Genomic DNA, 72089 nt, shown 5'->3' on the forward strand with positions numbered 1-72089 from the left:
CACCATCCGGGGACCACAAGGACGGACGCCTCCTGTCCTTAGGTGCGCTTACATGTTCAACTCCACAGCGCTTCCTCAGGTGGAGGAAAGCAAGGAGCCCCCGTTCTGGGGACAGAGATTATTCCCTGATGTGTCTGCACATGCCACAAGGAATATGAAGTTCTCGAAACACATATTTAATGTGCTTCCTCCCATTTTCTACACTGTTCCTCTGACAGGAATATGAAACCCCAGTTTGCAAATGTTCCTGATTCAAAGATGATTACTCAGATGTTAACTCCTCCTCTCATGGCTGAATACACAGAGCTTCCTTCATTTTTCACAACTGGCCTCTCTTGAAATCTGCTCTTTGGGAACTGAATATTGAAGCATTTCCTTTTATTTTAGAAAACAGTTGGATTTCCTACCCCAACTTTGTTTCCTACGGTGAATTGACTCTTCTCCTTCCCTCTTCCTCTATACAGAAAAAATTCTAGAAATATTTTCAGCCTACCAATAAGTTTTAATATCATCCCTATGGATAAAATTTATATATATGTAAAATATGCTTCTTTCTCCACTTAGATTCTTTGTACTTTTTAAACAGCAAGTCACCCCAAGTATTAAAACATGCATATGCAGTCTTCTAATTAGCACATTTAGAAGTAAATCCAAGAAGCAATCAAGTCTTTGGCATGGGCTACTCCTGACACACTGCTCTGGGGCTCTCTGGCCTGTGTCTCCCGACTGTTAACAACTGTCCTCCTAGAGGATGGTGTGTGCTTTCTTCTCAACGGCAGACTGAAAGGACACAGTTGGAAGTATCTGCAGATTTCTGTCTAGGGACCACTTAATGCATTGGAGCTCAATACAGTTCCCACTGAGCTGGAAGCAGAGAGATGATTCTTTCTTCTCCCATTTCTTTTTTATTTTTTAAGGCATCACCTTTCTTCCCCCAAATAGAACATCAACGGAATATCAAATCTTTCCAGTTCTGTAAGTTAGAGGAAAGAAAAGGAGTCCCAGAGTCAGGCATTGCTCACTTCCTAATGGAGAAATTGATCAGAATCTCAAGGGGGAAGGAAGCAGTGGGGGACTCTTGCTTTAGGTGGCAACTGCTAATCCCCTCCTCCAGAATTAGGCACGAGCCACTGAGAGCCAGTAACGTGACACACTGGCTACTACCCGTGGGAATGTCACGCAGGGCTCTCAGCAGTACGTGCGCGAGTTTGGAAGACAGGCCCGGCCTCCTTACCACCACACTATTCAGCAGAGTGCAATGCAGAACAAATGGTGCATCTTGAAACCATCCAGGACATTCGCTGCTGAACCCCAAGAGGCCCATCCCTGATCTCTACCCCCACCCAGGACCTCCCGCTGGGGCCACGTGAGAGAGTGAGGTCCGAGGAGGACTCACCATGACCTTGGGAGTGGCTCTGCCCACTGGAGCCTTGGCTAGTTAGCAGATTCAGGACGCAAGTGCAAACAGAGCAGGACAGCAAGCAAACAGAACCTGGCAGCGCCTGGATGTGAACCAGGAGCCCATGTGTCCTGGCGGCAGCAGTCTGTGTACTCCACAGCAGGATCCTTTGAGCAGCTTTCATTGTCCTTGTTCTCAAGTAGGTCATGTGGTGACTTCATCATTCTCCATTCACAGCCCTAACTAATATCGTTGGTGGCAATGACTTAGGAGCATGTTAATCATGCAGAGGTAGGAACAAGATCAACTGGGCTTCCTGAAAACACCGCTCCAAAGGGACTTTGGGGACCTAAAGGCTCCCATCAATTCCTTTCACACAAAGAATAAAACACTTGTGACATAATCAAACACACACATAGCAGAATTTGGTCAATTTCCTTCTGAATTTCCTCCCTTTCCCATTCTCTTCCTCAATCCCTCCCTCTATTCTTCCTTCATTTATGTACAAGTATAAGGCATCAACTTAAAAAGCAATAAAGAAATGGAAAGAAGTTCAGGAGCTAGAGGGGAAGAAAAAAGAAGTGCTGAGGATTAAAATGCAGCAAATTATTTTATATGCCTCTATGACTGTGTCAGAAGGAACCCTACTATATGCATATCTATAACGCACTCATAAAACATTAAAAACAGAAATAACTGTACAAAACTATGGGAATGTTGGAGTTCCTTTGAGTTGCATCAACAAAATGCAGCTAAAAGTACATTTGCCAGAGTTCCCTTCGCTGTGTGGTCCCGAGATAGCTCTGGCTACAAGGGACTTTGGACTGTGGACATGAAGAAACAGTTCTATATTCCTCTACTCTAAAGGTCAGTGCAGGGGCACCAGCACAGGGGAACTCACACACACTGTCACCGACCCCCGACTCCCTTGGCCATGGGGGCCGGCAGCAACGGAACTTCCAGCTCCTGTAATTCCCACAGCAGGGTTGGGAGTAGGGTGAGGTAGGATGGGCTCTTGCTTTGGGGCTTGACATTTCAAGGGACACCAAAAGAACTCAGTAGTCCTAATAAATAATATTTTAATCAGATTTTGTAAATCAAAATCAATGCAAAAAATACATATTCAACCAATTATCAAACTTTAAATAGACAGGATCAGTAACAGTGCTGGGATGAGCTGTAGTGGAGCCTGTGGTCAAATGAAATTCAGCAAAGTGACTCAGGGCTGAAAGGATTCTCTGAATCCTGGGGCAGGCACCCTTGAAACTCCACAGCCACGCTCCCTGCTTCTCAGAGTCTGCCCACTGTGCATGGAGGAAGTAAAGGTCACCCTCAAGCTCTTGTTTCCCTCTTGGGGTTCAGTTTTCTCATAGGTCCCAGTCCCACGGAGGGTCCAGGTGTGATCTACAGCCAGCTGTCCTGTCCAGCTGTCCCTTGCTAGGCCTGTAGCAGCTCCACACTCAGCCCTTGGTTTCGTGACCACTGGCATAGACGGCTCCAGCAGCAGCCACATTTGCAGGGCCTAATTCTTAATCTTTAAAATGTCTTCAACATCATACCATTTGTGATTCTGCTTCCCTGATCCATACAGACATAATTGCTGTCTACAAACTAGAGCACTTAAATGAGGCACAAAACAGAAGTTTCAGGGGCAGTGAGATGACGTTATGCAACAAAGTATCCACAGCCTCCGTGTGAGCCACCACTTTGACAGGGTCAAGATGTTGCCTGGTGGATTCTTCTGTTAAATACCAAAGGCTATGTTACCAGTGACCCAATAGGTTATGACTGATACAGAATGGATCCCACTGGGACTGAGATGTACCCTTTCAGGGTCAGGTTAGAGTTTTTACTTCATCCGCAATAAAAGCAAAGCCACAGTCCTCTGAAGACACCATGGAGCACGTTTCATAACTCACGTTGCACAAACCCTAAAACCCTAACTCCCTTGGAGACAGTTGCTATTGTTGTGTTTAAGAGTCCCAGTTGCTAAGTTCAGTCATACATAACATAAACCTAAAGAGAAAAAAAAAAAATTATCTTCTTTGTGGCTGTTTGTAAAGGTCCCAGGCGCTGGAACAAAGGATTGCTCTCTGAGAATTGCTGGTACCCGCATGAGGAGTTCTGGGGCTGGCTAAGCTGGACACTGAGGCTCTTGCACATCTCTGGGGAAGACACCTGCTTCTTGAGGAATTTTGGCTTGGTTTGCATGAACCATGATGTGTCAGAAGGAGAAAGCCTGTGCTCCTATTAGGAGAATAGCTGGTCATAGAGAGATGAAAACTTCAGAAAAGCTGTTGGAGATTAGCAACTCCTCTGTTGAGGGAACCGTCCTCCCTGACAGATCCAGAGCAGTGTTTCCCCACATCAACACTGTCGACGTTGTTGTGGAGTCATTCTTTGTTGGAGGGGTCATCGTACACATCAGAGAATGCCAAGTAGCATCCCTAACTTCTGTCTAGTTGATGCCAGTACCACCAAAACCCCCAGTTCTGACAATCAGAACTGTCTGCAGATGTTCCTGAAGGACTTCTGTATAGTAGATTGGTCTTGGATGAGAATGCCGGGGACAGACAACAACACAGGCTCCTTCCAGCCACTGTGTCACTGGGGTGTTAAAGGAAGAAGCAGGAACCAACTGGAAGTCAGATATTGGGAGTTCAAAGGCATGATATACAAAGTCAAGTCCAAGCTATCACCCGGGAAAAAGGACTGATACCCACTCAACCCCACCATAAACACCGTGTGCCAGGTGTGAGTCAGGACAGACTCCTAGGACCAGGTCAGCTCAGATGAAGAGCAAAAGAGAGAAGCAGCCTGAAGGCACGCCTGTTGTTGATCCTATGGACATGAAGCACTTGGTAACAATGACTGGGGAATTTAAGAATCCTACGAATACATCACTAATATTCTAAGGTAAGACAAATATTCTCATTCCCTTCGGACAAAATCAATTATGTCGGTTACCTATTTCTGTTTAACAAAAACTCAGTGGCTTAAATAATAATCCTTTTTACTTCTCCTGGGCTCGTGGGTCTGCTGGAGCTTATCTGGTTCCTGGTGGACCCATACATGCATCTCCAGTCATCTGTGGGTCCAGCAGGTGGATCTGGGGCTCTGAGCCAGAATCTCTCATGTGCTTAGCGTAAATGTAATGGAAAATGAACTTTTGATCTTAAATGTTACATTATGAAGCATAAATTACTATTATTTGCTACTAAGATATCATTCCCTAGGAATCACAGTGGTTAGACTCTGCCTGTTCTGGCACCCCCGCTATCATTGTGCTGTAAGAATGACAGTCCCAGTTGTCACTCACCAACACTAATTTATTTCTCTCAGTTAATAACCCTTTCTTAAATGCTAGCTCCAAAATAACTTTGACCTTTATCTAGGAGCTAGGTATATGGCCAAAAACTCATTTCTTTTTATGTATTCCTGTCACTCAAATTGTCCTTTCGGTTGTCACACGAACCCCTGCTAACTCAAAAACATGGCTTTCCTTTCTGAATTGACATTCACCCTCAATCCTAAATAATAGTCCAGAAAATATAAGAATGACAACAAAATAACAAGCATCTATTGAATGCCTAGTGTGTACCAGGCATCATCTTGGATGTTGTACATGGGTGAAATCCTTCAGTTTTTACAGTGACTACTACTTATAGGTAAACTGAGGTATTCAAAGAATAAATGACTCACCCGAAGTCTCCCAGTCAATAGGGGAATTTGGATTTGAACCCCAGGGGTCTGACCTGGAGCCCACATTTCTAATCAGTATGTTATTGCCTATGTAATGATGACAAAATTACAGTCAATTTAGTTTTTATTTTTTGACAATCATTATTAAGTTATGATTTCTTTTAGAAGGGTAAATTAAATATAAGTGCAGTCTTTTGGTAAAACACATAATATTTGTGAACACTTAGAAATTCAAAGACTGCTGACTTGGCTAATCCAAGAGAATATTAATTTCTTTCATTTGCTTTATGTAGATATCACTGTAGGCAAAACAGAAATTATTTAGTGTAATAGAATCCAATCTCTGTCTATAATATACCATAACTTTGCTTCTCCTACATTGCTCTAATTGGCTCTGATCAAACACTTTTCAGTGATATGGTGTTATATTTGGATGTTTTAAGAAATTGAACAGAAATGGTATAAGTCATGGGGAAAATAAGCTAACAGAGAAGGTAGCATTTCATCAGTAGTTTTATACCAGTCTTCAATTCAAATAGAAATTTATCCTTTAAGAGAAACAGTTGCTACGGCGGCACATCCCTGTAATCCCAGTAACTTGGAGGCTGAGGCAAGAGGATTGCAAGTTGAAAGCCAGTCAGTTAGCAAGGCCCTAGGCAACTTGGTGAGACCCTGTCTCAAAATTAAAAAGAAAAGTATTAAAAGGCTGGGGATGTGGCTCAATGGTTAAGCACCCCTGGGTTCAATCCCCGGTGCCAAAAAAAAATTTTTTTAATAGCTAATAACCTTCTTCTACTATTCAAATAATTACAGGGAAATTCTAAGCAGCAGCTAATAGAGTAGAATGTGGCCTTTGGGGTTGGGCCAAGGAGAGTGGACATTGGAACCAGAAAGGAGTGAGATAAAGACCCACTGTATGTTGTAATCAGACATGGTTAATGTTTGATTATTTTTTTTCTATACCAGTGGTTGAACCTCGGCCATGTGTGTGCTAGACAAATGTTCTATCACTGAGTTGCACCACCAACCCTTTTAAAATTTTTACTTTATTTTGAGACAGTGTCTCACTAAATTTCCTAGGATGGCCTCAAATTTGCAATTCTCTTGCCTTCTGAGTAACTCCATTACAGGCATGCAGCACCATGCCTAACTTAATGTTTGATTTTGAAAACTATGTGCATATTATTAAACTACTTCTTTGGTCAAAACATAAATTAATACAAGTTCAAGGTCAGACCTAGAGAGAGAGAGAGAGAGAGAGAGAGAGAGAGAGAGAGAGAAACAGATGCTAAATTGAAAATTGTTAGGAGATGAACAATTTCCACTGTCAGAACAGTTGGGAGCTGGGAGAAGAGCACATCCAGCAAACCCCCCAGTGAGGGAAGGGAATCATCCCTTGGTCACCACACATGAAAACATAAAGCATGGATTTGATTATTAAGACAAAGGCAGCAACGTACTCATTTGAAAACCCATTTACAAATAATTAAGGAAAAGTAATTTGGGGAAAAGCAATCAATAAAATTAGCATCATCAAAAAATTGATTTCTCATAGAGAAAGAGCATTAAGAAAATTGAGGGTGAAATATATCTTATTATAAACTTAAAATTTATGATTATTTACATTCTTAAAACAAGCTCTTTATTGCCGTTTAACACATCCTTGGAACATCACAAGTCCTATGTGCACATTACAATAAATAATCACAATAGGGATATCCAGGCGACCACCCCCTCTGCCAAGGAATAGAACACTCTCACAGCAGGTTCAAGTCCCCCCAATCAGTGCCCAAGTTTTTTCCCAAAGACAACCCCTCTCCTGGCCTTTACTACCACGGAATAGTTCCTCTTCTATTTTTTTTTTCCAAGCTTCTTATAAATGGTGACTCTCATGGTACAATGTTCTTTCCTGTTCGAGTGCCTTCATTGGACCCTGTGTTTGTGAGGTCTCTCCAGGTTGTTTCCTGCTACAGTGGTTCCTCACGGTCATGGCTCCATCCAAGTCCACTGCAGGAACTTACTAAAGTCTAGCCGTTCTGCTGTTGACGGACAGGGGGCTGCTTGCAGTTTAAGAGCACTGTGACCAGAACCACTAGAATATTCTCGTTTGTGTTTGCTGCTGCGACCACTACCCATCTCCACTGGGCGTGGAATTACTAGAGCGTGAAAGGAGTCTTGAATGGAGAATGACAGTGTTTTCCAAAGTAATAGCACCAGTGTCCCCTCTCAGTGGACATTGGGTCTGGGTCGCTGTTGCTCTTTATCCAGCCACTGCTTTCATTTTAACCGAGTGGCAAGTTGATTACACAACAAATAATCACTTGCATTGTTATATTTATTCTTTGACAGCATCTGTTTACCAACTGGTATGAAAATACTTAGTTTATTACAACCATACATCTGTATTAGTACAAGGGACAGTTGCCTGCCACTGCAACTCTGAATTTCCAATATGTTTCACATTCTAATTATTTCTATCCTCCCCAGCTTCATCATCACCCCACTCAAAGAGAAATTCAAAAATTTCCTCCTACTCACCCCACCACCTTCACGCCATAGCCCTTTGATTATCTGCATGTTGAGTTTGGTCTCGAAATTCGTCACGCGAGCCTTCTCCACCTTCCATCTGTATATCAAATGTGACATCCCACTCCTTCCCAAACGACGCAGTATCACCTGTCATTCATTCACTGGTTCCAACAACAGCCATTTGTGCAACATCTTTAGTGTGCTCGTCACCAGCTAGCACTGCAGGTGAACTCTGTCCCCAAGGAGGCTGCAGGTCAGCAGGGGAAGCAGATGTTGTCAGAAACAAGTATGAGAAGTCATTATGTAATAACTAGCACAGACGTGAAAAAGAGGGGTCAGTTTGAGAAGAAATACAACAGATACGACTTCTGCCAAGTCAGAATTGTCTTCTCTGACCCACCAGGAGGCTAGAGAGTGCCTGGACATGACAAGAATGGAGCAGGCCTCCTGAAGCTGTATCAGAAGAGTGCTCATGTGACCACCACCCCCACACCCAGAGAAACTCAGAGGTAAAGCCAAGGGGCCGCCGAGATCCCAGATCGGGATGAAATTTACATCAGGAAGACTGGGTAAGGCATCTGCCCTCCTCAGACAGCTCATAATAGCTCTAACGCCCACTTTGATCTCATGGAGACTGTTATTTTACTGAATTGACAGGGCTGCCCTTACTCAGTACTGTAGTGCTCAACTCAATCGAATGCATTTCTTCTGACCTTTGAAAGCACTAATTGGAATCCCTTTTCACTCTCTTTCCTCCCAGCTCAGACTCAGACTGGCTCCTCTCCAGTATCCCTGTTCCTCTTGCATTACCTGCTCCCACCTCAATTTCCCCCATATTTTCCTCATTTTGTCTTAATTCGTACTATGTTGGTTTTTTTCCCTTTTTTTCTCTTCTTTGTCCATCTTTCATCATTCCCTAACCCCTACGTAGTTTAACAATATTTTTACTATTTTCAATATGTAATTTCTCAATCTATTCAAGATCATTACTCTCATTTTATACCTGGATTAGAGCAATTGTGGGAAATGACTTCAATAATTTTTTTTAAAAAAAAATGTTTATTAGTTTATGGCTTTTTTCTGAAGTGATTGCATTAATAGGTTGAGGCTCTTTTCTCAAAGTGGTTCTGGACACTGGGCAGAGTTAAAGTCCTGACATAGGTATTTGCTGACCTGGGACACTTAGCAAAGAGAAAGCACCTCACTAAATAAAGTCCCTTATGTAAAAGTAGAAGAGCTAATCATCCCGGCAGATGAGTGAAAATACTAAAAATATGAAAAAATAGGGAACAATTCACCCAAACAGCTTACAACACAACTGACCCCATTGATCACAGTGGAGGAAATGCCAGAGAAAAAAATTTAGGAACTTGGTAGTTAAATTGTTCAATGAACTTAAAAAAAAAAACAAAAAAAAAAAAACCTAAGTAATAAACTAAACTAAAAGAGGAAGTACAGAAAAAGAAAAAACATTTCAATAAAGAGATGGAGATTTTGAAAAAGAGCCCAACAAATCTCAGAAATCAAAGAATCAATTAGTCAAATTAAAAACTCAGTTGAAAGCATCACCAACAGATTAGACTCCACAGAAGACGGCTTTTCAGGCCTCAAAGACACAGTATATGATCTTGAAAACAAAGTCAGCAAAAGAAAGGGAAGATGATAAGAGACCATGACTAGAATATTCAAGAAATCTGGGATAATTTTGAGCAGAATCTTGAAAGCTAAGTAGAGGTATCCCAGGAAGGCAGGCGGGGAGAAAGGCCAGAGCACAGGCTCGACCCTGCACTCTGCCTGGTGCCCTGGGCCCTACAAGCAGATCTGCACGGCTGGACCAAGAGCTGTGCGGTCCAGGAGACTTCAGGCCTGACCCTCAGCACCCAGCCGCCTGCCACCTGCTCCCTGCACGACCTTTCTCCCTCTCCTGTCACTCAACCCCTTTCTCTCACCAGCCTTCACTGGGAGCCACCTTGATCAGATCCCTCTCCACTGCTCAACCGCAGGTGAGCTTCCACAAGGACTGCCAACTCCAAAACAGCCCAAAGCATCCTCTCCTCCTCTTCCTCTAGTTCTACTGAGAAAGCCTTAACAGTCACAAAGAGTGAATCTCCAAAAACTTACTCGACCTTGCCTGCATTTCCTCTGTCAGGTCACGTCCCCAAAGCCCAAAACTCTTGAAGTGCTCTGTTAATTCTCAAGCCTCTATGAAATAGGAAAGGACTTCTATTATCCTGAACTTACAAGTCTGCTGAACTATTTTAAAAATTAATCAATCTATAATGCATATACTGAAAGCCTTATGCCCAAAGCATACAGATTGCAGGGGGAAGTAGTTCACTGGGTTGTCTTAGAGTTTCATATGGTGATGAGAAAACGGCACCTGTCACTCCCCACCCCCAAGAAATGTCCCGGATTTCATGAGACTCCCTACAGTCTGATTGGGAGAAAGGACATGAATCAGAGTTCCAGAAATGAATGCCAAATTACAACCGGATAAACACTTCCATGGAAGAAGCATCCCTAGTGCTGGCAGAGCGTAATGGAGATTCACCCAGAGACGAGGCAGAGAGGCAGCTATGTGAAGGCGAGGTGTTGGGAGCATGGGAAGGACCCTCCAGGCCAAAAGGGGCCCAAGGACAATGCCAAGACGGCAGGAGGATGGCACCTTTCTCCAGGTGAAAGTAGGTGAATGTGGCTAAATGAAGAGAGCCCGGCGTGCAGAAGGAGTGCGCCAAGACTGTGCAGAAGCCTGGCGGTCAAGCTCTGAGCTCGTATTTCCAATAAGAACTGAGTAGCTCCTGTGAGGCCAACCCTTCCTCAAACTATAAAAAACTCCCTTAACCTATAAAGACTTATAAACTCAGTTCCAGATACAATAAGCAACCCCCTGAGGACATCAAAGAGCAACAAACCAGGGCAGACACTGGAGGGGTTTCAACCTTAGAAAAAGGAAACAGCACTGAGTGCGTTTCCTGGTTGTCCTGCTCTGGGAGGGCAGGCCATGTGGGAGCAGTGACAATCTGCAGTCTCACTGCATTGACGGCCAAGAGATGGAGATGGGGCACCCCAGGGGTATCCAACAGGGAGACCAAAAGCCCCGAATTCTGTGCACACTTTCTGCCCGAGTCTCCAGCAGATTGAGCATCTCGCCGTGTAGAGGAAACTGTAAGCAGCCCCTCTGTGACTTTAAAAAAAAAGAAAAGAAAAGAAACCCAGATTTGAGCTGCTATGCTCCACCAGGAAAAAAAGTATTTCCATTTTGAGTTGAGCCATCAGGTTTACAGTTTTAATTGAATCACTATAGAGGTGGTGGTGGTGGTGTCGGGGGTTTTGGGGGGAGGGTTACCTGGCATCTTGATCTTGGACACCCTGGTATCCAGCACTGTGAGAAAATAAATTTCTCACAAGTGGGAACTGCCTATCCAGGTTTCCATTTTTGCATTTTTAAATAGAAATTCTGACTTTACAATGTGAAGCAGATTGTGTTGGGGCAACAGTGGGTGCCACGAAGTGTTAGGAGACTGAAGAAGTGCCATGAGAGGTGGTGGCACCTGTGGTGGGACCGGAGGAGGAGGGCAGAGTCTGACAGAAGTCAAAACGGGTCATCAGAATTGGGGAAGGGGTTAGACCCAGTCTTGTGAAGCAAGAGGATCAACAAGGACCCTGAGGTCTCCAGCTAGAAACCCAAAGTCATGACAATACACGAGACAGGAAGGGGACCAGGCTCTCAGGCAAGAGGATTGAAAGGTACACTTGAGATAGCCAAGTAGAAATGTCAAGCTGGCTGTAAAGAATTGAGAGAGAGGTCAAGGCTAAAGATTTAAATTTGTAAGATAACTGGTTTAAGAGGTGATAAAGCTGTAGGTGTGGATGAGATTCCCTAGGATAGAAGAGCAGAATGAAAAGCCAATCCAGACTCAAGCCTTCAAGTCTGTTTCCAAGTGCAGGTGGACGTGCCTGTGGAAGAGCTGAGACTGCAAGCTCAGAAGAGCAGGACTTTGTGCTCCCTCACAGCCTGCACAGGAGGTAGAGCCCGAAACACCCAATATTCTATAATGCTTAATTCAAAAACGTTATCGCTGAATCTACCTATAACTTCCCTTTGCTCTGTTCAAAGATTTAACCCTTAAATATCCTCTAGAGTCCACTTTTGAAGATCCTTTAAGGACCCCCATGCCCCACCTAACATCTGAGGCCAAACCTTCAGATCCTCTCCCTATTCTCAGTTTTTAATCAATTATCTTTTCTCTGATCAACAATGCATCCTACTCACCAGCTTTCAAACTCCGCTATGCATATTATTATAGGGATCAGTTTGACATCCTAGAATAATAAAGAATATGACACACTACCCTTAAAAGTAGTATTTTTGAGTCTGATTAGATCTCTTAATTTTTTTTTTTTATTTTGACAATTCAATATTTTCAGGGTTGACCTGGTGAAATTTCCTGCCCCTGGTTTTAGGGGCTGCTATGATCCACTTATGACCACAGGTCAGGCTTAATAGAGATTCCAAAAACATACAACACAGAGGTAAAATCATAACTGATGCCAACTACCAAAGGTATGCTTGGAATCCATTCTTCCACACGGACACCCTCTCTTAGAGCTGCATGCCGGGGTTCCTTCTGCTACCTCAGCAATCCTCAAAGTGTAGTCTCAGCCCATCCTGAGGTCCCCATGACCTGACCGGGATTCACATTCAAAACTATATTCATGATAATATTAAGTTGTCTTAATCTGATTTGTGCTTCTACAACAAATTACCATACTCCGGATGCTTTTTTTTGAAAATAGAAATGTATTTTCTCACAGTGCTGGATACCAGGAAGTCCAAGACCAAGATGCCAGGCTCTGGTGTCTATTGAGGGCTTCTTGCTGTGTCCTCATATGGTGGAGGGTGAAGGGCAAGTGGGATGAACATTGTGTTCTCACATGGGAGAAGAATAAGAAAGAGCAAGAATTCATGCCCAGAAATCCTACTTATAGTGGCATGAATCCACACAGGAGGGCAGAGCCTCATGACCTCACATTAGGGCCCACTTCCCAATATTGATGTATTGGGGGTCAAATTTCAAAATGGTTTTGGAAGTGACAGAACATTCAAACCATAGCATGTCATTATTTGGATTGTTATATCTCCTTCTTTCCCTAGTCTCCATTGAACTTTTGATTCAATATCAAAGAAGTATAGGGCTGGGGGTATAGCTCAGTGGTAGGGCATTTGCCTATCCTGGGGTTCCAACCCAAGAACCACAGAAAAATAGGGAAAAAAAAGAATACACACAGTTTTCTGAAAAGAAATACACACACACACACACACACACACACACACACACCCCAAAAAAATACCCTTTCATTTCACAGCCACACATCCGGAAAACAACAAATTGCAACAGCTAAGAAGCAGATGTGAGAAGGCAGCTGTCTTCTATTAATTAAGACATTAAATAGATATGCAAAAATGTGAGACAAGGCCAATCTTCCTTTTAATATTATTCTAGAAAATCAATTATTTTAAAATGTTATTTATATCAACATGTAGTAAATGTATTATCATTATCTCTAATACTTTTAAAATTTAATTTCTATTATGATAAATATCCATACACTTAAAACACATAAGCAAAGCTCTTTGGATCCTATCCATAGGGTGTAGATGCCAAAGGTGGCTGCAGACCATTTTCTAGGCCGTGCTGACACATCAAGTGTACTTATCTCCACGTTGTTGCCATGCCCACACCAGAATCCCAACACTGAATTGGGCAACCGTGTCCCCCGTGGTCCTCCACACATCCAGCATGCCAGTGTGCACCTCATCCTCTGCAAACAGAAGTCCAGACAGCATATATAGGCTGAGGTTCATGTTTCAACCAGTACCTACTAGTGCATCTGAATCGACTGTTAAAATATTAAAGACCTTCTATTCTCCAAGCCTCCAAAATGTCCCCATGACTACTTCAGCTCCCCACCCCGAGAGCCCAATAGGTATACCTGCCCCCATTTGCCCAGTGAAAGGGTTAGCGGTTGGCAGTCGGACCCCATATCATCCTACCTCACTGCCTCTTGCTTCCCAGGACCCCGTGGGATGGTCCATGCCCTACCCACTCTCATGGCCCTCCATATGCTCTGCTGCTTTTGTTGGATATTTAATATCATCTTCTCCCTTCAGAGTCCATGGGGTCCCTGACACTTACCTCTTTCTCTACCATCTCTTTCTTTTCCCCTTCAGACAATCCCTTCAAGCCAGAAAGGGAAGACTGAAATTTTCCTCCTCTACTTCGTTTCACCTTCCTACTGCACCGCAGCCTGGTCTTGCCCCATGTCAAAGCCGAGAGCCAACCTTCCAGGCTGTGGGAGCCATTATCATCTGTGCGTGCCTACATTGGTCTTTGGGATATTAAATGAATTTTGAATCCACTCTTCCTCCAACACTATAACCCAACCACCTTGTTACTGTACTTATTTCTTGAGCTTTGGAGCACTCGTCCCACCATAATTCTAAAGCATTGCAGTATTTGTGGAGGACAAATACTCCTTCCTTTCAAATTATCATTAGGCCAGAAGTTCCTAGATTTGTCTGCATATACTCTTCAGGAGATCTTTAGAAAATGATGGCATCCAGTATAAGCACTGCACCAACCACATGACGACTTCTGGGAGAGACCCAGGTATTATCAGAGTTTCCGGGTCCATGGAGATGGATCCAAGAATGAGAACCAGTGGTCTAGGTTGGATAGTGCATCTCCCTTGGTTGGTTCCCTTCGCTTGGCACACCCCACCACGCCAGATCTGGAGCTGTCTGGGGAAAGCACCTCTCTTAGTCTTACTGTATTGGACAGACAGAAAACACAGGAATAGCTGTTGACTTCAATACCCAACTTTCATCAGTATATCATCCAGATCAAAAGCAAAGAAACAGGATTAAGCTATAGTGCAGACAAAATGGACCTCACACACCTCTACAGAGCATTCCATCCAAGAGTGCTGAAGACACATTCTCCTCATGAGCACATGGGATTTTCTCCAGGACAGACCTTATATTGGGCCACAAAGAAAGCCTCAGGAAATGTTTTAAAATGAAATCATTTCATGTATCTTCTCTGACCACAATGGAATAAAATCAAAAATCAGCAAAGGGAACTAGATAAATTGCCACAAACACACAGAAATTAAACAACATGTTCCTGAATGATCAATGAGAAGAAGAAGAAATGGAAGAATTAGACTATGGAAGAATGGGGAAACAGGGGTCCACTCACACAGAAGAAAGACCATGTGAGGACACAGTGGGAAGGTGACCATCTGAAAGCCAAAGGGAGAGGCTTCAGAAGAAACCAAACTTGCCAAGACCTTGACTTTGAACTTCCAGCCTCTAGGACTGTGAGAAAGGAAACTTCTGTTGTTGAAGCCAACCAGTCTGCAGTAATTTGCCATGGCAGCCCTGGCAGAATAATATAGCAAGGTGCCTACTGCCATCCTGCTTACTAGAGATGATAAGGCAGGCTAGAAGTCTAATTACTGAACATCAGAGGCTCTTTTATGATCTCATCAACCTTGACACAGGAGGTCCCTATCAGTGAAAACACACGTGTCTGTGTGGCTCAGTGTGTTTTTGGCCAATATACAAAGTAGAGTCACCTTCTACTAATTTCCACCCAGACGCACAAGAATACGGTTTTCAAGGTTGCTAGACAAGGTTCAACACTTCTCCAAAATGTAAAGCTTGAATATCAAAAAATAGTGCACACGTACATCTAAGTAATCCAGGAAGGCCATGTAAAGGCAGAAACATTTCTTGGTAAACAAGAAGCATGGCTGAAACTGCTGAGGAACTGTCTGACTAGCTCAGGGCAACAAGCTCAGCTCACTCCCCACCTTTAGTCTAAAGGTTTCTCATACTTAAGTATGCTCAGCTGTATGTGTGTATATGTGTGTGTGTGCATATGTGTGTGTGCGTGTGCATGTGTGTGTGTGCATGTGCACATGTATGGTGTAGGGGGAAGGTATCAAGGCACCTCAGACAGAAGAGCGGGGGCTGCAAATCAGTGCCTCTGAGGGAGGGTTGACTCACAAGAAAGAGGCACCTGGCTCCCCCCTGCTTTGAAAGTGGACCTGGCTTTGATCAATAAGCTATTATAAATATGAGGCACAGTTGTGAGAGAGAATGATTTCTGTTTCAGAGGAAATGGCACAGATGAAGGCACCACCACAGCCTTTGAAAGTCAATACCCCCCACAGCGAGGGAGAGGCGGTAGCCTGTGTGCAATCATTGTGGGTTCGCCGGGCAGCAGGCAGTCTGCTGATTACTGGAATACGGCTGCCTCCGAATGCCTGCAGAGGCAAGCATCTGAGACTTTTTTGTTTTGCTTGCTTTTTGCCTAAACTCTGAGAGGTGGCCAACAGCTATTACAGATCTGTTCTCTTGCAAATCCAGTATGTGCATCTGCCCTTCTGGGTACTCCATCAACAGGTCCCCCCAGCCCAGTGACCTTTTATTACACTGTCTGGAATGCTCTTAAAAACATTTCATCACAGTCAGTAGGATATTGTGTGTGTGCCAGTTCATTTAAATTACAACTCTAGAAACGTCAGTTGCCCTAATAAAAAAATGGCGCGTCCAGCGGTGGTCTGGTGGAGGTAAAGTTGAAAGCCAGCACTCCCCAGACAGCTATGAGTGCATCTGCTACCTGAGTGCCCCCCTCCAACCTGTCCCATGCTCACCAGCGCACTCAGCGTCAGGGAGGGATCTTTACTAGTTAAAGATGGTGGCCTCGAAAACTCATCATTCCATGACGAATGTTAGAAATAGTTTCTAATTTCCCTTGAAATTATAGGTATGTGTACTGGTGAGATTATTATAGGATACCCCCACTCTAATCCTGAGAGATCAGCTGCCTTCCCCTTCACAACGCAGGGAGGACTGGGTCCCTCACCTTTGGGGACTAGCCATCAGGGGGTTTCTGCTTGCCAATGGAAACACCAGACAGGCTGCCTCCCAAGCTGTCCATATCTTCTAATTACACCAGAGCGCCTCAAAGCAGAGAGAACCAGAACTGTGCTGATCTTACATAGCAAACCAATTCTCTCTCTTGTGCTTTTTTTTGCTAATGAGCATTGTATGGCAAATATCCCAAATGGGTAGCAAAATTTGGTCTGAGATTTGCTTTCATGAAAACCTACATTGAGATTACAGAATAGCTAACTTTCAGCCACCTCTGAACTTTTTGGAGGCTACATTATCTACCAGAAAGAACTTGACTGCCTTGGGTCAGTTTATACAGCTTACCCATTGTTATTCTCCAGACTGGCCGGACCTGTTTATCTGACTCACCCCTTCTCGAATGGCCTGCCCCGCTCTAGGCTTTCCTCGGAGCCCCACCACTAGAAGACCACCTCCTTCTGTGGAAAGCCTTCCTCACCTGAGGTCTTTACCTTGTGCCCTGAAATCAAGGACGGGAGAACCATGCGAGGCTCCGGTCCCCTCACCACTCTCTCTGTGGCAACATTTTCTGGATCTAAGCACCGTAACTGTTCCCCAAGCTCTTAGGCACAAGGACCCCTCTCTGTCACCCTTGCTCATTGTGCTGCTTAGTTTTAAGTGTTGAGTTAAGTGGATTGAGGAACACCTAGAGAACAGGTAGAGCATTTCTGGTTGTGTCTGTGTGGGTGTGTCCAAAGGAGACGGATGTGGGATTCAGTGGACAGAGTGGGCAGATTCACCCTCAGTGTGGGTGGGTACCATCCAGTCAGCTAGGGACACAGAGAAGAACTCCAACAAGGCAGAGACAAGGCAATTTCTTTTCTTTTCTTTCTTTCCTCCCTCTACCCCCTCCCCCCGGAAGCTGGGACATGTTTCTTCTCCTGTGCATATACATCAGAACTCCAGGCTCTCTGGCTTCTGGCCTCTAGAATTCGTGCTAGTGACCCTTCAGCTCTCAGGCTTTCAGCCCTGGCTTCCCTGGGTCCCTGGCCTTGGACTGAGCCACACTATTGGCCTCCCAGAATCTCCAGCCTGTCAACAAGATGCTGTCAGATTTCTCTACCTCCACAGTATCACGAGACAATTCCTGTAATAGATCTCCTCCCATCATCTACCTACCTACCAATTCACCCATCTCCCTTTTTATCTGTCTTCTGTTGGTCCAGTTGATCCAGGGAACCCTGACTCACACCCATTATTTTGCATCTCCCTGAGCAATGAGCTCAACCTATGAACACAGAGTCTGGTTAAGTACACCCAGTGCTCCTGCATCTACTGTGTGCACAACAGCATTGGGGTTAAAAAGAGAGACCACAGAATGGCTTTGATGAATAAGAAATCACCCAGGAGAAGCGTCTGAATGCCAAAGACTCCAAAGTGCACATTTGTCAGTGAGCCTCTGCACGCACACATTTTACAGGGAAAACATTCTCATTGTCAAATTTCTAGAATACCAGGAAAGATTGTTTCTCTAGAAGGCTAAGGGTGTTCTTAATTTTTCCCCTAGCTGATTATTGAAAGGGAAGTAATATGATTATTCCTAAAGAAAACTGGATGTGCAATTGGTAGGTTCAAGTTAACAATCCACCACTGGGTATGTAACTTCAGGCAAATTATTTAATTTCTTTGCGCTTCCAGAGGCTCATATCTAAAATGGAAATTCTGTTTACCCCACAGGTCATTGTGAAGGTTGAATAAGTAAAGGTCTCTGTGTATTCTAAAACGCTACATGAGTATAAGGCGTTATTATTTTCACGTATTCATATGGGGGAGCACCAAGACCATGTTAATATGCTTATTTAAGCCAGAAAAGCCCATTAAATGTACCCACATAACCTATTAGAATCTCTAAACAAGACATTACCTTTTAAAGTTTCTTCTCAGGTGAAAAATGCTGCATTTCTGAAAGCTTTTGTTTTATTTATTAAAATAGGTGGTGAATACAGAATTTCTCATAGACTAGCTACCTTACATCTGGCACTTTCTCATTGTTTTCCAAAGTAGAGACAGTGGTAATAAATCAGAAGCAATACACAGCTCATTTATGTGGGCAGTCCAGGTAATTCTAGGAGTGCTGTGTGAATTTCTGGAGCCAGAATGTGCGGGCAGACCTGCCCGTGCTCACGCTGTCCATTAGCATGCAAACTGTACAGCTGTACGTCCACAGCAGAGCAGGGCAAGGCCTGGGGTTTTCAACTTCACTCACTTTCCTGGAATGGCAAGCAGCCATGTAGTATATTTCTGCCTAAAGACAAGTTTTATGGGATCATATGTTCCTATTCTTAGGAGGGCTCTTTTTTTTTTCTGAATTAACATTAGAAAGAAGCCATTTGGCTTTATTAAGCATGTTTCTTCCACTTTTGTAGATTAAGCAGCTCAAAATGTGCTAGGAAGATGATGAATGCTACTCAACAATTAATATGAAGGGAATAGAAGATAAAATCACTAGGACCCTGCAGATTAAAGAGCACATTTTCTGTTTTAGATTGATATATAAATATAACAGTTAAAGACAAAAAGTGAGCTAAGGACATATCTTCAATATATCCCCTCAAATTTTAACTTTAATTAATCTGAATTTCATAACAATGTGTTTTCTAATTACAAAGGAACTTGCTGGAGAATTCTAAATAGGACACTTACTGTTCTCAAGTCGTCTTTCTGTTTCTAAGGACTAAGTTTTAAACTATTAATACATATCTTACCTTAGGTTAATTAAGTGGGCAAATTTCCTTGCCTAACAATGGTTTATAATATTCTAATACAGTTTAAGCTCTAAAATAGCCATCTAAGATAAATGTACCTCTTGCCCTAAATGTGTCTGCTCCTATTATTATCAGTGGGGAAAACTTGAGACTAAATTACTGGGTAAGAAGTGCACAATTCTCAGACAACAAGGGCCCCAGATCTTAAAGGGCCCCGACTTTGTGACCTGCACATATAATCTTACCTTTGCAAGGCATCCTCAGCTCTGGGTCCCGAGGTAAGAGGGGCTTTTTAAGTGAGAAGAACAAGGTGGAAGATGTATATGTGCGTGTGACATGTGTATATGTGCGTGTGACATGTGTATATGTGTTAGCTCCCTCCTAAGCTAATTCCATTTTTGCTAGTAGAAATTACTGTCCTCTGGTGACAAAAAAAAGAATGACAGGGTCCTTCCCACTTGACTTTGCTACTACCAAACGGCACATCATGAAAATGGGTTTCAGGCAGAATTCTGCCCTACATACCAATGTTCTTGACAAGCAGGCATGACATGATCTGTTCCTAGGAGCTCTGCAGACCCAGGCCTCTGGAGTGCTTTGCATGGACAAGACACAGAATTCTCAGTCAAGATGCAGGGACAAGAAAGGAATGAAGCCCAAGACCAAGGTCAGCTCTCTACAGGAGAATGCATCATCAGATGCACCCTCCAGAGGCCCATATCCCTGTCCATGGAAGGGCAGGGCCTGAGCAGAGCTGAGCCAACCTGCACACCCCAACTCTCGTGAGCACCATGCACCTCCCTCAGCAAGAGGTAGCTCCATAATCCTCCTGCTACGGAAGGAATCTCCAGTGCAGAGCTTTGCAGATGAAGGTGGTTGAGGACTTGGGGCCGGGCACACTGAACTGTGGGTTCTTTTGAGCATCTTTAAAATGCTACTGTGCCTGCCACGTGAAATACTACACATGCTGATGAACCACCCCTTGGATATAGAGGGCAAATATCTTAGACCATCTCTACCAAAGAACTACAAAGGAAACTTTACCATCTAGGCTGGAGAATGGAATCTGGAATCTGCTTAAGGTGTACGACCAATCGGAAGAGTTCAGCGGGACATTCTCTAGCCCGTTCCAATATTTGAAAGTGCAGTTTTTCTGAATTAAGGTCACAAGGTTATATTTTCCCTTCCTAGTTTAACCATAAAAGAGCCAAATAGATAAAGACAAAAATGTTAAGAAAACAGGGTCTAACTATGTATTAAAAGAGTCTCCATTTTAAGAAATTTTTTTTCCTGATAAATATCAAAAAGCTTTTATATAACTACTTTATATATCTGTGGGACATCTTTTGGAGAAATAATCAAAGTTAAGATGTGTTCTAATGATGCCCATGGGGTAGTGGCATTGTTAAAAGGTGGCCCCTAGCCTGGGGTTCCATTCCAAAATGGGTCTGTCAATTTTATTGTACTTTAACTTCAAGAGCGCCACCATGTCCAAGAACCTTCGGATAGACTCACAGCCCACCATGCTTGCAGAGTACAATTAGTTTACATGAGAGGAAAATATGTGTTTTGTTGTATGTTAGTTGTCACTCTATCTATCAGGGTCAGACCCTAGATGTGGAGTGTCTCTCTCTTTGGAACTCAGTCTTCTCCCTTGGAGGGCATGTTATCTGGACACACACTCATGGCACTTTATCTATTGGGTACCTCCAACACAGAATCCTAGAAGGCAACTTAAGAAGCCTACAAAGAAAGGTTGGGCATAATATCTGCTCTCAAGGAGATTTGATACTATATTTGATTGGAAACCCAGAAAAAAAAAATGGCTGTGAAGGGTGGTGAATGTCTCAACACAAATGAAATTCACAATCCAGAAATTATGTCGAAGCTGGAAAAAAAGGAATCACTGGAGGTTGGATTGATCAAAAAAATAAAAAATAAAATAAGCTTCTTATAGAAGGTCATTCTGGTGGGACTCTGAGCTGACAAAGAATCTGTTTGGACAGAGAGAAAAACCATCACACTAGTAAGGATAGGGCATGAACAAAGCAACTTAGATATGGAAAAGGGCATTTGCTCTTCTGGAAAGCAACATGACCAGAGGTGAAGGGTGGTGTCAAGAAATAATAAGGTCAAAATGGCTGTATCTAAATTTAGAACCTCTAGAATAGTAGGTGAAGTTTACATTCTGCCCTGTGTGTAATGGGGACCATTGAAAGCTTTTAAGATATCCTAAAAGAAATCTTTTAGGAGATGAACCTTCCTTCAGGAGGAATGCATTGGAAGAGAGAAAGGCAGAAGGCGGGGCAGTGCACAGGAGACCTGTTCTGATTGTGCCCGCAGGAAGTGATGGGGTCTACACCCTAGGGGCAGTGAGACCGGGCATCGGTGGTTCCATTCATTCTCTGAGAGAAAAAAAAGTAAAACTACCCTAGAAAAATAACTTTGGCAGGTGCCCCATATAATAGATTGTCCCTCACTTATTTCACCATGGATTTTTTGCTTAAACTGACCACCAAATAATTGCTTTGGCACCGGGCAATTTATCATCCTCCTAAGTCCAGCCCAGCAGACCTGAACTGAAAGGATTTCAGAAATGGTGGGCTCACTAGAATGCAAGATCTCATTCCTGATAATCTTCCAATACCGTGTGATGTTACCTCCGTCTCCTGCATATCACCAGCAAAGTATTCCAAGGTATCACTGTTGGCACCCGGGGTACACTTTGAGGTCATGCAATTGCTGTGTCATTGAGCACCATACTCCACCACCTAGCCTTACCAAGTGTCAGTGAGCTTGAAAAATCTTTATTTTGGATTTCTTAGTCATAAAGTTATCATTGAACCCTAAGTTATGTAGGCGTATATGAACTGAGTGCAGAAACTGCCATACCAGGTGCATGTCCTGAGTGTTCCTGTGCTTTGGGCTCCTCCCATGGGGCTGTCCTGTCCCCAGGCCCCAGAAGCAGAAGCCTCATGTAGCACAAAGTTACCCCATCATGGCTGCCATTCGATTCCCCAGCAACCAGTAAGAAAATTTCTTTTAAAAATCAGTTTCTGGGCCAACATATAAGTAGACTGAAAGCCACCACTCCATCCTAACAGCAAGTAAAAACATCAAACAAACTGAAAAAATTAAGAATTCTTAAACCCATCAGAGAAGCAAGGCCACAGAGCAAGCCCCTGCCACCAAAACAGAAAGACACACAGGCGGATACAGAGAATCACAACTTAATGGATCAGAAACCCATTAGTGGAAGCCTCTGTGGAAACCAGTGTGGGTAGGAAAACCTGAATTGTAATTAACAATACTGTTGACTCAGCAAGGATCCATCTGAGAGCTAAAACTCCGACTGCCTGACACATCACCCAAGGCTTACTTACCAAGTCCCCTCCGTCATGTCACGTCTGCCGTTCACCCAAAATCACAAGGCACACTGAAATCCAAAAAACACAGTCTGAGGAGACCAAAACAGCAGAGGCAGGCCTACCTATGGCAGGGTTATGGGTATTCTCAGATTGTGGACTTAACAACTAAGATTAGTCTGCTAAGGGTAAAGGTGGACAACATGCAAGACCAGAAGGATCATGGAAGCAGAGAGAGAGGAGTTCTAAGGAAGAATCAAAAAGAAACCCTGGAGGAGGAGTGGAGGAATTTTCGATAGGGCAAAGGGGAGGAAGGGGGAGGGAGGGAGGGGGAGGGAGAGGGCATGGGGCTAGGAAAGACAGTGGAACGAGATGGGCATCATAAACCCAATCGTGTGTATGAAAACACAAATGGTGTAACTCTACTTTGTGTATAACCAGAGTCATAAAAAATTGTGCTCTATGTGTGTACTATGAGTTGAAATGCATTCTGTTGTCCTATATAACAAATTAGAATAAATAAATTTTTAAAAAATAGAAAGAAAACCTAGAGAACAAAAACACTAACAGAAATGAAGAATTCTTCTGATGGCTCATTAGTAGCATGAACTCTGCAAAGGAGAGAATCTCTGAGCCTGAGGAGATCTCATCAGGAACTGAGAAGCAAAGAGAAACAACAGTAAAAAAAAAAATGAAACAAAATATCCAACAACTACCAAAGGTATAATGTGTATAACCGGAATACAGGAGTAGAGATACAATAAAAGAAATACCTGAATCAATAATGACTGAGAATTTTTTCCAAATTAATGTCAAGACAGCAAACTACAGATCCTGGAAACTCAGAACACAAGGCAGGATAAATGCTTAAAGGAAAAAAGAACAGCAGTGCTCCTAGACATATTATACTTAAACTACAGAAAATCAAAAGTAAAGAAAAATTCTTGAAGAAAATCAGAGAAAAAAATAAATAAACGCCTTACCTATTGAGAAGCAAAGTTAAGAATCATCAGCTGGGCACCGAGGCGCACTCCTGTAATCCCAGGAGCTTGGAAGGCGGAGGCAAGGAGGACTGCTAGTTCAAAGCCAGCCTCGGCAACTTAGTGAGGCACTTAGCAACTCAGCAAGACCCTGTCACTAAATAAAATACCATAAAGGGCTGGGGATGTGGCTCAGTGGTTAACACCCCTGGGATCAATCCCCAGTACCAAAAAAAAAAAAAATCATGTCCAACTTCTCCTCAGAAACCAGGCAGGTAAAAGAGAATGAAATAAAGTATTTAAAGTATTGAGAGAAAACTATCTCATGAACCTAGAATTATATACCCTGAGAAATTATCCTTTGAAAGTGAAGAAGAAATAAAGACTTTCTCTGACACACTGAGGAGATTTGTTACCAGTAGACTTGTCTTGAAGTCAAAGTAAAAAGGCCTTCTGTGAAAAAAAGCTAATACAGGCCAGAAACCCGCACTGCATAAGGAGGAAGCGCCCTGGAGAAGGAGAGGGAGATCAAATGCACATTTTTATTTGTCTTATTCTTAATTTTATATATATATATATTTGAAAATGGATTTGGATTAGTTGTAAATATGTATCGTGAACTGTGGGGAAATCACTTTAAAAAGTTAAGGAGAAAAAAAGAAACCAATGTAGAAGCAGTTTACAAAGAATGGAGAGAGAATGGGAATTAAAACCACAAATGGCAGAAAGACTGGGAGACAAAAACAGTAGGGGAAAAAGTGTGATAAATAGAAAACAGCAGCAAATACAGGAGATCTTAGTGCAACTGCATCAATTGTAATTTATTTTTTTCAGAAAGAGGAGGTCTAAAGCCACAGTCAGGAAACCTGCAATACATTGAGCCAACATGAGCACCCTTAACTATCCTGTTGAATATATAACAGGACGTACTTTGCTGTATGATCTTGGAGCAGACAGGTTGTACCACCAAACCTAGCCCAGTTAAATAAAGACACATGTACACCAAAGGGCCTGCTATGCCACCCAAAATTAGTCTTTGGTGTGAGCACTGAAGCTATCAAATTTGACTCATTTAAAGGCACTCTGTTTTCCATGTTCATTATGGAATAGTGTCAATAAGACTCAATCATTTTAAATGTACTATTTTGGATGTTCCAATAGTTTCAACAAATGGTTCTCAAACAGAAGTAAATTACACCATAGGGGACATTCAGTAATGCCTAGAGATGATTTTATTTGTCCCATCTGGAGAAAGAGGTGCTCTTGGCATCTGGGAGGTAGAGAAAAGGGATGCAGCTGAACATCCTACAATATACAAGACAAATCCCCATAATAAAGGTCAACAGGGCCACTGTTAAGAAACTCAGATTCAGACATACTCTAATTTGATATTTGAACTCACTCAAATCATAAAACAGGCTTTCTTTATCAACAATTATTTTAAACACCAAGATTCTAAATAAACTAATTAAAAGGTAGAAATGGTCAGAGCATACCAAAACCCAACTATGTGTGTGTATATATACATATGTGCGTGTATATTAAATTCACTTTAAATATAAAAACATGAATAGATTAGAAGATTGAGAAAAAGATATACAATGTTGCTTCTAGCCAAAAGAAAGTTGGAGTAGTTCCATTAATTTCAGCTACAACTGACTTCAAGCCAGGGTATAATCAGAGATAAGGAGGGGCATTACACAATAATAAAGAGGTCAATTCTTGCTGGACTCGGTTATTCATGCCTGTAATCCCAGTGGCTCAGCAGGCTGAGGCTGAAGGATCACAAGTTTAAAACCAGCCTCACAAACTTAGGGAGGCCCTAAGCAACTTAGTAAGACTTTGTCTCAAAATAAAAAATAGAAAGGACTGGGGGAGGTGGCTCGGTGGTTAAGCACCCCTGGGTTTAATCCCTGGCATTGAAAAAAAAAAAAAAAAGAGGTCCCTTCTCCAAGAACACATACAGTCCTTAATGCAAATGTGCCTAATAACATAATGTCAAAATATATGAGGCAAAAATGGATAGAACTTGAAGAAGAAACAGATGAAAGTATTAATATAGTTGTTAACTTCACAATCATAATAAATACACAAAATATATAAAATACATTAGGACATTCTCTGAATTCATTTATCCAATACCTCAAATATCAGCGCCTTTCTTACTTCTAAGTGCAAATGCAGAGTTATCGTAAAACAACTTGCCAGGAGTAATAACAGCTATTAGCTAAAATTTGCCATGTCTTACATTTCCAGCATTGTTAAATGAATTCACATATTTAAGCCTCCTAACAACCCTTGGCTGTCTGCTCTTAGCATGCCCACTCTGCAGATGCAGACAACGAAAATAGAGAGGACATTAAAAAGATCTTGTAAGATATGAAATGTATTCAGAAGCTTGTGGAGCCCCCTAAATCTGGTTGCTGTCCCAAGGGATGAGCACTGAATTTTAGCATCTCTGACAGCATCTCTGAGGATTCCTGCTGTTGCACACAGGAGGAAATTTTTTATCAGACATTATTCTTCCAAGCTACTGAGCCCCAGAGGAAGAAACTTGGGGGAGCTGGCTAGAAAGATGAGGGGGGAAGGCTACTGTCATATCTATATTTTAAGGAACTGCTATAGCCTGCTGTGTAGGCTCCCACTGCTCATAAATTGATCCAGATTCTGGTTTGGGTCAAGGCATGGATTGGGGACTTTCCCGAAATGCTGCATTTGCTATTCTATCCCCTACTCAAAGATCAGGAAAATAGCACAGGATAACAGCCCAAATGTGGATTTAGAGACTGTGAGAAGGCCTGGGAGAAAAATCACAAATGAGAATATAGCCCTATGAATGGGAAAAGCTGGGGTTCCCTGGTCATCAACCCAGGAGACACTTACCTCCATGCAGGAAAGGACATGGTCTCCATCCACACTGCTGTTGCCACCTTGGTTTTTGTACTTTAAAAATTTATCCTTCCATTTTGATGGCTTGTCCAGCTGAGACAGCACTGTGATTTCCATTCTGCAACACGATTCCGTTTCCTTATCTCAGTTGGAGAATCAAACAGCATATTAATATAATACATTATACTGGATTTCACCTAGAGCATGCAATGAAAGCTATTTTCCAACCTTTTCAGTCTGAACTCAAATAAAGTTAATTCAATTTAATATGTCATTAATAAAAGTTGGTCTGTAGACCAAGAGTTATCTACGGATGGAGTCTGGGAGGAAAGTTGGAAGGATAATTTAAAGGTCAGTTTGATTGAAGACAAGTTCAAGTTTAGCAATGCAATTTCACTGCATTTACTGTACATCTCTGTGATGAATGCAAGGCAGGAAAACCAACCTTTACATTTTGTATCTATAATTAATGAGTGGCTTCTAGCAGGACTGGCAAGAGGAGAGAAGAACAGTGATTACAGGAGACCAGCTCACTGGAGTGACATCAAACCTCTAGAAGCCAATTTGAACAAGGCCGGGTGCCAGGTCAGTGTTACCACTTATGCATTCTGAAGTTTGCGATTTTTTTAAAGTCATGCTAGGATAAATCCTGATTAGAAAGAAAAACAGAAGAGACTAATGATAAGGCAATGGTTTAAATCATGAAAGTCTTTTACACAAAATGATGACACTGGTGACAGTGTTGTGGGGCTGCTAACAAAGTATTGGGGAGGACTTGCCTTCACATGCTCCCCCCTCTGACCCTCCAGACCTGGACCTTCCCTAAAGATTTCTGCCCCCAGATAAAGTCCATCCCAGTGGAGCAGTCCCAGCAGGAAATTACGGGAAGAGAAGGAGCCTTAGCCCCAGGGGGCATTCAGAATTCCATCCTGCCTCTGAGCTCAGGGGCCTGCTGACTCCCTCCTACTTGATCCCTGAGAGTGGCCTCTAGGAGAGTGGGAAGGGCGGGCAACTATACTGCTTATTTCCCATCCCTAAACAATGGTCCTTCTCTGGAGCCAACTCACCTGGAGGCCATGCTTAGCCTCTTGGAACATACACCTGCTCCTACACCTTCTTCCAATGGCAATGATGTTGGTTGGAATGCACAGACTGCCTGGGATTGCAAATACCCCCCTCCTCAACTTTGAGCATCGCCTGTGACTTTGACTTTGCCAGAAGGAACACTGTTCCACCTTGACCCACATATCTGGGCAAGGACATGTCTTCCCCATTCCTGATCTGTTCCTTAACTGGATACCACCCAATCTGCTTGACCCTGTCCTCTAATAAAAAATCCAAACAAAACACAGTTCATCTCATTCAGCACCTTGATCAGCAGGTCATCAACCCCAAATGTGTACCTGAACATTGTAAGAATTTAACTATTTTTTAATTTTAAAAGATTATACCCAGGCCCTATCTCTGGAGACTATGATCTAATCGGTGGAGCCCAGGCACTGCCATTTTTGCTATGAAGAACGAGTGAGTAAACTAGTAACTCAGCCCTCTCAGCCTTCCAGCTCCCACAGAGCTCCCAGGTCAGAAGGGCCCTGCAGCACCCTCCAGTCTGCCTGCTGGGTCTCCTGCTCCGAAAGGACCAGGTCATGTGCCAATGGTGCATCTGCCCATTCCCCAGGGGGAAGCAGTGTGGCTGAGGGGAGAACAGAGGGAACAGTGACAGGGTTCCCTACTGAAATATCTGACAAGGCACCAAAGCAATCAGAACGAATGGTTTGAGCCTTACGCCAGGAGAACTGCAGCAAGAAATTCATCGAGCTTGAAAGGGGTCTTGGAAGCCCCTTCCGTCCACAGGCATTCTGCACAGCTGAGGATAGACCCAACTCTGCCAACTTCCAGAGGAGGCACCACAGCCATGCCGTCTGGCTGGCTCCAGGTGTAGCATCTTTGCCACCTGGAAAGTCACTGCCAACTCCCTTTGCAGAGGTTGCTGGTGCAAGTTTCCCTTTAGGAGAAGAAGAAGGGAACCCCAAGGTGCAGTCACTTTCATGCCCCCATTAGAAGAAATCACATTTTGCTTCAGTTTCTTTATGTTAATAAAATATTGCCATATCACAAAGTTCATCCCACTACAATGAAGGATTTCAAGACTTTTTGTCACAAAATGGCATAAGCTGATATACCTGCTATTTTAAGTAACATGGGAACAATTGGGAAAAAAAAACTAAAAAAAGCAAAGAAATGATAGCTCCACCCAAAATTCCAGACCTCTAACATGATGAGCTCTTATTTTCAGTCATGATGTTCATTTCATCAGATTCTGTCACAGATGAGAGAGGAGGATGAAGTAACGAAGGCACAGGAGAGATGCCACCTACCACCAACGTGACGACAGCATGAAAATCAGTCATGCAACCATCTGTGGCCACCGGATATGCACCTGTTTCTTGTTCCAAAAAGCAGAAATATAAACACAGAGAGAGACCCACATGCCACAGAGGAAGGAGGTGTCATAAACTTAAAAAGTGATATAGCCTTGACCAAAATTTCTTAAAATGCCAGTGACCTTTTCTTGGTTTTGATATTATACAGGGATCATGTGATACGTTACCATCAGAAGAAATGGTGAAAAGTACAGAGTCTCTGGTGGGGGGGTGTTGCAACTTCCGGTGAATCTGCAATCATTTCAAATTAAAATATTAAAGAACAAAATGAAAGGAAAGAAACTCTATTCACAAAGAAAATGAGGTGAAACTTGGCAGGAAAAAAGCCTACCATCCAGGCAAGACTGCCCCTGTATCAGCAGCGGCAGAGGCCCGTGGGAGGGGCAGCAGAGGGAGTATTTACCTCAGCTCCACCAGGACAGGGCAAAGAAGGAGCTGGGTTACCTGAAAGGGAAATCTCTCATGTAAGTTTATATCTGTGTAGGGTCTATCTCTCGATATATTTACTGACATGAAGCAAGTAGCTTCATGTAATTTATATTACGTGAATTTAAGTTCAAATAATTAAGTAATAAACTATGTATTCTCACTTAAATCTCAGCGCATGTGAAATAGTACATTAGAGCCATAGACTATGCTCATTATAAGATAGGGAACTTGTTTAATTTATAAATTGTTTCCGCCACCTCAAATTAATGGTCCCCCCAAAATATAAGTCACTGACTTCTCCTATTCAGCTTCTGTTCAGAAAGCCCCAGTGTCTCTGGGCCTTGGCTCTCTCCCTCTGGGCTGGCTGGAAGTAAATAATTCCTCTAGCAGATAGAGTCAAACCCCAACACTATCCAGAGTTTGGTTTCTGAGAAGCATATTTGCTGTCAACTCAGGAGAGAGGACGGTAGGGATGGGGGCGGGGGGTGCTGCATAGACTGCACAGGTGCTTGGGCGGGAAAGCACCCACCATGCGCCAGGTGCTGCTCTGGACACGAGGACTCAACCAGCAGCAGGCCGCCATAGCTTTTCCTCCTCTCCAGAAGAACAAGCACCATCTCAGCAAATGCCACCATCTCAGGTGGGGCTAAAAGTCATGAAGGAAACAAAACAAGAGGACGTGGCAGAAAAGGTTGGGTGCAGGGCCTGGTTCAGGAAGGTCCCTACAGGTGACATCTGAGGCTCAAGAAGCAACCAGGCACCAGCCAGAGGGAAGAATTTTCCAGAATGGAGCATCAGATAAAATCAATGTGGTTTTCATGATATAACAGCAATTGTCCTGAAAGCAGAGAGGAAGACAAGGGCTAGATCATTAAATCTGCCTTTGGGTAGGTCAGGCCTGTTCATAGGTGGAGAAGCCTCAGTGAGTCTTTAGGGTTTTTTAGGTTTTCATCATGACACAGGGAGGGGGACACTGTCCACTGGGGTTGGGTGAGAAGGCCCTTGGGTCCAGTTCAGACCTGTTAAATATGAGCTGCTTCCGGGACACCCTTTCAGTCCTGCATCCCAGCCTGTGGCCAGGGTGGCTCAGACATCAGTTACTGGGTTCATCTTGCAGCCCTCCCTTCTGGGGTACAGCTGGGAAGCAGGTGCAAGTTCCTCTGCGCTCTGACCCACAGAGCCCTGTCCAGCTCTGCCTGCGCCTTCTCCCACAAACCTGAACAGATCACCGTTTGCGGTGTGATATGTGCGTCTCCGGCTCCTCGATCGATTCCCACGTTAAATCCTAAGGCAGGTGTAACAAACTGCCACAAGGACAGACGTTGACAACACTAATTTATTTTCTTGTAATTCTAAGGGTCAAACATCCAGATTGCATGGGGCTGAGCCAAAATCCACAGGAGAGCAGAGCCGCCTCCCTCCTGGAGACTCACGCCTTCCTCCCTCCTCAAAGCCACCAGCCACGCCTTTGCTCCTGTCACCTCATCTCCTCTGACTCCCAGATCCTCCGGTCCCTCTGGTCCCTCCGGCAGGAAGGTCCCTGTGACCACACTGTGTCACCCTGGCAACCTTGGGTAACCTCCCTGCCGAGCCTCAATCACATCAGCACGAGCTCTCTGCCAGGTAGGACAACATGGTCACAGGTTCTGGATATTAAAGCACAGCCACCTTTGCAGGGACCATGGTTTCACCCACTGCAGTCCCCTAAATCCTCTTCCTCAAATTGCAGGATATTTCTGGTTTTCTTTCCCAAGTTTGTAGATCTAAGATAGATAATTGTGGGTGTGAATGGGCTGTAGAAAAAGGAGAGATACAGGACGGAATAAACAGGTAAACCAACAACTCAAAATGCTGTACAACTACAAAATTAAAAGAAAGTGGAACGATACACATTTATAATCCAGCCCCCAATTTTTTTTGGGGGGGTGCCAGGTATTGAACTCAGGGGCACCCAAACACTGAGCCACATCCCCAGCCTTATTTTTTGTATTTTGTTTACAGACAGGCTCTAACTGAGTTGCTGAGGCTGGTTTTGAACTCATGATCCTCCTGTCTCAGCCTCCTGAAACACTGGGATTACAAGCATGCACCGCCACACCCGGCTTTAGCCCCCAGTTCTATAACCGTGTAATAGGGCACAGAGCCGGTGTGCACTGAGATTAAGATACCGGATTGCCGACACCAAGTTCATGATTAATAGACACACAGTGACATAACTGTAGTATGTTTGGGATTAAAGAGAAATATACAGTGGGTGTTGGCTTCCACTCAGGGAAAGACTTGGAGCTGTGCATTAAAGCAGCACCACTGTATACTCTGCTTCTGCAAGATCCAGGTCATGCTCCTGCACAGAAATCCCCAGAGGAAAGGATGAGCCATTATTTAAGAATGGAAGTCACCTGGGGGCCTGCCAGGCCTGTCTGGGGGGTTTCTCCCCTGGGAATTCTCACATAGGTCATTGCTGTCTTTCTTCCTGGGAGCCTGTGCTCTCCTCCTCCATCTTGTGAGTGCTCAGGCCCCAGGTGGGGGAGGCAGCACCTCTGGGACAATACCAGACCAGCACCCTGTCAGGCTCCCGGTCCCTGTGCATGCGAACAGCCCTGCTCCCTCCGTCCCTCCCCACAGCCTCTCTGCTCCTCTATATTCTTCTCAACCCTCCTGCCCACAACACCCCCGCCTTCCTTCTCCCTCCAGCAGAAAGAATTGGAACCAGAATGTGCCTCCTACTAAGGTTATGATGAGTAACATTTTCAATCACAACACGTTTCAATCATAAGAAAATGGCTCTAGAGAATCCCCAGGGAGTGGGAGTAGGTGAGGCGAAAGTGTATTCCACTTGTATTACCTACTTTTTAACAAATAAAGTTGTCGAGAGAAAATGCCGCTCCTTTTGAGCCGTTAAAATGTCAGCACTGGTGCAAGCTGCAGGGAGACAGCCTCCCGACCTCTCCTCCTCACATCTGCCCAGGGCTCTCAGGTTTACAGAGCACATCCTAAGTCTGAGCCCCTACCCACAGGGACAACAAGGCTTAACCCTAAGTGGTCCTATTGGTAGCAAGGGACTTGGAAGATTCTGGGGGCCTAAACCCTGGTGGGGCCACAGCATCCTGTCCCTGGAAAGCTGTACCAGTATGACATGGAGCGCTCCCTACAGGCACATGAAATCACATAGAAGGGCACAGAGCTGAGGCTTTGTCAGGCTTATGGTACTCCTTATATGACCGTCCTTGCCTGCTTTCTGTAGATGACAAAATCGGTTTGTCCTCTGTAAACCAGTAGCCAAGTTTGGGTCTCATAATTAATCTTTGCCTACAGCTAGTGATCTGACCATTTTCAAGTGAAGAGGACTTCAGGGCTGGGCACTGTTCAGCGAGCTCAGAGCAGTTCTCAACAGGAGTGTATACCTGCGGAGCCAGGGGTACCGAGATAAAGGACAGGACCCTCCTCTTCTTTCAGAGTGGGCTGCCTCCCTTGTAGATAAGTGCTTCTGTGGCCTTGCTAAGCTGGGCAGGACAGCCCAATGCCAACATTTGCAAAGAGGACAGGATGAGAACTATCTATACCACACATTATTAAGAGCCCAGGCACTGCCCCCAGATAAAGCCGATACCCAATCCTTGATTTACTGGTGCTGGGCTCCCCTACCTGGATGAAAGCCCAGGGGAAAGGTCACTGTTAAAGGCAGGGCACACCTCCTCAGCCTTCTAATAGTGCATTATCATAAACCTCCAAGATCTGCTCGTTTTTATAGAAATGCACAAAATACAAAGAATAATGTAACAAGTTAGAAAATAAAGAATACATGTATACTTTTGGAGACTAAACGTGAGTTTATAAGAGGAGAATGCATGGAAAATACATAGAGAGACTGCACACGGACTTTCAGGGGCAGATACACTTACCTGAAGAAAAGATGTGGGTTCCCATGGATGGGTGCATACAGGTTACCATGGAGACAAACAGGGACACCTATGGAGAGATGGCATCCATATTTCCAACTCTATAAAAGCAGAATCCTCATTATGTTGTTAGATCTGGATGTTTGGGCCTGAATCTTAGCGACTTCATGTACAATCTATGCTCAGATCTGACCTGGTGGCACCCTCTTGCACCTCCTCCTTCCACAACTCTTACGGGCTTATGTGGGAAGATGTGCCAGGGCTCTGTGGAGAGCTGCCTGTGTTGAGGATCTCAGAGGTCCTCTCACCCATCTCCCAGTTTACTGGCTGGGGACTGAGTCAGCAAGTTTACATCTTGGACATTGCCTGGCCACTTCCATGCACTATTGGATTTGGAGATCAGCATCCATGCAACACGATGCAGGGTTTTTAAACATTCTTTTATATTTACAGAAACTGTTGCACAGTTTCACTCAGGGATGCTTCCAACTTTTGCACATGGAATACAAGGAGCCCTGAATTCAGATCCGAAGGTCTGGGGCAAGTTCTTTAAGTGTTGTGTTAGCTGAGGAAGGAGGAGCACATGGTGATTTAAGGAGAATTGTTCACCCACAAGCCCAGTAAGTGCTGCCCCAGGCCTGAGCACCCTCCTTGAGTACTGCTGCGCTTTTCCCTGCTCACATCTGGGCTGCCTAGGACCCCATCCCTGACGTCATTCCTGGTGATGGCCCTCTTGCCAGCCTCTGTGCCTCCTTGATCTTTCCTCTTCATGTTTATGCTCCGTGGTGTTCTTCTGTTCCTGCTTTTGTATCTTTACTGACCCTCTCCCCTCGGGAATGTCAGCTGGGAGAGGGCAGAAACTGACTCCAGTTGGTCATCTGCTCTTTTCGTAGTGCCTAGAACAGAGCTTGGCATAAGGTGAGCACTCAATCAATGTCGCTTATAAAATCACGAGTTCACAGACTGTACGCCTACCTAGACACAGTGTTCTGCTTTGGTTCCAAAGGCTGCACTAGAGGATGTACAATGTTTTATTTTAAAAAAATAAAAAAGAAAAAAGAAATTCTGGGAGACTTCAGAAAACATTAACCTTGAATTCTATCACTCGTCATTGTTCCAGGAACAGCCACGATGGGAGGGAGGGAGGGATGGGTGAGCGGGTTGGATGAACCACTGGGGGCTCCAGGGAGGAAACACGCATTCATTCCTCTGGACATGGCGAAGCACTTCTCTGAGAGTGGGACTTTCCAAAGTCCACCTCCCCGTCCTGAGACCAGGGAGACACCCTCCATGAGCACCTCCTCCCTGGGGACCACAAAGGAGAGGAGCTGCAAGTGTGTAGCTGTCATTTTTCACTCCGTTCCCAAGACTCCTTCCAAGGGCAGATTTGTAAATGACTCGAAGGTGGTGGAAACTGACCCTATGCCACAGTCTTTCATTTCCTGACAAACCTTCATAAAAACAAATGCGATCGGCAGGGTGCTCCCGGAGACCACGCCCACTGGGATGGCCATGTCAGCAGCAGAGTGACCTAGGGAATGTGGAGAAAGTAGCAGAGTCCAAGGCACCGGCTATGTCTTCAGCTCAGTAACAGTCCATAGTGGGCCTCCGTAAATGACCACTGACTTGGGGTTTCCTCCCTGTGTTGCCCACAAGGCTATGAACTTCCTAAGAAATTTCCTGCCCTTGCCCTCTAGAGAGCTTACTTTACAGTCAAAAGTGACCCTGGACAAGGACGTCACTCAGGTCACCACTGACGGAAGGGTGTGAAATTGGTTATCTGGGCAGTCCCAGGACCACAAAGCAAAACGAATGTCCCACACAAGCTATTTTGTTAAAATGGCCACTACGGCCACCTGGAAACGGTTAGCCCTGAGCACTCCGAAGGCAAACTGACCATTTCTGTGAGTTTTAAATTACATTGAAGGATAAACAGGAAAGCTGGCATTCATATTTCCGACTATATAAAAACAGAATCCTCATTATGTCGTTAGATCTGGATGTTTGGCCTGAATCTTAGCAACTTCATGCACAATCTATGCTCAGATCTGACCTGGTGGCATCCTCTTGCACCTCCTCCCTCCACAACTCTTCACCCCCCCCACACACACACACACACACTCCACACTCTAAAAAGCCTCTACTGACGACAGCCTCTTTAATAATGCAGTGTTGAGCAGAGGGCTAGAAAATTGTTATCTTGTTATTTTTGCCAGAACCCAAGTGACAGGAGAAAATATTTTTCAGCCCTCACATCCTTGAGATGCTAAAGCTTGATTTGCAATTAGCTTGGTACTGAATATAAGCATGAGATGGAACAGTACTTCAGCAAGATCCAGGCTGCCACTGGGCAAAACCGTAAATAGTGCACTTATTTAAGATGATTTGAATGCAAGACAAAAGGCACCTTGGAAATAACTGTCCAGCTAATGAAAATGCATTCCTGAGTGGCTAGACCTGAATTTAATGAGATGATGTGAAACGTGTGCATGTGGTTTCTAAAAGTTCGGAATGTACTCTTTTCTTTGGAATAGTTTGCGTTTGTATTGCTAATTAACACAAGTTCCCAGTTAAGCGTGTGTGTGTGTGTGTGTGTGTGTGTGTGTGTGTGTGTAAGCAAAGGCCTATACCCAAACAGCACTTCTAGAAATACTATCAAGTTTTAGCATGCAGCAGGCAGGAGTTTGATGTAAGCGCTTGAATTAAAGGGTTACTTTGGGGATTAGGAGAGACATGACTCTGTGAGGACCACTTCCTTTCCATAAGTACCAGCCTCTGCGTGCAGTTATCTAATGGAGGCCCATGGAGAATAATCTGGAAACTAGAAGGCCTCGGGGATCTCTAGTACACAAAATTAAGACAAAAACAAACTCAGTGAATGCAAAAAGAAAAAAAAAATCAAACTACTTTTAAGAGTGCTATGAAGCCATCTAGGAATGTTAAGAAAATCCTACACACCTACTGGTGACTGTCTGCTCACAGAATCTTAATTCCAAATGAGGACGATGGGTACTCTCTCCAGATCCTTGGGCACACAGGGATGAGTGTTTAATGCAGAATCAACATGCAGTTTCCACAAGATGGGGAAGAAAACTTCAGGAAAGACAACAGCTAACAAACTAAGAAATGACAGTTTAAATTGGAATTTGGAGAGCACCTTGTAAATTGTTTGCACAGATGTGGCATTATTTACATGATAATTTCATGCTCCTCAGCATGCAGAGGAAAATAAAACACATTAGATGCCATAATGGGATCATTAATTATATAAATGGATCAAAGGTTGTTTCTAGAACATTCCTGTTGCTTCATTATTGTTGTGCAATTGGAAATCTTATTTAATCCCCTCCTGGGAAAGACAGGTCAGAAAGACAAAGAGTTTCCTAGATTTCCTATAGGAAGAATGATGTCTACTACTGTCAAAAATGTTTGAGGTACTCAGTTTCATTTATCCACAAGTCAAAGAATTGGACCTGTTTTAGGACTAAACAGTTTCCACTCCTGTAAGAACAGACTAGAGCTCTGTCTATGATCCTTATTTTGAAATAAGTATCAAACAAAGAAATAAGCATGTATCAACCAAAAAGCACTGAGCTACTTTAACTTGATATTGCTACTGTTTCCTCAACCTCAGCTGAATCAGCTCCATTTAAGTGTCAATGCTATGGAAGCAAAAGAGAGAGAGAGAGAGAGAGAGAGAGAGAGAGAAAAGATAGATCACGCTGTGGCATGCTCCATTTCAGAAACACAGGAGGAATTCTCTTCCCCCCTGCACTCACATTTCATCACTTACTCGCAATTTCTGTAGAGTACTCTCAAACCAGGAAAGATGGGGAGGCCATGGGATAGATTCACATTCAAGAGATTCAAGACTCACCCTTCACCCTGAAAAATACTCTGTGTTGTCAATCTGTAAATGGAATTATAGCTCCACCAGCAAGAAGTCCTGATGCCAAAGTGCCTGGGTGAACTGAAATTAAATGCCAATGAAAAATCCCTCTCTGCACATCACCCTCCATCTGCACGAGCCTTCCTAGCCTCTCCCATTTGTCTTTATCTTCATTTAGAGCCATGTAGTATACTGCCTTTCACTCAAGGCACACTCCCTCACAGTTGTGAGTGGGTACGTATTGTCCTTGTCACCCATGGAGCTACATGCGGGAAAGAAATTACTTATTGATTTTCCTTTCTGTGGAATGGTGTCTTTGGCTGGTTTCTTGGACCAGGTCGGTAATGCGTAGGACTCCAGCACTGGGGACATAGTGCAGCATGCCGGGCTGTCCTGCTCCCCTGTCAGCCCTTCTAAGCAGCTGCTACTGCCAGGTCACCTGCTCCTAACTCTTTTGATAAGAAAAAGGAAAGAGTATGTACTTTGGAAATTGAAACAGTGAACAAAAAGTAATCTCTTTCCATCTGAGCAGATGGAACAGCATGGTGTGAACTTTGTGTTACTCCTTGGTTCTAAGAAAAGTCTGGCTGGGATGGGGTCTTGGTCTGTTTGGTGTTTCTAAGCCAGAATCCCTGAGTCTGGGTAATTTTTTTAAACATATAAATTTACTTTTTCTAGTTCTGGAGGAATGGGAAGTCCCACATCAAGGAGCCAGCATCTGGAAAGGGCCTTCTTGTCATCATCCCATGGTAGAAGGGAGAGAGAGCAAGACATCAAACTTGCTTTTGTAAGAAACCCTCGCACAATGAAATGGTTTTCTGATAACATTAATCTATTCAAGAGAACAGAGCCCTCATGAGCACTCCCAAGACTGTTGTGTTGGGAATTAAGTTTCCAACACCTAGACTTTGGAGGATACATGCAAACTGCAGCAGAGGGCTCACCTGAAAGGAAGGTAACATGCAGACATGCAGGAATGAACTTGGAGCCATGTGCTCCCTCCGTGACACACAGGAGGACATAAACCTGGGAAGGTGGGGGAACTCAGAGAAAGGGTCCTTCACGGCAGGCTGGAGTTTGTGCTTTACCCAGAGGCTGGCTAACTGTGGCCCGTGTTCCAGATCTGGCCCACCCCCTGGTTTTGCAAAGTTTTTACTGGAATGCAGCCACACTGGGTCTTCTAGGTATTGCCTCACAGATGATTTTTTTTTGCACTACAGCCAAGTTGAATGGTTGCAAGAAAGACTGCCCAGACCACAAAGCCTAAAATGTTCACCATCTGCCTCTTTAAAGAAAACTTTGTGAGTCCCTGTTTTAGCTACAGAGGGCCACTGGGACCTTTCAACAGTTGCTGTCTGTGATGGGAGAGCCAGGGTCCTGCCTGGTCTCCCACACCACCCACCAGCTTCCCCTGTCCATCTCAGCTCCACCCCAGCTGCCCAACCTGCCCTGCATGGTAGGAAGGAGGAGGCTCAGTCCTTCTGAGGAGATAAACAAAGACCGACCAATGAGGACAAGCCAAGAGTTGGCTTCTGAGCTCATTTCAGTTAGGGAGTCTGCCACCACCACTTGATATTCAGAAAGACTCAAAGACAAGAGGGGTGGGAAGGCATTACCATGGAGGAAGTAGAAGGCTCCAGGTGCACCCTGTTGAGATGAGCAAGATGAAGGGGCAACTAGAAGCCAGGCGTCCACGTGACTGCTTATGGGAACACGTTGTCTTTCTCCGGCTGATCCGAAGTTGGAAGTGGGAGGATGGGCATTTGAGATCCGTTGCTACAGCAGCTCTTGTTTGGCTTCCTGATTTGTCCCTGGAGACAGTGGTCTGGCTGTCAACAGGTCTGACTTAGAGAGCAGGCTGATTTCCCTGGGTGGACTGCTGCAGGCTGGGGGTTAGTTCTGTTTTTCTACGTGGTCTGGCCATTGTCGCTGTGTGAATCTGGCTCTCCCGTTGAGCCAGGTGACAATGGTCTTCTGCTGATGATGGCTGAAGAATGCAGCACACCATCCATCCAGCCCAGCACACACTCCACCAGGGCACAACTGGCTGAGAGGCTCAGTCTACGTGGTTCGTTTTCCCACTCACCATAAAGGAATTCTATTTGGAGACGATAACTCTGGTCCCAGAACCCTGAAGAAGTCGTCTGGCTCTCCAAGGTTCCTATGTAAAGACCCACCCCACCTTCATAGGACATTCTCTCCAGACCTCCATGTTCCCAGACCCAAACAAAGGCCACAGGTCCAGAGTCAGGTGCATCCCCTTCTGATTACCAACAGCATCCCCACCACCACACCAGGGCCACCAGCAAGAAGTCCTGATGCCAAAGTGCCTGGGTGAACTGAAATTAAATGCCAATGAAAGATCCCTCTCTGCACATCACCCTCCATCTGCACAGGCCTTCCGAACCTTTCCCATTTGTCTTTATCTTCATTTAGAGCCATGTAGTATATTGCTGGACTTTCTGAAGCCAGAAAGTGCTCACTGGTGTCCAGCTTGGCCTAAATATCTCTGAGGAGCTTCAGTCATTGTGGGGAATTTGCTGCTTTCAAAGCTGCTGGTTTTTATAATCAGCTTATTCGTCACTGTGACCAGTGACCTCAGGAGAACCATGCAGGGGAGGAAGTTTACTTTTTAGTCCACAGTCAGCCAACTCCATAGCTCTGGGCCCAAGGTGAGACAGAGCATCATGGCAGAAGGGCTTGGAGGAGGAAGCAGACCAGGACATGGCATGAGGAAGCAGAGAGAGCACTGCTCACTGTGGACAAAAGAAAACCCTCTGAGTCTCACCCCAGTGACCCACCTCTCCTATCCACATCCTCTGCCTACAGTTAATCCACATCAATGGATTAATCCGCCAGCTAGTTTACGACTCTCATAATGTAACTGTTTCACCTCTGAATCTGAGAGTTCTTGCATTGTTTCACATGACTTTTGGGGGATGCCTCTTCTCTAAACCATAGCAGCTGCATAGCAGGGACCCCATCCTGAAATCCATTGGTGGAAACAGCCCAAGGATGGAAGATTTAAGAAGGAAAAAATATTGATTTTGGCCCTTTTCCGTAAAAGATCCCAGAGAACTCAGTGGAGTTTCCTTGTGCCCAGAAAGAGTGCATTTGTCTCCCATCTAGCACACGCCACAAGGTGCCTGGCAGGTTGGAGGTCTGCTTCCTCAGAGAAGAGTCCTAATGCTGATGCGCCCACCAAGCTTCCAGGCAGTGGCCTCTGCCGACCTGTGTCTGCAGGGATAAAAGCAGTGCCACTGGAGAAAACGGAGCCAGGCGGCGGCTTGGACCCCACCGTCCAGGAGTGAGGCTGGACTCTGCGCCTTTGTCTCCTCAACCTTGTCCCAGGTTTTCTGCTGCTAGGATCCCATTGTCCCTGACAGCTGAGTCATACCCTTCTCAAACCTTGTTTTCACTCCTGAGGCTGCCCTTGAGCCCCCCACCTACCCTCAGGCTCAGAGCACACTGGATGGCTACAGGCAGGGGACAGACAATGATAACTGACTTAAATTATTAGAATAAACCCAGTTTAAATCTCTCCTTCAAAATCACACCTTGACTTTGTTCAACATTTTCTGCTCTGGCATAGAGATTCCTCAGAAAACTTAGAATGAACTATCAATTGACCCAGTTATTTCACTCCTTGGTTTACATTAAAAGGATTTTAAATCAATGTTTATAGCAGCTCAATTCACAATACCTAAACTATGAAACCAACCTAGGTGCCCTTCAACAGATGAATGGATAAAGAAAATGTGGTATATACATACAATGGAATATTACTCAGCCTTAAAAAATGGAATTATGGCATTTGCTGTTAAATGAATGGAGCTGGAGAATATCATGCTAAGAAAAATAAGCCACACCCAAAGAACCAAAGGCTGAACATTTTCTCTGATGTGTGCATGCTAATTTACAATAAGTGTGGAGGGGCTGGGGAAGAATTGAGGAACTTTGGAATGGGCTGAGGGGAGAGGGTGTGGGGTTAGGTAGGATGGGGGGATGAGATGGACATTATTACCCTACGCACATACATATGTTTGCACAAACCATGTGACTCTGCTTCGTGTACAGTCAGAGAAATGAGCAGCTGTGCTCCATTTGTATACAGTGAGTTAAAATGCATTCTGCTGTCATGTGTAACTAATTAGAACAAAAAAAGAATTTGAATACAGAAATATGGAATACATTGTAAGAAGAAGAATGAATCTAAAAATTCGTGGTGACCATGGGGGGGGGAAGAAATTATGGCATTTGCCAGTAAATGGATGGAGTTGGAGAATATCATGCTAAGTGAAATAAGCCAATCCCAAAGAACTAAAGGCTTAATATTTTCTCTGACTTGCAAATGCTAACTCACAATAAGGTGGGGGCTAGGGAAGAATAGAGTTACTTTGGATTAGATAGAGGAAGGGGAAGGGTAAAGGGAAGGGGGGGTAGGAAGAATAATCGAATAAATCAGACATTATTACCCTATGTGCATATATGACTACATGACCCGTGTGACTCTACATCATGTACAACCAGAGAATGAGAAGTTAAACTCCATTATGTATGATGTGTCAAAGTGCATGCTACTGTCATGTATAACTAATTAGAATAAATAAATTTTTTATAAAAGCATGTTCTGCTCTGTGAGATATAATAACCTTTGGAGAAAACAGTTTTAAAAAGTTGTCTATCCTATGCTTCTATATGAAGCTCTCGCCTCCTCCTAGAGCTTGTCAGAGAAACAAACAAGCACCCGTCTTACATCAGGTTGTGCTCAATCATGAGAACTAGTTAAAACAGAGAAACAGCTAACAGGATGTTGAGTGAGGAACTTTTCTAAAAAAAAAAAAAAAAAAAAAAAGAGGAAACAGATAACTTGTTATTAGGAAAGTTTGTAAGGATTTCACATACACACTCCAGAGAGACCTGAGACAGTATGTAAAGTAGAATCTCATCTGGTTAAAATGTTACCATGTTGTGGATCTAGTTTGTGGTGGGCTGTCTGTGTTGTTCTTGCTGCCCCTTATCCATGTCTATAGCAACAGAAAATGGACTATGACAAAACTGTGTTGCAAAATGCTATTGGCAGTTAACTCTTTTTTTTTGTTTGTTTGTTTTAATTAGTTACACATGACAGTACGATGACCTTGACATTCCATACATTTGAATCAGATGGGATATAATATCTCATTTTTCTGAGTATACAGGTTACAGAATCACATTGATCATGCATTCACATATATATACACAGTAATAATAATGTCTGTTTCATTCTACTATCCTTCCTATCTCCCCAACCCCTCCCCTCCCCTCCCATCACTTCTCTCTACCTAATCTAGGGTAATGAATAGCAGTTAACTGTATCCAGAGATTATAGGTAAGTTTTGGTTCATCCTTCTTAGCATTTTTACATACTGTTTATAATGAGTACATATGTCTGTGACATAAAGAATGATAAAAAAATACACTATTATTTTGAAAAACTAATTTTTTAGAAGTGATCTTACCAAGTACAATGGCACACTCCTATAATCCCAGTGGCTGAGGAGGCTGAGACAGGAGGATGTGAGTTCAAAGCCAGCCTCAGTAAAAGTGAGGTGCTAAGCAACTCAGTGAGACCCTGTCTCTAAATAAAATACAAAATAGGGCTGAGGATGTGGCTCAGTGGTCAAATGCCCCTGAGTTCAATTCCCAGTACCCCTCCCCACCCCGCCAACAAGAAAAAGTGATCTCTTCATTCTCAGATTTGCTGCTATAATTACTGTTTGGGCAATAATTCACCAAACAATCATGAAATTGAATTTTAGGTTCCCACTGTTATTTGACTACGGGAATAGAACATGAAATGGGATTTTTTTTTTTGTATCATCCACTATTTACTAAGCCTATTTATTACTGGAATATAGAATGGAGTCTTCAGGTATATTTACTGACATTAATTGAATCCCTGTTTCATATTAATCAGAAAGGCAGAGTAAAGAAACAACAGCAAGGAGAGGCCCCAGCTACAGCAATATCCAAAATGAGCTAATTGAAAACCCAACGCGGAAGCACTTGGTGCCCACTTGGATCTGCTTCCTCCATACATCAACAGTGGGAATTCCTGTGGTCACACCACGATTCTTGGCTTCAGTGTCCAATTTCAGCCTTACCCAGATTCATTTAAATAATACAAATACTAAAAACCAGAGAATCAAGCAACTCCTGGGAATTTAGAATACCAATTAAAATTCCTGTTAGAGGACTAATTTGGAAATAAAACTATTTTAAAGACTAGTTAGGCAAATAACATGCAAAACTTGCAGAAGCAAAAAGAGGTCAGATGTGAAAGAGGTCATCCTCAACTAAGTTCCTTACATGTAATTTTTTACACAGTATGGCCAAGAAACCTGAAATTGTTCATCTTCCACTCGGTTGATAAAAAATGTAAAGGAAACCAGCTACATAGTACAGCTTTCTTTGATTTTTTTTTAAGACTCCATGTAAAGTTTTAAGAGAGAGATGATACAGAACAAAATAGTCCATAATGAAAATAAGTCCAGTGCTAAATTAGAAAACTGAAGCAAGCCTGCTTCTGCCTTCAAGTTCAAGGTAACCGGGGCCACAGGGCTCCTCTGCAGAGCGCTGCCACGCATGGTAAAGCTCAGTGGCTCTGACAAGGATCTGAACGTGGGGCTCTGAATTCTTCCCACACTCTAAGATGAGAGCTGGGAAGAAGCAGGAGGAGTGTGGCCAGGCTTAAAGGAGCTTGAATCACTTAGGTAATTGGGCCGGCAGATGGCAAATGCAGTTCATCCTGGAAGACTGAAATAATTAGTCTGGGAGAGAGAAGCTAATCTAGTAATAATGATCTTCCACTTATGTAGCATTATTTTTTACAAAGCACCTTTCACCAAGAGGCCTCGTAAGGCCTTCTGCAACATGCCTGCATGCGTGGCGTGTTAAGGTGTCAGCCGCCAGGCGAGAAGCACCCTCCGGGGAGCCTGCATCCCAAACACTCTGGCCCCGGGGAGGAAGAAGGCAAAGGGGAGGAGGAACCCCGAAGTGGTTCTCCAAATAGAAGTACCTTGCAGACACTCAGGTGTGGGAACTAAACCAGCAGGCTATTTATCAGAGTTTGATGACTCACAAAGCATTAGAATGTCATTTGCTTGGGGTATCATGAAAAGCACGGGTCAAGCAGATTTGGAGGTTTCTCTCTAAACAAAGGCTAGAAGAGTTTAGTGTTATCTTCCTAAAGTGATGAAGACACAAACTTTTTTTTTTTAACTTTCAGTTGGCCAAATGAAACTTTTCAGTTTTGTAGCCAAACTTTGGTAAATAATTCCCAGGGTTAAACAGATACCCCAGCGCGCAGGGCTCCAGGACTGCCCTGTAGCAGACTGCATGGGTTGGCCTCCTTGATAGCCAGCTGTCACCTTTTCCTCTCTTCCTAGGACTCAGTCCAAGCAGAGGGTGTTGGAGGGAGTTGTGAGGGGGCTGGGGCTAATGCACTCCTGCCCCAGGCCCTCCTCCCAGCCCCCTCGAGGAGACAAGCACAGGGGCTCTGAACCATTTGACAGGCCGGATCGTCCCTACTTCTAAAACCCACTGAAGTCTCCGGAAGAACAAGCTTGGCTTATCGAGAGTCCAGGTGGGTAGATTGCTTGAGTAAGACTGTTATACAATCGGACGCCCAGAGAGCAGAGAAGATGGAACCACCTTGCACAATTTGGAGGCACTTTAACTTCAAGTTCCAAAAGTTTGTTGTCAGGAATGAAAATCTTGGTCTTATAACCAAGGCAAAGCTTCACCCCAGTCAGCTGTCCAAGAAGATCCCACCTATGAGTCACAGCACTGTGAGAACAAGGGAAGAGGAGGACCCCCAGAGGGAGGGAGGAAGGTGTGAGGAAGGGGGCAGGGATTCCTGATTCCATCCCCCACCCCACCACCACCAAGAGCCTTCTTATGGCTAAAAGGTGCTGGAAGGTGGAATCCAGGGCAGTTCCTCACCCACCTCACAAGTGAAGTGGTCTTGGAGAACTTCTGAACCCCCAGTGGCAGGCAGGTAGCAACCTCGGGCTGCATCGTGTGAATTCCAGACTGTCTACTGTCTGCCCCCCTTGGCCCCCTTCCTCACTGGGCCATTCCACCATCCAGTATCACATTTCCAGGGAGAGAGACATTGACAAATGGGATCCACTGGGTGACCTACTTGGTGAATCCACTGAAACCAAGTCATCTGAAGAGTACTTTGAGGAATTGGTTATTTATCTTTAAAAGTACTTTGAGGTTATTTATCTTTAAAAGTAGAAAACTTAAAGTGTTTTAAAGTATGATCATGCGTAAGAGAGACTCCTCTTATTCTACTTCTATAACTCTAGAACAATCCCAATGGAGATATAATATGAAATATACATATATATTATTTAGCTTTTCTAGGACCCATATTTTAAAAAGAGAAACTGGTGGAATTTGTATTAATGATGTACTTTATTAATTCAATGTATCTAAAATGTTATCATTCCAACATACAATCAATTTTTTAAAGTTATTGACATGTTTGATATTTTTTTCTTACTAAGTCTTTGAAATCCAGCCAGTAGTCTACATAATTCCCACCAGCCACACTTCAGGTGCTCGGAAGCCATGCTGTCCAGTGGCTGCCATGCCGATCAGCGCAGCTCTGGAGGGTAAATCAGGCTGTGGTGTCCTGGAATTGGCCTAGTGTCCTGCATGACCTGAGGTTCTTCTTTCCCTGAATTGCTGTAAGCCAGGAGGGTTTGCTGATGAGGATTGGTTTTCACCTGGGTAAATATTTCTTCACAGCACTTGGCTCTTGTCGATGACTTCTAACAAGGGACCTTTTCCCATGGCCCTGTCTCCTTGTCACCTACCCCTTCCTTCTACCTGTGGCAGATGTTCATGCCTCTGCCCAGCTCTGCTCACCCACTCCTCTGTCACCTTCTAAATAGGCACTGAAAAGTGGTGACACACTACTGCCCACCACAGGCAGCTGACACCACCGTTCAACAGCTGTCGAGCACAGGGAATCAGTCATCAGGTGTCCGCATCACATTAATGCCCTGTCTTACAGTTGCTGGTGGTGATACTGGTGTCATGGTTTTAACAAATACAGCTACATAAATGATCACGAAAACCATGCCCTCCAAGACCTGCTCATCTCTCTCTTATTCCAAAAATATTCTTTATCGTGTATTTTGTTCCAGAGAAGCCGTACGGTGTCTTCCCCAAAGAGCACCCCACCAAGAGAAGTCCAAAGCTGGCAACAGGACTCAGAGGTGCCTGGTAAAAACCAACATCATGTTGACACATGCATCTTAGAGGATCTAGGGAACTGCACATATTTGGCTTGTAGCCCCACAATAGAGCCTTTCACAGAAGGCGATATGGTCATGCATTATGTTGTAACAAGAAGCTAGTAAACGGTCCTCACCGGGGGATGCTCCCATTGTCTTTGTTTGCCACCAAGTGATGCTGGCAAGCAAAAGTTCCTAAGCGTTCCTTTCAGAAAGAAACTAAGATGCACATAGTAGGTCTCTCAGCATGTCTTCATCGAGTGCCGGATTAAGTAGAGAGGGGAAGAGAGTGCTAGAATAATCTGTGATGCCAAATGCTGTCATTTCCATGTGCTGGCTTCACTGAAGCTCTGCACACGGAGAAGGACCAGGCATGCTCAGGTGTGACCTCTGCGAGCCGTCTCCACGGGCACCGGGAGGGGCCTGAGGAGTACAGACTCTTTTTAAGACATTATTTAAGGTTCTCCTCAACTGTCCACACCACACATTGATTTTCTGTCACAGCTCTGTGTCTGGAGGCCTGGCACTCTCCATTGATCCACAGAGAGCATTTTTAGTGCATCAAAGAGGAGCAGAGGAAGGGCTCAGAGGGAGAGACGGGAATCACGCTTTTAGGCTGGACACGGCTCCGCAGTGTAAAAGTCACATAAAATATTAAGCTGAACCTGAGTTTTTTTTTAATGTTCTAAAATCTGTTGACATATGAGACTCAATGGGACACAAAAAAGGGAAAGGATTAATACCACTTTTAATGGAAAATTTTCCCCTGGCAGAATGGAAGCAAGCCCTAGGACCTGGGAAGCCAAACCCTGCATTTATCTTTCCGTGGAGAGCTCAAGGTTGTAAATCACAGGGGTCTAGGCTGAGACGTTCAATCAGTCAAGATGCAGTGGTAATGGGTCAAGGTCATGAGTCAATCCAAGGACAGGCTAATTGGCTGTGCTCCACAGTCAAAGGCTATGCCACACACCTGATGATAAAATGCAAGCTCTTCCCAGGAGCAAGGGGCTGACTTCCTGGAGCCGTCACAAATGAGGACAAAACTGCTATGGAGACAGAGCTACCCACCATCCAGGGCCACAGCACAAGGGTGTAGTAAGTAGCAGGCACAGGTGACACTCACCTGTGCTGCAAGGTTAGACCCAGTTGCACCATCTGTGTCAGCTCAATTGCTGGAACAAAATACCATAGGCTGGGGACCACAGAAATTGGTTTTCCCATAGCTCTGGAGGCTGAAGGTCCGGATAGGAGTGCCAGCAGAGCAGGGGTCTGGAGAGGGCTCTCTTCCTGGCTGGCAGATGGCCCTCTGCAGTGCACGGAGAGATGGGGACACCTTCCTTTCCCTGCAAGACCCCCAGTTCTTGCAGATTTGATCCTGCCCTAGGATCCAACCCTAATTATTGCCTCCCCTTCTCATCTCCAGAATGCACCCAGGGAGACACCTCACGTGCACAACACGCCTTCCACACGCAACCTGCCAAGCCTCCCCTTGGAGTCTCCACTCCAAAAAGTAATAACAACAAGGAATGGAAACGAGATGTCTCTCCTCCTGAGTGAGACAGCCGAGAAACCCTTTATTCAAATCTGTCTCTGGAAACCAGTGGAGTTGAATGTGTAAATGAATAATAAAAAGAAACCCCACACACACTCAAGTGGTCAGCTAACTCAACAAGACAATTTTTTTCTTAGGAGTCTGCAGATCTGAGCTTCTACCCTGGTGACTGTCACAGTGCCTGCCACTTAACAGAACCTCCATGTCCATTGAACAAATGAACGATGAATATTTTCCAATGATGGAAGATTCATTAAAATTAAAATCAGAAATGGCCTCATTCAGGCTTATTTAAGCAAGAGTTGACTTTAAATGACTTCTATTTTAAAATCAGGATTTCAAAGTATAAATCTATAGCATTTCAAACACAGATAATTACATTTCTTATCAAATACATGGGTTCTTGTAAAATAATTCAGAGTAATATATACCCAATTTAATTAAAATTTGGAAGTGGTTGTGGACCAAATCAAGTGTATCTTAATTAAATCACAACATGGCTCACAAATGTTAAGGTCGACCCCAATTTTAATAAAGGAGACTCAAATACAATCAGTAGGGACTTAGCTGAGTAATTTTGGTCAGGTGGAAAGAAAGATGAATGGGATGACAGGAAGGTCCCTTCTACTCAAGAATGGAGAGTAAAGTGACCCACAGAGCAGGGCAGGCAGAAGGACAGTGGCCTGCCCAGCCAGCCACTGGGGTGGAAGTAGGAACCTCCCGTAGGAATGCTCAAGTCACTCAGGGAGCAGTACACTTGCGCTGGGTGAGGAGGGAGGGGCACTTCCCCAGCAGTCCACACGTCAGGGGAGGTCAGTTTGCCAAACCAATCAGAAACGGAGACAGGGCAGTCCTACAAGCCACAAAGGGGACTGGAGGATTCCACAGATACGGTTGCCAGGTAAAATGCAGGGTGCCCAGTGAGATGGGGATTTCAGATAAACAACAAATTTTTCACTATACGATGCTCTGTGCGATGTGCACCCTGTGTTTTTGTTTTGTTTTCCTTGAATGTGGAGCCTCTGCTTGAGCTCAAGGCTGTGTACCAAAAGGCTTGTCAGGGAGCTTCCAATTTCCAGTAGAAATCACCTTTGTTGAAGGATTGTCATCAGCAGCATCTCCACAAGCCAGGAGACCCTGTGGGCAGGTACAGACACTGAGGCCCTGGGCAGTGAAACAACTTTTCCAAGGTTTGCCTGGGTCTCATGGCAGAGCTCGGACTGTTGCTCTGCTATTACAGGTCACCTTCCCATGGTTTTTTTAGTACAAAATAACGTTTTTTTAAAAGTGCTACTGAAATTCAGGGGAAAAAAAAAATCTCTTCCAATATAGATGTTCAGGAAAGATTTGGGTAGGTTAAGCTGTCATTCATTCAATCAACAGCATTTCAACATTGCCAACTCCAGGCCTGGCACTGTTGGAGATGCTTGGCCCACAGATGTGACACCTTGTACAATAGACTGACCACATGATCACCACACTCTCCCCAATGTCCTGGTGAGGGTAACCAGGCTATATTTCCCAGCCTGCCTTGTGAGTATGTGGCCATGTGACTGAGCAATAGCCAAGGGATGAGGGCAGCAGTGATACCATATATTCCAGGCCAATCAAGTCTATTTAAAACTTTCTGTATTAGTCAGATTCTACAGAAGAAGATGGGGGTGGGGGAGAGAGAGAGAGAGAGACTGAGACTGGAAGGCACTGGTTTATGTGATTAGGGAGGCTGAGTCTCACTATCTGCAATCTGCAAGCTGGAGACCTGAGCCAGAGAGCTGATGCTGGAGTTTCCAGTCTGACTCTGAAGACCTGAAGATCAGGACCACTAAACCCAGAAGACTGATTTCCAGCTCAGGCAGTCAGAGAGAGAGAGAGAGAGACTTCAGCCTTCCTCCCCTCTCTGTTCTACTCAGGTCCTCCTTAGATTGGATGATGCCATCTATAGGGGGAGAAACCTCTGCTTTACTTGTTCTATTAATTCAAATGCTAGACTGTTCTGGACACACCCTCAGTGGAACAAAGAGAGGAAGGTTGAAAGCTGATGCTCGAGGCCCTGGCTTCACCCACTGGGTGAGTGTGGGCATTGTTCACTGAGAATGCACAGGGGGGACAAAATCAGAGGAGAAGGTGGCACTTCTGAGATGCCCATGAGCCAGCAGACCAGACATGCCAAGTGGGCGGCTGGATGTGGGAGCCTCATGTTCACAGAAAACATGTAGACCAGAGATTTGCACGTGGGAAACAAAAATACAAATCCGATCTCCCAGGGACAGAACTAGAGAGGAACCCAGAGTGAGCCCTGGGGCCTCAAATGTTCATCAGTTGGGGAGAACTGCTAAAGAAACCAGCAACATGGGGCTGGGGCTGGGGCTGGGGCTCAGCAATGGAGCGCTCGCCTAGCACGCACGAGGCTCTGGGTTCGATCCTCAGCACCACATAAAAATAAATAAATAAAATAAAGGTATTGTGTCCAACTACAACTAAAAAATAAATATTAAAAAGAAAAGAAACGAAACCAGCAATAGACAAAAGAAGAAAAGGCCAGACCAGGAGAAATCCTGGATTGTGATATTCTAAAAGAGGGAATGTCTTCCCAAAGAAGAGGGTCATTGGGTGTCCCAATTAGAGAGAAGTCATAAACTCCAGAAACCACAGCAGAATCTCCTGTTGACGTGACTGCTCCTTTGCCAGCACTGCTCACCATGCCTGGCTTTCACCGGAGGAATATAGGTGGCTCCAATTCCACAGAGACCTGAGACTAAGGAGAGGGAGGTGTGAGAAGCACCACGGAGCGTGTGCTAGGAGGTGTGTTACCTGCTTAGTGATCTACATGTTTGTCCATGATTGCCGCAGTCTGGCTGGGCACAAAATCACGAGCCACCACACAGCTTGTAGATTCAAACAGCAACTCTTTATTCCCGAACTCACACCAGCCGTATACAAACACGTTCTGGGGAAATCCACGTTCTCTGCCCAAATCCACCTCCACTGGGCTTCTGTCTCCCAAAATATACTCTCTGAATCCCGTGAGAACTCAAGGGGAACTCAGGCAGCAGGATACGCCCTATTCCCAGCAGGAATAATCTTAAACCTTAAACCTGGAACCTAAACTGGGAACGCCCTAAACACGATTATCTTAAACCGGGAACACCCTAATCCGCCTTGGTCCTTGAGCAAGGTCACCTACATTCAATGTCACTGCAACATGGGGTACGCTGGCAAGGAAACTGTCATACCTACTTGGCTAATGGCTCCCAGCACATGATGGCAACTGGATGACTACTGCAGAAACAGCTCATCCTTACAGAACAGTCTGGGTATGTGTACATGCTACTGCCTAGGAAACAGGCATTGCCTTTGAACTGTAGGTGGCTGGGCAGCAGGATTCTAGCTGACTGTGAATTTCTGAATTATCCAAATGTCCTTCTCTATACTGGGATTATTGTTCAAAATAAACAGTATTTCTTAAAGAATGAACAATAAAGTTAAACAAAATCATTGAGACTTTCTGCATTGCATTGCTGTCACAGTGGAGAATGTGAATGCCTAGGGGCCTCCCAGCAGGGTGCAAAGTGAAGAGCAACCCAGGTCTCCATCTCTCCATCCTGAGTCATGTCCAGGACTCAGGCCCAGGGCCTCAGGCAGAGAGCACCCAGCTCTTTCCGGTCAGAGTCAGCTCCCTGGGATACCCTCTAGCCCAGGACACTGCACACTCCCTTCTCCAAGCTCCAGCTTTGAAGGATGAAGTTTTCCAGAATCAGGACACTTGGAGAATTCTATCAAATTGTCAGAGGTCCAGAGTGTCATTCTGCATCCGTTTGTGAATAGAGGATTCCAGATAAACCTCACCTCCCATCCTCTTGGAGGACATGGGCCCCCTCCAGCCTCAGTCAAGACTCAGGGTTGGGGGCTGGGGATGTGGCTCAAGCAGTAGCGCGCTCGCCTGGCATGCGTGCGGCCCGGGTTCAATCCTCAGCACCACGTACCAACAAAGATGTTGTGTCTGCCGAAAACTAAAAAAATAAATTAATTAAAAAAAGACTCAGGGTTGGATTCATCTGAACTCTGCCCAATCTGCAGATTGTTTGGTGTGGTAGGCTCAAGAATGGCCTGTGTCATACATAGGTCAAAAGGACACTAAAGATGTGATTAAGGGTCTTGAAACAGGGAGACTACCAGGTAGGCCCAATTCTGTAAGAACAAGTGTCCTTATAAGATGGGAAATGCTTTCACAGAAGAGGAAAGAGCCATGGGACCATGGCTGCAGTTTGGAATGGGCAGCCAGACCTGGAAGGTCAGGGAACAGATCCCAGCCGGAGCCTCTAGAGGAACCAGCTGACACCTTGATTTTAGCTTGGAGACACACAGTTTAGCTTTCCGTCATCCAGAGTTTCATCTGCAAGATCAGAATTAGACGTGTCTTCTCTGCAGGGCGGCAGCAAAATCAGCTCGTTACATCTATGCTGCTTTCCACAGTTTGTAACTAGCCTGGGCCTTGTGCACAGCCTGAGATGGGAGTTCAAACACCTTGGAGCCACGGAGAGAGCAGACACAGCCTGGCAATGCAGCTGAGGACAGAACCTAAGTTACGTTGGCTACATAATTTACCTCCCCGGAACACACCGCTTCAGAGTCTTCTGTTTAGAAAGTGAGCGTCTTTTTCAAAGTGAAATGTAGGCAGAAGCCTTACATATAAAACCAATAAAGGTGACGACATTCAGATTGACTTGAGGAACAGATCTCAGCACCAGCCAGAGCCTGTCACTGCCCCAACTGGCTCTGGAAAGCCTACATGCAGCCCAGGGGAGCTCAGCTGGAAATCCACGGCCCAGGCCATCCTCATGGATCTGGGTCCCATGGACTCTAGAAGGTTTTTAATGAAAACTGGGACTTTTTCCATGAAAAAACAGAGGCCTAGAATACTGTCTCACTGAGCAAATGTCAGACTAGTAACAGTGTGAATTATGGAGCCTAAGGGAACTCTAAGGATCCTATAAATTGGTCCCCTCATTTTACCTCACCAGCCAATCTCGATGCTCAGCCCTGGGCTATCTGTGCTGAGCCCCGACGCCTCTCTGCCTCTCGCACCGTTTCCTGGTTTGCTTACACCCTGCCTGTCCCTTCAGAGCTCCACCGCTGCTGACTTCCCGTCTATTCTTCCTTCATAGCCAGCCCCCTACAGTCACGTGCACCCACCGAAATCTCCCTCACCCCTCTTGCGCATCCTTGTTAGTATTCCATAAGTATAGAATAGTGGAAAGCCCATTTTGGCATGTCCCAAAGGCAACCCCATTCAGTCACTAAAGAAGTGACAAAGAAAATAGAATTCTAAAAAAATGACACCACCAGGCTGAGTCCACACGCTGTTTCACTGTGTGTGCATTTGAGTGAGGTGTGGATGGTTTCTGTGGTGTGTCCCACACCTGGTGGCCCTGGGCCCCTGAGCCCTTTGGTCATTCGTCCTTTAACCTTACACTGCACACGGCTCCTGCCTGGAACAGAGGAGCACTGCAGGGTGTAGGAAAGGGACGCTACAGGACAGCAGCGGCGAGGATGTGTGCGCCTGGCAGGGTCACAGTGCAGAGATGTGCGGGGAAGAGACGCCGGCTCACCACGGGAGAACAAGCAGGGCTGTGTACGCAGCACTCGCTACAGCACAGGAGCCGCCAGTACTTGCACTTTGGCAGAAACTCAAAGGCTGGCAGGGAAGGGAAGAGCTCCGTGGTAGGAAAGGAGGGTTTCCGGCATGGCCTGACTGGTGGCCGCTGGCCGGGGAAGCTCAGCTTGGCCCCCCACGATTGGCTGGGAGCATATCTGGTTGGTGCCAAGTTAGAAGAGGAAATGAGAGAAACTGTCAGTTAGGAATCAAGTCCCGGCCTCTGGCTGCTTGTTACTGGTGTTGGCTTTTGGGGCTGGTTACTGGACTTCTGTGGTTTCATGAGGCTCAAGTGTGGCCCCAGACTTTCACATGAGGAAAGCTTGCCCCATGGTGTGGCCAAGTTGGGACCTTTCATTGGTAAGGCCAAGTGGGAGCTCCTTGAGTCAACTGGGAAAGTGCCCCTGAAAAGGACCATGGAATCCCAGTCTGTCTCTGAACTCCGACTTAGAGGTGTGCTCTCTCACCCCACACACTCCCACCATCTACCATGAGACCGTCTCCAGAGTCTGCACCGTGCTCTTTGGGAGTGCAGACTCCAAAGCCACCTGAGATGCGGAACTTGAACAATTCAATCGTCCATCACAGGGGTGCAGCAAAGGGAAGTGCTGGGCACGGTATGAGTGGACGGCAGGAGACCTAACCCAGACTGCAGGACCAAGGAGAGGAGGTTTTGTGGATCAAAGACCTCGGGATTAGATCAGAAACTATGCAACTCCTACAAGAAAAGGTAGGGTCGGCACTCCAGCTTTTAGGCACAAGCATCAACTTTCTCAGTAGGACCTCTAAAGCTCAGGAAATAAGGCCAAGAATTAATAAATGGGAAAGCATCAAACTAAAAAAACTTCTGCACAAAAAGGAAAGAATTAAGAATGTTAAGAGAGAACCTACAGAATGGAAGAAGATCTTTGCTAGCTACTCATCTGAGACAGGATTAATATTTAGAATATATAAAGAGTTTAAAAAAACTTACACCAAAAAATCAAATAACCCAGTTTATAAATGGGCAAATGAATTAAACAGACACTTCTCAAAAGAAGAAATACAAATAACAACAAATATATGAAAAATGTTCAGCATCATTATCAATTAGATAGATGAAAATCAAAACTGTGCTGAGATTTCACCTCATACCAGTCAGAATGGCAGCCACCAAGAACACAAATAATAATAAATGCTGGAGAGGATGTGGAGAAAAAGGAACACTTTGGACACTGTTGGTGGGACTGTAAGTTGGTATAAGCACTATGGAAACCCACATGGAGATTCCTCAAAAAACTAAGCATGGAACCACCATGTGACCCAGCTATACCCAGCTCTACTCCTCAGTATTTACCTGGAAGAATTAAAGTCAGCATACTACAGTGATCCATGCATACCCATGTTTATAGCAGCACAATTCACAATAGCCACAAGAATTGCAATAAATACAAAGAAACTTCTTTTAGGAAAAAAAAAAACAGAAAACATTTGGAAACCTCAACCTGGAAACCGAATGGTATCCTGGCAAGGACTGAGATGATTATTATCACGACCACCCGACTCCATTCTCTATATTCAACCTGATTAAATAATGGGAAACACTTGGATATAATGAGTCCCCCGCAAATGTCAACAACCAAAGAACTCTTACCCCGAGGTTCCCCTGCCACATGGCAGGTTTCCCCACACACAGTGATTAATGCAGGGGTATGTAGCTCATCTTCACCATGTTCCAGCAGAAACATTTTAATCCTGCTTGTTGTAACCAGAAAAGGATGGAGCATACTGAAATGGTTACTAACCAATTTTCATAATCAAAAAGAATTGTACTATATTGGCCAAAATATTAGTCATGGGATTAGAATCCATCCTCCTCTGAAGAGCCTAATCCTCTTACAAATAGCTCAGAGTAATCAGGTTAGCTTCACAGTAAATTTTAGTAAACCCATCACTCTTACAAAGGAATTTCAGAAAAGGAAAGATCAAACAGTTTTAAAATCCTTGCTGCTGATGAAACATTGGAAAATAAATGTCTTGCAAAGCACTTATATAATTGATTTAAGCTAAAATATCCTAATAGAGATACATTTGCCATTACAAATGGATTTGTACTATAAAGCTTTCCACTGCAGAAACAAATTCTCGGTGCTAGTTCTCTGAATAATGTGACAATAACAAGAAAGGGCATAGGAAAGAGCCCCACCCAGGACCTGGTCCTCCAGAAGTTTTTCAGGGACAGCCCATTTGTGCAATGCTGTTTAAGTATGTGAGGGCCAGACAGAGTGGCTGGTGGTTGTGACTTTCTGGTGAACACAGCACCCTCTGCCAGTGGGCAATACCACTAGACAAACAAAAATAGCTCAAGCTTTTCAAAACATCCAGCTTGCTTTGGTAAAGTAGTCAAATCCATACCCCTCAGGACACCTGAGTCTTTCTTACCCAGGTTATACCACTAAGCCACAACCCAATCTTCCTACAGCTCACAAACATACCTAAGAAACTGAAAATGGAATTATTAATGTGCCATAGATTTTCACTTAAATTCAATTCCTTATTTGAATCTCTCCATATCATCCTGAATCCTTATTGCATTTTTTATTTATCCATGGTCCAATTCAGATTCACAAAACCAAAAAGGTAATATCCATCCTCATTCAAATTACTGATAAAAAAATGCTACGTTACACATCTTTTAGAACGTCCACGATCGAGTCCAAATTGACACAGGATAGCATTTTCACCCACCCAGTTGTTCTTCCCAGGAAGTGTCCTTGCACCTAAGTCAACATTTCCTAAAGGCGAATCTGAAGCTGAGCACACACACAAACACAGTGGTGTAGGTCCACGAATTTTCACTGCATGTGTGCACTCAAACAGGCCCCAAGATTTAGGCCCTTCCATTGACAAGCTGGAGGGAGCAATTTTCCTGATTCCACCCCTGCATTTGTTCCCATGACGGCCCCTTATCACCCACTCAGCTAGAAGGAACCAAACACTTTCAGAGTGGAAAAGCTTCTACCAAGAGAACTGCATTCAAAATGCTTTTATACTTTTGCAGAGTATTGGTGTGATGGTTAATGTAGATGTCAACTTAACAGTGTCCGTATATATGATCAAATATTATTCAGAATTTCTGTAAAGGTGGTTTGGGAATGAGGTTTACATTGAATTGGATTTTGAGTAAAACAAATTGCCCTCCACAATGTAGGTGAGCCTCATCCAATTAGCTGAAGTCCTGAAAAGAGCAAACAACTGGCTCCCCTGTCCTTAAGCAAAGGGAATCCCAAAGCACATTGCCTTCGAACTTGAACCACTCTTCCCCAGCTCTCCAACCTGACAGCCTTGGACTAGAAAGGCAGGGTTTGGACTTGTCAAGTGAGTCAATTTCTTAAAATAAATACACCCCTCTCTCTCTCTCTCTCTCTCTCTCTCTCTCTCTCTCTCTCTCTCTCTCTCCTCCCCCCACACCCCCTTATGTGAATAACTATGCATCACTAAACAACAGGAATATATTCTGGGAAATGCGTTGTTGTGTGATATCATCATTTGCAAGCATCATAGAGTATATTTACACAAACTAAGATGGATATGACATCACTAGGTGATATGATCCTAGGGAATCGGTATCAATATACAGTCTGTCATTGACCAAAATGTCAGTGTATGTCCCATGACTGTGTGCACCCATACATGCACGTGTGTGTATATATGCACATATGTGTTGGTTCTGTTTCTGTGGACAATCCTAATAAAATTGAAAAGTATCTTAATGTGAAAAGGGCAAAAATTTGCTAATACACTGCACCAAACAATCTTATACCCACAGTTATTCGAATTATTCATTAATGATATCATAACAACCTCTTCATCCCCCATATGCGGTTCACAGCCACAGTTCTTTAGACTTCCCCTTTCAGAATGTATCCACCTTATCATTTGCCCTTGACATCTGAGGTGAAGGGAATGCAAATATGAATATTTCACCTCTACAGTTCCAGCTTCCCATTCTCCTGAAGATATCTTCTGAATCATAGGTGAGAGGTACAGTCCTCCCCAGTGCAAAAGTCATGAGAACACAGCAACTCCTAGTGGGATTATTAGGCTACTGAAGGAAGGAATTACATTCCAGGCACAAGAGGCCCTCAAGATGAATGAGGAAGAGATTCCTACTGAGAGACAGGAACTGGGCTTGCTCAGGGCAAAAGGACCCTGTGCTCAAAGTACTTCTTCAGGAAGAGGAGAAAGGCCATGCGGGTCACCAGCATGGTCAGTGAAAGATACTCTTCTGTGGCTGTAACAGTGGTTTTTTTTTTTTTTCTTTTTTTAAGTGACAAACGATTTCATAGAAGAAGTCTTGGTCTAATGAGATGCCACCATAAAGTAACAAAACCACAAAGAGAACAGAAAAACAGAATGATGGATCGTACTGTGTAACACTGCCAAGCCATCTTCACATTTCAATTACTTGTGGCAACAGGAGACAGACATAATGTGGTAATAAAAAGCCAACAATCATCCCCAAACCTAATTTTAGCTAGTGGTGCAAAGTCTTCCCACAAGATCCTTTACTAAACCATCCACAAGTGCTGGCTTTGCAGAAGAGAGCAACGGAAACTGCCAAGGTGATCGGTTAGTCTCCAGGCGAGGCACCCAGAAGGCTCATGCAGATAGGCACCGTCCAGGCTCGAAGGACAGAGATATAAAGGAGAACGACAGAGTCTAAATCCACAACAGAAGAATCCTCCCCTCACCATGACACCTACCCCTTCAGCACTCTCTCTTCTTGAAAACTCCATGTGGACAGTAAGGTTATAAACAAGGTTGTCTGACCAACAGGCCATGGGGACAAGACAGGCTGGTGGGACAAACTGACAAACAATGACATCATCAAGTCATGGGGGTGCAGACAAACCTTTCAAAGAAACCAACCCTGTGTCTGCCCCTGAGGATGGGCATCCTCTCCGGCACCGAGGCTCCTGCACTAGACCTGTCCCACTCCCTGACTCTCCATTCTGGGCCTGTGGTGGAGAACCAACCGTCCATTGACGAGGACACACAATGCAGGGTGGACTGGGGATGCTGTAGACATTGATGCAGCCACAATTTCCTGAAACTACACTGACACCACGGCTAGGTTCTGTGTTTCTAAAGCTCCCCAAACACCCAGCTCCAGATCTCTGCATAGGATGGATGGATGGGCTGAGTCACGCCCCCCACAGGCCATGTCCAGGTGCTAACTGCACAGCACACCACTATGTGGAAATATTTGGACATAGGGTCATTACAGAGGCAACAAAGTTAAAATGAGGTCTTTTTAAATGAGGTGTCCCTCCAGTATGACTGGGGTCCTAAAAGGGGAAACTTAGACATGGAGACAGGTGCCCATGGAGGAAAAGTGATTTAAAGACAGCCATCCACATGCCAGAGAAACCTGGGCCCGACCTCTCTTCAGCCTCAGATGGAACCAGCTCAGGACATCCTGATCTGGGATTGCCACTGTCCAGAAGAGAGACAAGAAAGCCCTGCTGTTGAAGCCGTGCAGTCTGTGGACTTGGCAGGACGGTCCTAGCCAACCAATAGAGCGGGTTACCGCAGAGCTTACTGTGGATTTCTACATTCTGAGCTTTGTCTTTATTTGTTTGCTTGTTCATTTGTTGTTCCTACATATCACCACCGTCAGATACCAAAAGTTACCCTATTTCACTGTGTAATTATTGCAGATTTTTTGCCAATTACTTTTTACAAAAAAAAAAGTGGAGTGCGACCATTATGGGAAGTTTGTGAAAAAAAAAATGTCAATATTATTTAAGAAACATTTTCTAAACTGTCCTTTGGTATAAGATTAGGAAGCATGGATACTCATGAATATTCACTAAAATTGAATGGTCTAAATGGACAATTCTTCATGACAGATTAGCAAACATTTTTCTGGTCTGAAAAAAAGTTAACAGTAGTTGATTCCAGGATTATAGTTGAAATATTACATTTGAGAAAACTGGCTACAGTGTTGCCAGGTATGGGCTTCACAAGATTTAATCTTCTGTGCTGGAGGGTTCTGCGCTGCTAACACAGGTCTCGTGATCGGACACCCTGACCTCCACGCCACTCACACAAGACGTGTGCCTAGCTAGTTCTGCAGCATGCTAAGCAAACCTCAAGCAAGGTGGCTTTTGGAAATGAGGTGTGCTGTGAGTTCCAGGCTCACAGCATGAAAAGACAAATGCGCATCCATGTGCCACTGGTGAATACATCGCTGCCATTTACGTCTGAAGTGGCACGCCAAACAGAATTATACCATGCAACGATTGTGCGATGATAGGTTATAAACCCACTTTTTTGGCTAAAAAAAACCATGATACGACTATGCGTGAAATATGATATTACCAACACCCCAACCAATCAGCCTAGAGATGCATATTGCCAAGGACTGAAGGAGAGAAGCTGCTTTGGAAGGGAGAACTGGGATGTAGGTATCCCCCAGATCACAAACTCAGAGCAGCTGATGTGTATAGACAGGAAATCGTGCATGCATATTCATTTATGCTGCTGAATATTCATGAAACAACTGTCTCCGAGGGGAGCTTCCACGTGGCCTTTCCCCTTTATTCTCAACTCCCTGCAGTTACAAATTCCAGTTATGATTCTAGTGGATGGTTTTCACTATTATTTTTCTGGACATTTGATCCCTTCCTCCTGTTGAAACTTCCCACTGACTTTCCTTTTATCACATCACAATGAGCCAACACTCTTCCTCCGTCTCTCACTAGCATTTCTTGGACTGCACTATGGATATGATTCTTGCAGTTGCCTCAAAACTATAACTGTTCACTGCATTTGTCTCTACCATCTTCTATCAATACATAAACTTATCTGTCACTTACGTATGGATGACTCAAATCCACATCAAGGACCCAGCCCTCTTCTTACTGTGCCTAGCCTGGAATGGTCCATCCAGCTTTCTGATAAGGAAACTACATTAATTCTGTCCATATTCCAAGAGACGGGGCCATTTCTGTGGCCTTCCTGCAACACCTTCTCATCAACAGCTCCACACTGGGGAAGGGGAGGTACTTGTGTTGTTGGCCTCTCTACCATGTGTTCCTAAGGATCTGCATTTCCTGTTGATCAAGCTTTCCCATGGCATACAAGACCCTGCCCACGCCGACTCTGGTTGGTCTGTCCTGCTGCACCTGCAGGCTCTCCTAATCCACCCAGAATAGATGGCCTCTTCCTTCTCAAACATCTCCATTACATCGTTACGTAATGGTGGGGATATTTTCTGAGAAGTGTGTTAGGCCATTTCACCATGGTGCAAACATCTCAGTGAGTTCCTGCATGAAGCTGGGAGGCACGGACAATACTTGGGCTATGTGGTACAGTCTGTTGCTGCTCCTAGGCTACCCATACAGCACGTTACTCCAGTGAATACTGCAGGCACTTAGAGCAGGATGATAACGATGGGTACCTAAACATAGCTAGACATAGAAAAGGTACAGTAAGAATACTGGACAATAGGAACACTTTAAGCTCATTATAATCTTTTGGGGCCATTGTCATATATGTGATTTGTTGTTGACTGAAATATCTATAAGTGTGTGTGACTATCTTAATCAGGTCTCCTTAGTTTGTGATAATGGACAGGCATTAACTTTATGTCTGTGGAACCAAAAGAGTATGTTGGAGACCTTCCCTAAACCAGTGAGCCATCCCCACGCCTCCTCCTCCTTTTGAGACAGATCCACTATTCCAGAAATCTTAGGGCTCAGTTTCCATGGGCCTCTTTCTACGAATGGCTGAATTTCATAAACTCTGTTGATTTTGACATAAACCTTGTCAATCAGATGAAAGGTCAATATTTACTTCTACACTGTGAAATTGAAGAAGGAATCCTCAGAAAGTGTAGGTGGCAGGACTATGTGCTGGGAATTCCAGGGACAGACCCACCTGTTCTCTATGACACCTCTGGGACATTTTTACGTTCAGATGTCATGGATCCTGAAGAGAGGGAGAACAGTGTGCTGTTTGTCTGTGGGAGTGCCATTCTGTCTTTCTCAGAAAGACAGTTTGCCCTCTTGTCCTAAGTGGGCTATATGCATCCCTTCAATCATTTAATGGCCTTCAGAGACCCTGATGTGTCCCCATGCTAATGGCAGGGCAGGATCAAGAGACTTCAGAGATGAGTGAGCAGAGGTCCCTTCTGCAGTGGCTCATGGGGTGATGGTGAAGGCAGATTGTCAAAGGAGCATGACCCAACGTGAACCTGGCGACAGTGGGATCAGTAAATGGCGGCAGGAACCTGGGAGGGATCGGAGCCCTGCACAGCCCAGGTTCAGTGAGACCTGAAGGAAGAAGTGCTTTTGAATCTCAGGAAGATGAGTAGCTCTTTCTTCCCAAGGTGGATTAGGAGGGAAAGATTTCCTCCTAAGTGGGCTGTATGCATCCCCTCAGTCACTTGATGGCCTTCAGGGACCCTGATGCGTCCCCATTACATAACACACTATGTCTCTGTTGACTTTTTATTAAAGGGTGGGCACTAGGAGGAGAGAGAAGAAATGATTCTTGGTTTGATGTGGTTTTAGAAAGTGCTATTGGCTATTGAGGACATATGTCAATATTTCTCTGGATCCCCAGCTTGAGACCTGGAACTTCAGGGGAGACATGAAGACATTGGGCTCAAAAAGTAACTCGACTTGCCCTGGGAAGACAAAGGCTGTGATGAGTTGTTCACATATATACCGGTGGATTTGTGAGGGCGGGTCCTCTCATGACATGATCACACCAGGGAGCCCCTGGGTGAAAAACCAGCCATTTCCCCCAGCATTCGTGTATATTCCCAGAATCCATCCCCTTGGGAAGAGGCAAACATGGAAACGCAGAGTGCAGCTCCAGAGGTGGACCTAGCACTGGAAGACAGAGAAGCCTGCCTGGGCCCTTGACCTTGAGGTGGGTGGACTCTGAGTGGTCTGTGTGTGCTGTGTGTGAGGACTGGCCTCCTGAAGGCCTCCCTCTCCTGGCAGTCCTAACTGTCAAATTCTGGTCCCTTGCATTACCCATGGTCCTTCAGTAGAGTCTCGCCGTGGCTGACAGCCTGATTTCAGCTGTGCTATGGACTCTCGACCAGAGGGCCTGCTTTACTTGGGTGTGAAGAGACAAAAGGGGTCAATAATACCCCTCCGCATGGTGGTCTTTTAGCCTTAAGAGTGGCACTTGTGTCCACCAGAGAAGACTCCCTAGGACCTACGAGGGCAGCAGGGGCTGAGGCATGGCGATGACACAGTGTCAGGCTGAGGTACACAAGGGAGCTAAGCAGAGAGAACCCAAATTCCTGGCAATCCCCCAAACACCCAGGGTTCCTTGGCTTGAGGGGGACAAGACTTGCAGGAAGGATGTGCCACTTGGAGAATTAAAGAGAATGAGACTTTGATGTGCCCCTGGGGCTGACATGGGCTCAGGTCAACTCATCTCAGGGGAATTTTTTTCTATGAAGATGCTTGATTGTGCCTTTCCACTCACTTAGGGCAGCTTCCGGGCTGCAAATGAGCATCATCGTCGTTTTCTAATTCCAGGTCCTCTGGTTGTGAGCACCCAGCTCATTCCCTGGTGGAGAGCCTGGAGACTGTGGCACAGGATGAAGAAGCACCAGTTTCAGAGGCCACGGCGATGCTGCTGGCTTTTCCTGATCCTGTGCATTTGCCAATCTGAAGTAAGCAACGTGTGGGTGGCTGGGTGGCTGGGTGTGTCTTCACAGATATGTTGAAAAGGATGGTAGGAAAGAATTACGAGGTTAGAGAAGTATGACCTTTTCTGGCAGTTTCATGTAACTAACAAAAAGTTACTTCTTTTAAATTTTGTAAGCCTTCAATTTAATTGACCAAAATTAATGAAGAAGCAGAAGAACAGCATAAACACTTGGAATGATGACCAGGAACATCCTGTACTTATCCATTTGTCCAGCAAGACCAGCCCCCTGGGAACAACTCATTAAAGTTGAGAACTGGACGGTTGGACCCTCATTATTTCTGAAAGACCAATCCTGGAATCACTGACTAATTTGGCTAATTGGGAGAGAAAAAGTGTACAAAATGTTCCTGCAACATCCACATTAATTTCCTTTTTATTTTCAGCTACGACTTTTTTATCTAATTGTATTGATTTGTCGTTCCAAAAAAATGAAAAATCCTGAGGGGGATAAACATTTATAAAGGGCAATTCTAAAAGAAATTAAAGAAGAAGGTCAAATGCACTATAAAACCTAAAATATTACACTTTTGACAACCTGTTTTAAGATACTATGATCACTTAAAATTCACTTTTTAAAAAATACCATCTTGAACACTGAGAAGCTGAGAACTGTATGTCCCAAATAAGTGTCAACGTGACATAGAGCCTGTGCTTTACTGTAAGGCGGCTCAAGACTGACAAATGGTTGTGCTCACAAAGTTCTTTTGAAGTTAATTGTTCAGAACTCGGGCCAGCTTGCAAAAGGACATTAACCCTGAATGCTCCTGTTGTGGTTTAGATACTAGATATCCCCCAAAGGCTCATGAGTAAGACAATGCAAGAATGTGAGAGGTGAGATGATTAGATCACAGAGGTGTTACCTAATCAGTGGATTAATCCACTGGTGTGAACTGACTGGGTGTAGGCGGATAGGGTGTGGCTGGAGGCGGTAGGTCACTCAACACTTGCCTTGGGATTTATATTCTGTCCCTGGTGGGAGAGCTTTCTCCTTATACTCCCTGTTGCCATATCCTCCACCATGCCCTTCTGCCACAAATCTACCTCACCCTGGGCACAAATCTGTGGAGTCGGCCGTCTATGACCTAAAACCATGAGCCAAGTAAACTTTTCCTCTTCTACGTCGTTCTTGTCGGGTCTTTTGTTCACAGCAACGAAAAAGTTGACCAAGGCAGCTCCCTTCATTGGCCCGCCAGGGATGCCCCAAGGAAGTCCATACTGAGCAGCTGAAACAACAGAGTGGACGTCCCACAGTGCTCAGTGTGGCGGGGCCCGCTCCTGCTGAGGACTGGGAGGAGAGGACCCTCCATGCCTCGCGCCCAGCTTCTGGGGTGTGCTGGCAATCTTTGGCATTCCATCCCTGCCTTCATCTCTACCTGGTGCTCTCTTGAGCGTGTGTCTGTCTTTCCCTTTGTGAGAAGGACACTAGTCACACTGGGCTAGGGGACACCCGATGCCATAGAACCCAATGTAGAACTTAACTCATTACATCTGTACTGACCTTATCTCTAAGTAAAGTGACATTCTGAGATACGAAGGGTAATGATTTCAACATGTGGATTTTGAGTGGGACAGTGGGATCTCATACTCCCGAGTATTCAGTTAACGCATCCTTCAGCAACATCCCTGAGTGCTACCTCTTGGAGGAGCTGTCCTGAGCCCCACGGTTCTCAGCGGTCAAATCTTGTGCACTTGGAATGGGGAAGGGAGGGCAGCGCTGAACCAGCAACATCAACATCAGTGAACCCTGCGTCTGCCTGAGGCCGAGGCTGAGGACCAAAACAGGGCTGTAGACCAGGGTACTAGTTCCCTCTGAAGGCGCCTGGCACCTATAGCAGAGGGTCTTGAACTTGAAGGCATCAGCATCACCTGGTGAGGATGGAGAAGGGCAAGTGGCTGAGCCACAGCCCAGAGTCTCCAGCTGGGTCTAGGGTGGGGCACTGGGATTTGCATTTCTAACAAGACCCAAGTAAGGCTGAGGCTGAGGCTGCTGGCCCTGGACCACGCTTTGAGAGCCACTGCCCTAAAGCTGCATGAGTAAAGAGATTTAGTTTCTGATTTCTAGAAATTCTTACAAAGGAGACAACATGTCCCTCCCAGGAAACGCTTTTATTTGCAGGAAGAGGAAGCATGATGGGTTGAAGAGTGGTCTCCCCAAAGATAAGTCCACACAAAACCTGTATATGTGCCTTGTTTGGAAAACAGTTTTGCAGATGTAATTAAGCTCTCAGGATGAGATCATCCTGGATTAACAGAGTGGGGCCTAGATCTAATGGCTCATGTCCTTATCAAAGTCAGGAGAGAAGAATGTGCACGTGCCAAGGGGAAGGCTAGATATACATAGAGACAGAGATTGGAGGGATGGGGCCATAGGCCAAGGAATGTTGCAGCAACCAGGAGAAGGAAAGGAAGACCCTCCACTTCTGAGGAAGCAAGGCCCTGCCAATACCTCCACTACCACTCTCAAGCTGTGAGAGAACACATTCCCGTTGCTTTAAGCCACACTGTTTGGGTACTTTGTTGCAGCAGTCCCAAGAAACTAACACAAGGGCATCCCCTGACTGAAGGTCAGATAAGCCTAAGTTATCCAAAGACAAGACTGTTTCCTTATCTTTCCTGGAGACGGCAAATAACCAATGAGCATCCTCCTTGTGTACTTCTCACCAAAGAATAAGAAGCCTAAAAGCAACTTCCATCATACTACATGGGCAATTTGTGAAATTTTTCTAAAAGAGTGAAACATGCTTTAGAGAAAAGTGATTGAACCTACAAAATCAACTACCTCCTTTAAATCCTGTGTGCAAGCAAGACTGAAACCAGACAGCTGTCGGGGGGCTGCAGCACCCCACGGCCACAGCACACAGCATGACCCATACCTCCTTCCTCCCTCTGAAGGAGAAAGAGGCACCCGGAGGCTGAAAAGCCTCCAACAGAATTTGGCCACCAAGAGCAAGAGTGTTGCACAGGCCACAGCAAACAGGAAGTGAGGTTCAGAACCCCCCCGCTCACTGTCACGGTGGCGTGGGCAGGAACCCAGAGCAGAGAAGCAGGCAAGGAACGAGACCTCAGCCCTGAGCCAGAGCCTCACTGGCTGTGGTAATGGGCTATTCAGAGGCGATCCATACCCAGAGCCTGCTGTTCAAAAAGTCAGGGACAAATGGGTCTCAAGAACGAGGTACCTGAACCAGGCCTGTGTTCATCTTGTGACATATCTAGAAATGTGAGTCTCTTTCTAGGGGATATTCAAGTGTAGGCCCAAATTCAACACAGTAAGATGATGCAGACAGGAGTTAAATCAAGAGGGGCAAATTCAAGATGTCAGCATCTCTGGATACAGGTCTCAGTTTCCTTGGGGGGCTGGTTCTGCTCCTTCTAGACACTGCAGGCACAGAAAAGGGAATCAGGTTTCTGGAAAGATCTGTCACAAAAGACCTTTCTTAACTATGAGTCACATAAGTAGAGGTTGTGACCTCTGCAGTCAGTCACAGGGTCTTAAAAACAGAGGGACCACACCAGTCCAGGAGCAGTGGGACACAGAAAGGGTCAGCAGAATAGGGAGAAGTGGGATTCAGCCACCAGCAGAGGAGCTCTCCAGGCCATAAGGCAAGGAGTCCATTGCCAAGCCTCAGGAACAGAACCAGACACAGCCCCTGTGTTGTTTGTCTCAATAAATGAATGTGTGTTCTATCACACACATCATATAATACAGCATCTATGATAGAGGTCTATTACATACTGTGCAAATATTGCATTATTATAGCATACAATATCGTGTGTGATATTAATATATAATTTATGATACATATTACATAATGTGTGGAATGCATATAATAATCCTGATGTATATAACATACTAATATATTACATATTATGCTGTCCTTAAATCATTTATGTTCTTCTGTATTCTCTAGATGTTGCTCCAGAATGCAGATCTCATTGTCTTTAACACATCCCTTTGTGCACAAAAGTGGCAGGTGGAGACTCACCCAGGTACTATAGAGTTGGGTCATAGGGTGCCAGGCAGCACCCACACATGATGCGTACCTCTGCCCTGGACCTGGAAACAGAGCAAAGACCTGCATGGCTTTGGTGGCTGTCTGAGTTCAAAGTCCCTATGTCCCTTCCTTGAGCCGAGTGCCCAGAGTAGTCAGCCAGCTGTCAGGAGAAACCTACCCACACCCTGTGATTCCCAGGTGAGTTTCTCCAACTCTTCATTGCATTTGAACTTTTTTTCTTGCTCTGTTTACCCAAGTCCCAGGAGTTGGATGAGATTGTGATGCCCCTCGGTGCCCTAACAGGACCCCTCCCTATAGGCATAGTGGTACATAGAGGGCAAAGCAATGCCAGGGTAAAGACAGTTGGAGCAAAAAAACTGCAGCCTGCTCTCCCCCAAGAAGCAGCCCACTCGCTCCTGCCAGCTCCCACTAGATTTTTGGGAAAAAAAAAACAATCCCACCCCCAGCAGCTATCTGCTCCAAACCTACCCCCAACTTGGGGGCTAAATCCCAGTGTGATGAACGGGGAGAACAGATCAAAAATCACTGTGCTATTGCAAAGTACTTCACTTCTAGGTCAAAACTCTAAGTGAAGAGATTTAAATTACAGAAATTTCAAGAGAGCAATTTTTCTCCGGGAGCTTTACAACTGAATTCTACTAGTTGTTTTTCTTGTGCATAATTTCTCCAAGTAATTAAAAAGGATGGCACAATGTATAGCCTAGATTCTCAGTGATGGAGAGGGTGTTGTGTGTCTCTTGTTTAGTAAATGCTATCAGATTTTCCTAGCTCTGAAGAAACTCAATTTACTAAAAGCAGCAGAAACTGCTTATATGATAAACCTTCTGAAACATTTTCCCTTGGAAACATTTGTAACCTCCTGTATCAGGGATGGAGAGTTCCTATTAAAAATATATCAACACCCTCATAAAGACCATTTTCCCTCTGCAATTTATTCTGAGAAATATTATCCAAACCACAAATTTGTTGACAATCAATTTTTGCTTCTTTGTGCAATGCCGTGCAAGAGTATCTGTTTCTTAATAATAGAAGGGTCCAAAGACAAAATAGCATTCAGTTACCAGGTGCAACGACACTGCGAAGCTTCCAAGCTTCTTCTTTTGTGGTGGCCTATCTGCACACCAGTCATTGGCCCCAAACCCTGTGCCACGACAGGGATATGCTCTTCTGCAGGCACTAGACTTCCCCACGGGGGTTAATTGACTTCAGGCATGAACACGGTAAATACGGAGCCTCAGCTACATCATGAAACATGCCTCCTGGGTACAGATGTGGGAGTCACTTAGATGCTCGGAGGGATGCCATTCATCACGTTTTTCATCAGAGGAAATACAGAAAGGCATAGAGCAGGTGGCCTAGCAGCCCGCACACACAAGTTTGACACTCAGACGCCTGAGGCTGCCTGTGTTGAGTTCTGTAAGGATGCTGCCGTGGAGATCTGCAACTGCTGTTTATCTTCCCGTGGGTGTCCTTCCCCCATCTCTTCCCTAACAGAGCCCCTAATAGAGAATGCCTTCCGATAGATGTGTTTGGGGCTTGCCCTAGAAGAGGGAACAGGACTCAGATTTGCTCAATCTGAGAAACACAAGGCATGACCACAGGGATCAGTTCATGAACAGCACCCACCTGAGCCAAGGCAGGAGCCCCCTTCTCCACACAGGGACATGGCTGAAGTTACCAGGAAGGAGACACTATCCAGGGATTGAACAAGCCACTGAAAAGCTCTGTCACCCAGAAGAGGTGAGTCCAGCTGGACTGGAGGCCATCTGTGCCGCCTGAGCAGAATCTGCCTGAGAAGGAGGTGGCTCAGGGGGGGGAAGCAGACCCAAAAGGCAGAGGGGCAGCCTGCGGCTTCCATGCGGGTGACCCTCGCACTAGGCTCACCTCAAGCACCCTGGGCTTCTCTGATACAGGAAACACATCAAGTAAATCTGGGTTGAGTTTCTGTCACTTGTAACAACAACAAAAAAAAGTCCTAATACAGACTCTGAGAAGGAGAAAAAGAGCAACGGTGTCTATAGACAAATCTGTGTTTATTTTTAACCACAAAGCTTTTTAGTACTTGGGTTGCTGGCTAACGTGTAATTGTATGGCATGTAAGACAAAATTCTTTCTCATTTTTTGTATTTTTGTTTTGGGTTCATTCTAGGAGTGTTGACACACGCAGACAGGAACAACTGAGCCAGAAGCATCGGGAAAAGATTAATTTCCTTAACCAAACAGCGAGGAGGCTGAAGCTCCCAGCGGTGGTGTTGGCTGGACCGTGGCTCCCGGGCAATCTGGTGGCAGCTTTCTCACGTTGCCAATAATAAGATAATTGCTACATTTCCCTCTCTGCCATGAATAATTTATTTGTGGCAACTGTCCCTGGAATCATACAGAAGTAGAACAACTCTCTTTTTGTTTAAGAAATTGGTGTTTTTGCTTTGTTTTAGGAAAGGCATAAAATTAAACTACAGGGAATCAAATAGAATGTGCCAATTCAACAATCGTGGATTCAGTGCCTTTTCAGGAAAAACCTTCCGCTGGGAAGGGTGGACAGAGGAGACACAGGACACTGCACCACAACCCTGTGCCCAGGGAGTTGTCAGTCCAGATGGACACAGAGGCAAGATCAGCAAGGGAAACAGCACGCGCGCACACACACACACACACACACACCAACCATGCACAGGACAGCTGCCGTAAGAAACAGAAAAGGCCATGAGTCTTCAGAAGAGGAGCATGTTGTTAAGGATTCTCCAGAAAAACACAGCAAGTGGGATGGAGAGAGGGCAGGAATGGACAGAATAATATAGAAGGACCTCATGAATGACCATCAATTAGAACTAACACCTGATGGATCAATTAAGGTGGCAAACAGGATGAAAGAAGAACCCAGGCCCCCGCCAGGTGAAAACCCAAAACTACTGAGGAAACACATAAGAAATTTAAAACATTTAATCAATATCAATTTTGGAATAGGAATAAATGTTTGACTAGCACATCTTATCCACTGTAATTGAGTTTTGAACTGCCATAAGATGTCATAAGAACCATCTGAGAGAAAATTGTGGGGAGGGGAAGCCTAAATTTTTTTAAAAATCATCATTTTTATGGTGTTTGTAGGAATTATTTCTAGAATAATGCCGTTTCACAGCTATAACTCAAACTAGGTTTTACTCTATTGGTTTAACTGCAGCATGTCTAAAATTTAGAGGTTTTTATAGCACTCAATCCCACATAATGATGGTTAAAAGCCTTGGAGAAAATTCAATTATAGTAGAGGAGAGTTTTGTACTGTTTTTCTTCTCCTCAAAAATGTGCTTCATTTGAAGACCTGCTAAGTAAACAGCCATTTCCAAATTTCCAGTCCCAGCATCTAAAAAAATAGAGTCAATCACTAACCCAGAAATGCTAGAGGGACATGTGGATTATTAAATATAGTATAGGAACTTTTTTTTAAGAGAAACTCATTCTGTAAGAGTAATTCTTGCTCAGACAACATATATCCTGGTCCTGATAAAATTCTAAATGTATCACATAGTGAAATAATTACATAAATTTCTATGAATATATGTGACATCAGAAAGAATGCAAGAGGGCCCAATAATGCTGAGGGCTACTGATCTCACCTCTCATCTGAGAGAAACTAGAAAAGGGAACCCAGGGAGAGGAGGCGGCCTTCAGGAGGCTGGTACACTGGGACATCTGGCTACCATGGACAGCTCCACCCTGGCAGCTGGGTAAAGGGGCACCTGCTGTCTCTACTGGAAGGGAGGAGTGTAACCTGCTGCAGGTGGTTTAGCATCCTCCTCCTTCCTCTCCACCTCCTCCTACTTAATGAAGGCCATTCTTTCAGGCCACTTGGGAGAGGGACCTTATAGGGAGAGGAATAATACCTGTTTGGTCTAAGAAAATAATGTCTAAAGAAATCGTGTGGCTCACACAGAATCAGACAGCTAATTCACATGGAGCCACTTAGAACTCAGTCTCCTGGATCCTGTTCCCAGCACCTCCCACTACACCAAGGCCAGGGCACGTCTTCTCTCCGGGGATGGACATCTCTGATCAGAAATTTCTGTCTTTGGATATTTCAACCGGCAAGAACCACAGAGGAACTTGGCCACCACGTCTAAAGGGTGACAAATGGGCTCTGGGGATGGGTGTGTGCTCACTCGAGGAACTGGTCTTCTTCATCGATTCGGCTAAGAAGCAAGTTCGGGCGAGTTGTGTCTCTTTATGTCTGTATGGAGCCTTGTCAATATTCATGCATTATGCATCACAGCTGTTTGCAAGCTGAGGATAGAGAAGAGCCAGGGGCTGCAGCAGCCTGGCAGCTGGTTTCAGTCTCTGTGACACCCCCTCCAGGTACATCAGATACCTGCTTTCAGCTATAGTCTTGTCATTCCTACAGTAAAGCAGCATTAAATGGACTATTTCAAAATCAGATATTTAAGAAAGGATATAGCAAATATGACATTTGTAATAGATTATTTAACCCAATTAATAAAGCCAGCATTCATTTTTGGAGATAGGATTTGGGTGGGAAGAATACATGTTTATGCAAAATAGCATAAGAGTGCTAAGAACTCTGATTTATTTCAAAATCATAAGGATGCCACTATTCTGGGCAAATTTTTAAATTTATCTTTAAAGAAAT

The 72089-nt window shown here is 44.6% G+C and overlaps 2 long non-coding RNA genes across 2 annotated transcripts; both read left to right on the forward strand.

The window, feature by feature from the left end:
• Positions 1-7610: 7610 nt before the first annotated feature.
• On the forward strand, positions 7611-20595 carry LOC125619963. The gene is made up of 2 exons (XR_007351540.1): positions 7611-8199; positions 13863-20595. It is a non-coding gene; the product is annotated as an uncharacterized LOC125619963 (long non-coding RNA).
• A 21879-nt stretch (positions 20596-42474) lies between these two features.
• On the forward strand, positions 42475-48600 carry LOC125619964. The gene is made up of 2 exons (XR_007351541.1): positions 42475-46488; positions 47280-48600. It is a non-coding gene; the product is annotated as an uncharacterized LOC125619964 (long non-coding RNA).
• Positions 48601-72089: the final 23489 nt, after the last annotated feature.

The sequence above is a fragment of the Marmota marmota genome, unplaced genomic scaffold (genome assembly GCF_001458135.2).
Source record: "Marmota marmota marmota unplaced genomic scaffold, marMar, whole genome shotgun sequence".
In the NCBI taxonomy this organism is placed as follows: Eukaryota; Metazoa; Chordata; class Mammalia; order Rodentia; family Sciuridae; genus Marmota; species Marmota marmota.